Source organism: Haemaphysalis longicornis, unplaced genomic scaffold (genome assembly GCF_048455015.1).
Source record: "Haemaphysalis longicornis isolate Haplotype H1 unplaced genomic scaffold, Haemaphysalis longicornis Haplotype H1 scaffold_2, whole genome shotgun sequence".
NCBI lineage: Eukaryota > Metazoa > Arthropoda > Arachnida > Ixodida > Ixodidae > Haemaphysalis > Haemaphysalis longicornis.
The window spans coordinates 169,353,859-169,425,543 of NW_027526295.1; the positions used below are offsets into that span (position 1 = coordinate 169,353,859).

A 71,685-nucleotide genomic window follows, 5' to 3' on the forward strand; every position below is an offset into this window, starting at 1 on the left:
AATTGATGAGTCTAAACTCAGTATGGTATTGTGTGTACTGGTCGGCCTAGTCGAACCGTCTGCGAATTCGTGCGTATGTTCCTTTATTAATAGGTACCTAAAGTGTACCAGTAGCGTATCAGTTGTTTACCACTTTAGGTAGCTACCTAAAGTGTACCAATTGCTTTTGGTACAATTTTAATATCCTACTCCACTGCTGACACGTATTTTAAATAGGCGATAAAAAAATACAACGTTGTTTACTTTTGAGGAACTACTCATTGGTAACCAACTCAACTCGATTCCATCTCCCAAAGCCGTTTTTACTGTTAAAGCGACCCTCAACACTATTTTTATATTTTACAAATCTTGAATGCTTGCACAACGTAAAGAAGAAGCACATGCTGTACGCATATATGGGTGTTACAAAGTACCTAAGACACAAATTAATGTTCTACTCCCATCAGAAAACTTAAGAAATTGATAATAATTTCTCGGTGTTGGCGTTCTTCGCCCGCAGAAATTACGTCATTCCGGTGGTGTAGCTGCTGTTGACCGGCTTTACTGCTATTGAAGCAATAAACGCATTCGACAGTCACTACAGAAGAAAGCCACAAAAGCAAAGCACAAATGCTTCTCCGAGCAAATAACGCCATGCCCCTCCGCGCTAGCGATACTTATAGCTTTCGCAGTGCTTCCAGACGTGACATTTGTCGGAAGTGTAACAGACCTCCTTTAAAGGGTAAAAGATGTTAAATTATTTCCAGATTTCATAGTACCCGATCCCAGCCACTGATGCAATAGAAGGAACCCTAAAAAATAACCGCGTATCTGCTTCTTTCGATGCAAATGTCGATGAAAGACAATAGTCGACTGGCGCCCCTGCCATGTAAACGCCTCCCTTCTCTTTTCTGCTCACCTCTTATGCTGCTCCTCTCCCGTCTGGTTCCTCCCAGAATAATACAACAGATGTTTGCTGAAGTCAATTTAAATATACCGCGTTCTAGTGCTCCAGGCAGGGGGCTTCAATTCCAGGGAGCGCCGCCGTACGGCGGAGACGCGCGTATTCGAGGCACCCTAATATAATGTTTATACAACCAGGTTGCCCTGTTCCACGCGCATTCCAGGCGGAACGTGGAATCCATGTAGTAAAACCTTTCATTACTGTTGCCCTTTGATTTCTGAAGATTGCCCCAGGTGCTATAGTGGTGCAGGCAACAGGAGGCGTCGATTTTCTGCAGTTGATCTAGTATTTCCTTTTATATTGCGAAAACCAAGAATCCATTAATTTGTTTAAATAAAGGAACTACTTATATATCCCTTATGTATTGATTTTCAGTATCATATTTGCTTAATGCTTGTTCTTGTTCAACAATTTTACAAGTATGAAGATTGACAATGGACTTAGACGTTTAGGTTTGGGTGTGGGCATATAAGAATATTGCACAGCTACAGTTTGACATTAGCCGGGTGGCTGAATCAAGTCATAGAAAGACAGACAGACAGACAGACAGACAGACAGACCAAAATGCCTGCATTTAAGTAGCCCAAGAAAAACAATCGTCTTTAAAACAGTAGTCAATGTACGAGCTGCATGTTAGCACTGTAGTGATACCACCATTCGTATACGCCCCAATACGATCTCGCATTCATTCCTCTTGGGAGGGAGGGGCTTCCGTCGGCGCTGTTAGTTGCGAGAACAAAATCTTCGTACGTCTTAAAACCCGGTGAGGTATTGCTGGGGAGGCGCCATTGCTCCACCAGTTTTATTCAATATCCACATATTTGTTTGAAGTTTCCGAGGAAATTGGTATTATTTTTGGGACGAACCAGTCGATAATAAACTAATGTTCTGTTGTCGTGTTCTTTTTTCTTGAGAGAGAGAGAGAAGAAGAGAGGACCTAAATATGTTAGCGGAGCTGGCCTCGATACCACCCCCCTCGAAGAAGTGAACACCGGTCCCCTCCACCACCACCATAAACGACCCTATTTCTGCGGCAATGGTTTAAACCTGCTATATTCAAATAACCTACCAAAGGATTTTTCATTACGAGCCCATTTGTGCGTGATGGTGTGCATCATTGAATGAACAAAATATTACAGGCAGAGCACGTCGCGCTAAACACCGCATGATAAACAAAGCGAAACAAAAAATTGGCGCAGCTTGCGCAAGTCGTGCAAGGCTGGAGAAAGAGCGGAGCAGTCGGCCGTACTAAGGTTATTATTGGATCGGCTAAGTTTATGTGCGGTTATGCTCGGAGCCTTAACCAAGCTTTCTGCGTGGTTATGCTTCGAAACTCGTTCGCGTATTCTGCGGAGTGCCGTCGTTAGCCCCGAAAGTGCAATGAACACTCCATCAATAAACTACGTGCAATGTACGCGACCTCACAACTGCGGATATTCAGCAGCTCACTGTAGTTTCCCCACCGCTTCAATGGCGCGATCTGCAGCACTCGACCGAGGTCGCCGCATGTGTTCTCGAGTAGCAGAGCAGCGGCTTTCGCGCAGCATTCCTCTTCATCGGGATTGACGCCCTGCTGTCACCCCATCTCTGCAATCGTCAGAGATTCATCTGTCGCACCTCACACTAATTTCCGAACTTCCCGCTGGAAGTTCTCCATGACTGACGGACCGGGTCGTTTTGTCCGCAGGCAATCCCATCTCTCCGAATGTGGACTGCGTTATCACCTGCTAGAGCCGGCGGCAACCAGATTCGCGAACTGGCCGACTGTAGCACTAGCTTTCCCGTGCTTCCAACTTCAAGCGCGAACCCACGTGCACGCGCCGGTAGAAAAGCACGTGAGAGATTACGCCACGAACGCTAGGCAGAGTGCTCTCGAAGGTCGAACGGTGGCGGCGCGCGCGATGACGTCATAGCTAGGGGAGGCTTGGCTGCGCCCACGCAGCTGCACGAGGTTGTGCCGGGAGGCTCGCAGCGGAGGAGTTTTACCTGCGGAGTATCTTAGGACCCCTCAATGTCAGTCCGTGTCCAAGCGCATAGAATTTACAATCGCAAAAACAAATCACACAGGCACAGCCAGAATTCGATCCTATGTCTGGTAGCCCACACAGAGTTGGTGTCAGTCGTCTTACCCATTGGGTTACCACCGTGATTTTTGTTTTTAACAATAACTTTGTTTACACATAAATACACACTTTATGCAGAAGGTTACACATGGCTCAGGGATAGCTCTGACAGCGGTTGTGTCGGTTACATCATTTGAGTGGTTAGGTGACAACGAAAGTAATTCCAGGAGGGAAAAAAGGAAAAAGAAAAGAAACAAAGAGGACATTCAACACTGACAACACATGCGATACACAAACAAGGGCTGAAGGGATTCTGTGCGGCCTATTAGCTGGCGATAATCTCCTTTGAACCTAAAAAAAGAGGCTGGCCATTTTACATATACAGGCCCATTCAGCTGCCCAAAAACCTTTTTTTATGGCTTAGACGTTTCCCTGTCTGCTTCTTTCCTCGTTTGTTTTATAGCGGTTCAGCGCATAACTGCCTCGGGCGAATTTCCTTCGCAGTTCCAGGTCAGAGTCAGATGCTCCAAACGCGCTAACCGTCCATTGGACTTCCCGCAGAAAGTATCCCCATGCGAGTTGTGGGTGGAGGGTGCACTCCACTGCGTCTACCCTCCCTTTCCAGAGGGAGTGAAGTCCGGTGGCTAGGACACAGTCATGGAGAACGGGGTGCTCTATGTCCACGCACAGGAACTTGAGTCCCGGCCAGATGACCTTCCACGATGTTCCGAAGCACGATTGTATTTCTAGCCAGAAGTATATCGCCGGGTTGCAGTCAAGGAAAACGTGTTCTGCAGTTTCCGGTTTGCCACACAGGAGGCATCCTGCGCCCCAGGGAAACCCCCCCCCCCCCCCCACTGCTGACGCGCCATGACAGGCAACACTCCCGCATGGAAACAGAAAAAAATCTTTTGTGCCGACTGGGATGGGCGATTGCCTTACTCGCTTGAGCACATCACCTCCAAACTGAGGAACCGGAGGCTGATGTTACAGAGATTGTGGCAATGTCTGCGCTATTAATTCCCAGTATAACTTTCTCGCGGATTCACAGCGAGCAGGTATTCCCAAGAGAAACACGTCTGCAGTGAAGCCATCGCACTCGCATTCTCCCTGTAGAAACCGGTGATGCGGGAGCCATGATCGACAGAAATTGATGTGGCAAGCCACGGCCGCAAGTGAAATTAGCCTAGGCATTGGATGGCCGCTTGAAGGAACGGGTCAGCCTGGTCGCGGAAAAAAATGAAGCGCTGGATGACGATCTTGAGTTCTGCGTTAATCAGTCCAATGCCCGCCCCCTCCACGCACCAGAAAAAATTGGTCCGGCTCAATGCTTCGTATTGTGAAGGCCAAATAAACACCGCCAACGACCGGTGTAGCCTCTGTATTGAGCCGGCATCGATGGTGGTAATGCGCGCTGCTTACAGAATCACGCGGTAAGCCACCATGTTGCACAAACAGGACCTTGCGTGAGTTACCCCCGGGCTACCACCGTGAGTTAGTACCCGAGAGTCAAATGGTTTACTCCCTCGCCTGTAATGGTGCGGAGTACCTTAGGACCTCCCAATGTCCGTACGCGTCCATCCGTGCGCACACCACCATCAAGCGAAAATCACGCGAAATTAAATTTGTGCCATGAGTTGCAGTTTCATTTAGGTAATAATCAATGTGCAACTCACGGCTCAAATCTATTGGCGGTCGGGGAGCGAATCGGATGTCACTCGGGGAGCAACTTAAATGTCATTTCGTGTCGTCGTACTCCGCAGCCTCGCCATCATCCACGGAGTGGAGATGCTGCCATTTTTTTTTTCATTACAGTATTTTTTTACTAACGCCAACTGGCCGAGCTCAAGCTTAGACAGCTGTGCTGTTAAAACTACACTGCACCTATTATACACCTGTGGCTGGTTCCCATGCAATCCTCATTGGTTTGTCATCTTCGAGTGCACCTACCGGTATCGCCCGCTGCGATTTACGGTGTGGCAGAGCAAGGTGGGCATTGTAAAGAGGCAGCTCAACGTACGTGCTGTTATAAATGCACCCGGTTGCTGTTACCAAGATTTTGAGTAGAGACGTAGAGATTAAATCATTTTTTTGCCGTTACCAGCTGGTGCTATAAACGTTCCTTGAGAGCGAGATCTTCTTTGCACAAACAAAATTTACTGCGTGTTCATATCCTGTAGCTCCCTACTTCGCCTCCTTGCGCCTGTATGGCATAATATACTAACCCGCACGCTGAAGTGCAGGAATTCAGGATGATGACTTTTGAATGTGTTATAAGGCTGGAGAGACTGATGTTCTCATCTTGTTATCCTACGCGTGATCCAAGGCGAGTACTTCACGCTTGTATATGCTCTTTTACGACCGCTACGTGAGGAATGGTGTCGTTTACGTCTGACCATTTTCTCACATGCGTACTCCCTAAAGGCGATACACCTCTATATTAAACATCCCGTGCCACTGTGCTCAATGTTTTTGGAGTTCAGGGAAACGTTGGCCTTCCAAAACAACAGCAGGTTTTGTTTCATCAGGGAGCGGATCGTACATAGCGGAAAATCAGGTGCTCCTAATTCTTTCTCGTCCACACGTCCTCTTTGGGTATTGTAGGCAACCCGAAGGCTATTTATGTGTCGCCTGTTCTCTTATAAAGAACATATTTTATATAAGTTCTTTTACTTTCACGTGAGCATCTCCAGAGAGAGGTTGCGGCTTCAGCGATAAATGCGTGTTCAACTTTGGGCCTGTGATACAAGCTTTTTTCTTCTGATCCCGCATTTACGCGAGTATTTCTCGAGGAATAAAATGAATGAGAAAAAATGAAAGTCAAGGCTCTGTATGCTTTTATTTCGCACCCGTACGTTGAATCGTGACGCAGTGAATTATCTTCTTGAGAATACCTTAGCCGATGGTTCCAGCAACTGCTCCAGCAACCTTGTTCACCACCACCACTTTTGCGACATTCTCTACGACTTTTCGGATCTTCTTCCAGAAGTATTCTGACGTATTGTCGTCGAGCGTGTTTTCGAAGTTCTCCAAGAGCTTCAGGGCGTCCACGAGATCCACCAAACCTTCGTTGGTATTAGTCAAAGCGTATTTTTCTTGGAGAACAAGGCCAAGTGTTTCCAGCTGTCTTCCGGCTTTCTTCAATGTCTCTTCATCTGTGTTCGAACGAACGAAAGAAATGTCGAAATTATCGGCACTGGTTTGGCACCTGACACAATAAACTGCTCACACTGCTAGTCAAGAAAACTTGTATATTGCCTTTCCGGGCCATACTATAAAACTATATGGTTCAGTTATAACAAATGCTTGTTTTCATTCGTGAGTATAATCCACAGCAGTAAAATGCAGGTATTGTGTCATGAGGTTGTGTCCGATGCAAAGTGTTCCAGCACAATAACGTTAATACCAGTTCTAACACCGGAATACCACATTGCCTTCTGAATATAAGTCACCATAAATAGGCGCCAATCTCACCAACTAATTCATTTGAGTAGTACCTTTAACTAATTAAAAGCTGTTCTGAAAAAAAAGTAATTGCTGTGTGGTTTATGCACGAGACAAAGAGGTAAACCAGTGACGCAAAAACCTTCTTAGGAGTGGCGCAAATATAATCACTTTAAGAAGGGTGAACGAAGGAACCCATCAGCGCAGGTTACGCCGGCTATGTAATAAAACCGTTGAGGGAGCACTACCTAACTCGCTGGATTCATTTTAGCATTCTGTTAAAAAAGGTAGGCAGTTGAATTATTAAAGAGACTTTGACTAAATATGGCAGTGTTTAAATATTTTTTACTTGAACTGAATTACCTCCCCGTCATCATACCAGAAAACTGTTAGACCCCCGTCGAATCTAGCGCTGGAAAGTCATATGAAAACTTTTTTTTATCCAGGCATGCATAAAAGGTTTACTGTAGCTTACCATGTTCAGATACGGCGGTCTGGGCACCCGTGTTTTCTGGTTTTCTGGAGTAAAAGAAACAATTTCCACATCAATATCTACGCCACTTACCAGAAAAACAACATACTTATACATGTAATACTTACACACTGGCTGCAACTGCAGGATGGTGTTGTTACCCGGAAAGAAACAAAAGACAGAGAAATGAGTTATTGGTGGAAGGTATCGGATGTTAGAGGATATTGAGTTTATTTACCTAAGGAATACACTTCGCTTCGGCCCGAAGTACTATTAAATTCATTAATGTGTTTTTCACTTCGCGGTACAATAGAAATATTCAGCACGAGACTAATTTTAAAAAAAGACATGCTGTAGAGATCTAGCAGCGCAGAGACCTCAGAAATTCATTTCATTTCTCACGTCACTTTTTGTGCTCTTGACATCAATTATTCGCCGCTTGTGCGAATCATGTGCGGTTTCGGCACATACTTTTATTCTTTTTTATGTATTGTCACACCAACCTATCCTACGCTAAGCACTGTTTCGAGGACGCGGGTTCGATTCGCGGCCGCGGCGGCCGCTTTTCTGGTGGAGGCGAAAAGGAAAAACGCCGTGTGTACGAGATTTTGGTGCACGTTAAAGATCCCCAGACGGTCACCATTAATCCGGAAGCCCACAATACAGCGTGCCTCATCTCCTGTGTTGCATCGGTGCGTTAGGATAGAATAGAATAGAATAGAACATTATTTGTGTTGTCACAGACTGGAACACCGCTAGAATAGAGTCAATACAGACAGGGGTCCCATAGTAATAAACTGTACTGGGACTCCTTGTTATTGATAGCATACACAGAAATAGCTTAAGTGCAGTTGCTAGCAGGAATGATACCTTATATTCATTGCCTATCTTATACAATGAAATAACGAGACTACGCGTAGAGTAAATTCTTAAGATTGCATATTTTAGCAATACATAAGGAATATATTGAACAAATAAAACACACAGCATTGAAACAACTAACATGGGAATATTTAAACAAAAAAGCATCCTATAAATGAAACAAAGACTACACTTGGCGAAATGTGGATGTGCACTTCAAAAGTTTATGTGATGGTTCGTTACAAATGATAGAAGGGAATGTTTGAACGTTGGTGGACGTGCTTGGTTTTAACCGAGTGAGGTACCTCGTTCCATATTTTGATTGAAGTAAAAGCGAATGTCTGTTTACCGTAGTTCATGCGTACCTTTGGAAGTAAAATGTTATTTTGTGGAAGTAAAATGTTATTTTGCAAGGAAAAACGAGTGTGGTTAGTGTTTTCTAGTTTAGTTCTGCCAATAATGTAAAGAAGGTCGGGTTCATTCAAAGGGTGAAAGGCAGCTCTGGCAACGTTAAATATTGTGGTGTCAGTAACCGGAAGAACTTTAAGATCAAGAAAAAGGGGGGCAGCGGGAGCATGAAAACGATAAAGGTGATTATACGCAGTACCCGGTTTTGAATATGCTGTAATAGTGCTATATGGAAGTTGTAAGTCAGACTCCATGATCCCATACAATAGTTTAGGCGACTTTGGAAAAAAAGTTTAGTACAAGTTGATTGGGATTCGTTCCTGGAATTAATGACGAACTTTTATTAGTACCCGAATGCATTATAAAACTTTCTTTCTGATTAGGTTAATGTGTCAATAAAATTTTAGAAATATAGTTAAACCCTACAATCCATCAATCAAAGCACTGTTTCCCTCTATACTTACATGCAACAGAAGCCAGGGCGAGCACAGGCAGGACAATTGACGCCTTCATTGTGGCTTCAGCTGCAGTTAAGAAATTCCGCCCATCAGCAACAGTTAGTAAGCCCAGTTCTTGCGAAAGCTTTTCCGCACAGTTTTGGCGCTGTTAGTAACAGGAAAAAATGTTTCGCAAAAACATACAGCTTGTTTAACGTTCTACCCTAAAAACTGAGAAAAAAATAAATAAAGTAACCTTTGATATGGCTGCTTTTGTGTTTGAAAAAGGCCCCGACATATTAGTACCAATAATAAACATTGCCTACATAGTCGCTTTACGATTCACAAGTTTGTTGTAACCAAGACGACAACACCAAGTTTTATTCCCCCATTCTGATGAATTCCAACAGATATTTCTCCCAAACGAGATATGGCAGTGCGTCGTGAGGGACAGCAACATTAAAGTATTCAGAATATTTAAGTCAACGTAAACACAATTCCCCCTAACACTAAATATTTCATGTAGCCTCCTAGAGTTTTGACAAAATCCGAAACAGAAAAAATTTTTTCTCCGATCTTACCTCAACGTTCACTGCGCAGAAGGGTGAATGGTGCCTTTGACAGTTGAGAAGGGAAACTTATATAGCACAGGACGATGGTGCACACGTGCACTCTGATGGGAAAACACAGATAGAATCCTTTGCAAAATTGGAACAATGCAAGACACTTCCCGACGACGATAAGAGATATCAGTCAGAATTCGGGTTCTCCTGTTGCTAACAACTAGTATTTCCATAGCTTTGTATCTCACATGGATGTACTGTTCTCCGTATCGAGTGCGCACATGACGGGGTTGCAAAAATTATTGGAGGAAAAACCTCAATCTCCTACTCAATATAGGCATTCTGGCAGTGCGTACTCCTTCCGATGAAGTGAGCGCGCGCTGTCACGCAACTAAAGATTGGTTTTTAAACAGAACATGAGTCAACTTCAGGGAAAAAATAATGTTCGGAATTCTCCCTTTTCACGTTAACGTATTTTAAGGCGTGCATAATTTTTTCGATCAGAATTTTTAAAATATTACTGTTCAGTATGGCATGTACCCATGTAAATAATGTAAATGGTGGCGACTGGGTATTTACCGCACTTTAAAGAAAGCTTTTTTGTTAAAATTCAATAAAAGCAGTAAACTACCTCTAAGAAAGGGCGAACTCCTCTAAAATAACATTGGTTGATTATTCCCAAAATGTCCAGTAGGTCTGCAGGTAATGTGCGCATAAGTTGTATTGGTAGAGTAAAGTTCATACGAGCAACTGATGAGTCTAAACTCAGTCTGGTATTATATGTACTGGTCAGCGTAGTCGAAACATCTGCCAGTTCTTGCGTATGTTCCTTTAATACCTAAAGTGTACGAGTAGGATACCAGTTGTGTACCACTTTAGGTAGCAACCTAAAGTTACCAATAGATTTTGGTACAGTTTGAATATCTGCACTTCACACGTATTTTAAATAGGCGATAAAGAAAGACAACGTTGTTTACTTTTGAGGAATACTCATTGGTAACCCACGCAACTGAATTCGATCTCCCAAAGCCATTTTTTACCGTTAAAGCAACCTTCAACACTGTTTTTATATTTTTAAAATCTTGACTGCTTTAATGATGTAGTTAAAGAGCACATCCTGTACGCATATATGTCACAAAGTACCAAAGTCACAAATTACTGCTCTACGCCTATCAGAAAACTTACAAAATTGCAAAAAAAAAATTCTCATTGTTGGCATTCTTCGCCCGCAGGAAATCCGTCAGTCCGGTGGTGTAGCTGATATTCACCGGCGTTACTGCCATTGAAGCAATAAACGCATTCGATGGTCACTTAATAAGAAAGCCACAAAAGCAAATCGCAAATGCTTCGACGAGCAAATCACGAAATGCCGCTCCGGGCTGGCGATACTTATTGCTTTCGCAGTGCTTACAGACGTGACGGAAATAGTGAAAGCGTTGGTCGGAAGTGTTGCACACTTCCTTTAAAAGGTAAAAGACGTTAAAATATGTTCAGATTTTATAGTACCCGAACCTAGCACTGATGCAATAGAAGGAGCCCTATACAATTACCCCGTATCTGCTTCTTTCGATACAAATGTCGATGAAAGTCGTTAGTCGACGGGCGCCCCTGCCATGTTAACTCCTCCTTTCTCTTTCCTGCTCAGCTCCCATGCTACTCTTCTCACGCCTGGTTCCTCCCAGGATAATACGATAGATGTTTGCTCAATTCAACTTAAATATACCGTGATCTACCGCTCCAGGCCGGGGGCCTCAATGCCACAGCCAGCGCCGCCGTACGGCGGAGACGCGCGTGATTCGAGGCACCCTAATACAATGTGTTTAGAACCACGTTGCCCTGCTCCACGTGGATTCCAGGCGGAACGGGGAATCTATGTAGTGAAACGTTTCGTTACTGTTGCCTTTTGATTTCTGAAGATTGCGGCAGGAGCTATAGTGGTGCAGGGAGCAGCAGGCGACGATTCTCTGCAGTTGATGTAGTATTTCCTTTTATATCGCGAAAACCAAGAATCCATTAATTTGTTTAAATAACGCAATAGTGTAAATATCCTTTATGTATTGATTTTCAGTCTCACATTTGCGTAATGTTTGTTCTTCTTCAACGATTTGACAAGCATGAAGATTGAAAATGGACTTAAACCATTAGATTTGGCTGTGGGCATGTAAGACTATTGCACAGCTACAGTTTGAGTTTACCCTGGTGGCTGAATCGAATCTCGGACGGACGGACGGACATACGGACAGACAGACAGACAGACAGACAGACAGACAGACAGACAGACAGACAGACAGACAGACAGACAGACAGACAGACAGACAGACAGACAGGCGAAAATTTCTGTTTTTAAGTGCCCAAGAAAAACCATCGTCCCTAAAACAGTAGTCAATGTGCTAGCTGCACGTTAGCACTCAAGTGATACAAACAACCGTATACGCCCCAATACGAGCTCGTAGTCATACCTCTTGGGAGGGAGGAACTTCGGTCGGCGCCGCCAGTTGCGTGAACAAAACGTTGTTACGTCTTAAAACCCGGTGAGGTATTGGCTGTTGAGGCGTCATTGCTCCACCAGTTTTATTTAGTATCCATAATATTTGTTTGTAGTTTGCGAGGAAATTGGTAACATTGTTTTTTGGACGAACCCGTTGAAAATAACCTGATGTTCTGTCTTCGTGTTCTTTTTTTATTGAGAGAGAGAAAAGAGAGGACCTAATCATCTTCACAGAGCTGGCCTCGATACAACACCCCTCGAAGATGAAGTGAACTCTGGTCCCCTACCCCACCACCATAAACCGCCCTATTTCTGGGACAATTGTTTAAACCTGTTATATGCAAGAAAACCAACCAAAGCATTTTTAATTACGAGCCCATTGGTGCCTGATGGTGTGCATCATTGAATGAACAAAATATTACAGGCAGAGCACGTCGCGCTAAACACCGCATGATAAACAAAGAGAAACAAAAAAATTGGCGCAGCTTGCCAAGGGGTGCAAAGCTGGAGAAAGAGCAGAGCAGTCGGCCGCACTAAGGTTATTCTTGGATCGGCTAAGTTTATGTGCGGTTAGGCTCGGAGCCTTAACCAAGCTTTCTGCGTGGTTATGCTTTGAAACTCGTTCGCGTATTCTGCGGAGTGCCGTCGTTAGCCCCGAAAGTGCAATGAACACTCCATCAATAAACTACGTGCAATGTACTTGACCTCACAACTGCGGATATTCAGCAGCTCACTAGTTTCCCCACCGCTTCAATGGCGCGAACTGCAGCATTGGACCGAGGTCGCCGCATGTGTTCTCGAGTAGCAGAGCGGCGGCTTTCGCGCCGCATTCCTCTTAATCGGGATTGACGCCCTGGTGTCACCCTATCTCTGCAACCGTCGGAGATTCAGCTGTCGCCCCTCACACAAATTTCCGAACTTGACGCTGGAAGTTCTCCATGACTGACGGTCCGGGTCGTTTTGTCCGCAGGCAATCCCATCTCTCCCAAAGTGGACAGGGTTATCACGTGCTACAGCCGCCGGCAACCAGATTCGCGAATTAGCCGTCAGTAGCACTAGCTTTCTCGTGCTACCAACTTCACGGGCGAACGCACGTGCACGCTCTGGTAGAAAAGCAGGCGAGATATCACGCCACGAACGCTGGGCAGAGTGCTCCCGAAGGTCGAACGGTGGCGGCGCGCGCGATGACGTCATAGCTAGGCGAGGTTTGGCTGAGCCTACGTAGCTGCGCCAAGTCGTGCCTGGAGGCTCGCAGCGGAGGAGTTTTACGTGCGGAGTACCTTAGGACCGCAGAATGTCCGTCCGCGTCAGTGCGCATAGCTTTTACAATTGCAAAAAAAGATCACACAGGCAGCGGAACAATTCGGGCCTGTCTGGTAGACCAGACAGAGTTAGTGTCAGTCGTCTTACCCAATGGACCACCACTTTGAGTTAGAACCCGAGAGTCAAACGTCTTACTCCCTCGCCTGTAATGGTGAGGAGTATCTTAGGGCCTCCCAATGTCCGTCTGCGTCCATCCGTATACACACCCCCATTAAGCAAAAATCAAGCGAAATTCGATTTGTGCCGTGAGTTGCAGTTTCATTTAGGTAATAATCTAGGTGCAACTCACGGCTCAAGTCTAATTAGGGTCTTTTCGCAAGTCGGATGTCACTCCGGGAGCAACTTAAATGTCATTTCGTGTCGTCATACTCCACACCCGCGCCATCATCCACAGAGTGTAGATGCTGCCCTTTTTTCTTTTCGGTATTTTTTTACTAACGCCAACTGACCAAGCTCAAACTTAGACAGCTGCGCTGTTAAAACAACGCTGCATCTATGCAGCTGTGGCTGGTTCGGATGCAAACCTCCGTGGTTTGTCATCTTCGAGTGCACCTACCGGTATCACCCGCTGCGATTTACTGTGTGGCAGAGCAAGGTAGGCATTGGAAAGAGGCAGCTCAACGTACGTGCTGTTCTAAATGCACCCGGTTGTTGTTACCGACATTTTGAGTAGGGACGTAAAGATTACATCGTTCTTTGCCGTTACCAGCTAGTGCTGTAAACATACCTTGAAAGCGAGATATTCTAGGCAGAAACAGAATTTACTGCGCGTTCATATCCTGTAGCTCTCTACTTCGACTCCTTGGGCCTGTATAGTATAATATACTAACCGCACAGTGAAGCGCAGGAATGCAGGATGGAGGGCTTTTTAATGTGTTATAAGGCTGGGGTGACTGATGTTCTCATCTTATGTTATCCTACGTGTGATCCAAGGCGAGTACTTCAGGCTTGTAGATGCTCTTTTACCACCGCTACGTGAGGAATGGTGTCGTTTACGTCTGACCACTTTCTTTTTGCGTACTCTTAAAAGGCGATACACCTCTATATCAACCATCCCATGCCACTGTGCTCGAAGTTTTTTAGAGTTCAGTGAAAAGTTGGTCTTCCAACACAAGAGCAGGTTTTGTCTCAGCAGGGAGCAGGGCGTACATGGCGGAAAGTCAGGTGCTCCTAATCCTTTCTCGTTCACACGTCCTCTTTGGGTATTGTAAGCAAACCGAAGGCTATTTATGGGTCGCCTGTTCTCTTATAAGGGCTATGTTTTACGAAAGTTCAGCGTTGGCCTCTTCCTGACAGCCTCTTTTTTGTTACATACTTTGGTGCTTGCTAATAAATTTAATTTTCTAGGAAAATATATTCTCTCTCGCGACTGCGACGCAAGGAAAGATATGATCACCGTATACGTGCTGTTTAGTGTGTAGAATCTATTTTTTGTTTGATACTTTGCCCCAGCTCCAATAATCAGTAATAAATCTTAAAGAGTTGTAGGCCCATAAGTATTGCGTAAGTAATGAATGATTGATTGATTGTGGGGTTTAACACGCCGACGCAACGCAGGCGATGAGGCGCGCCGTAGTGGAGGGCTCCGGATTAATTTTGACCACCTGGGGATCTTTATCGTGCGCTGAAATCTCGTACACACGGACGTTTTTGCTTTTTGCCTCCATCAGAAAAGCGGCCGCCGCGGCCGGGAATCGAACCCGCGACCTCGTGCTCAGCGCGCAACGCCTTAAGTAATGAATGAGGCATGCGGGAAAAATTTTATGTCGTAAATCTGAAGACACCGGGCGAAAGGAAAGAAGAAGGCTCAGAGCAGCAGCAAGGAGGGGGCAAGAAACTGTGCCCCGAGCCGGGGGCTGCGCTAGTCATGGTGGTGCGGCTTTGTCTCCTGGCGCTGTTTTGCGCTGCGCTGTGTTGCGTTGCGCGGCCTCTGCCTCTGCCCGAAGCGCGCATTGTCCGGCTTCTCAACCTGTCCAGTCACGCTTGTACGCGTTATAAGATTGAGAGTATTTGAGTGCAGGGCCCAGTCGGAGACAAAAGTGGCTAGAATCGATATGACAGTGGTGAGATACCGATTCTGCAGGGCAACAACAATCCCCACAGGTAGACAATACCGACGCTAAAGGAAGCCAACGCTGCAACTGTCAATGTGAGAGCGAAGACATGGTTGACACTATGTGCAGGTTAGAGGGTAGGGGCAGGCTGCAAAAAAAAACAAAAAAAAACACCATGTTGCGGGCTTAAAAAGCCTGAGCAAAATGTAGGCATCGAACCGAGCCCCAAGTTCCGGACAGAGATAGCGGACAATTGTTCACGCGTTTATAAAAATGCCCCAATAGATCTTCAATATTTGCATTGGCTCTTCCAGTATCAATCAGTAATGGATGCATACATATATTAACAAGAATTGTATAGCATTATTAAATTTTTTGACTATTCTCCATATCCCAGTATTTTAAAGTTATTTTTATACGCACGAAGCCCAAGAATGATTCCTTGCACACACTTTCGGAATGCGGAAAAGTAAACTTTCGAGCAGTCCTGGCGAGGACGGTGTTCTCTTCTGGCAGCAGAGCCCGCTGCTGTCGGCGCAAGCTAAAGGCAGCCGGACACCATGCCTCCACCGGAAACGTGCCAGAAACCATCAGGCGTGGGTACCAGCACTTTACGTCATTACCGCTTCATTCTAAGCTTACACTGGAGGCACTAGTCGGTGAGCTCATTTTTATAGTACAGCTCCTAACAAACACAATGAAATTGGGCACCTCACGAACCTGCATGCAGTCTTGGTTTTCGGCATCAATAATAACCGGTCAGCCAGTCCCTGAAGCGTCCTTGCCTCAAAAAGAACACAATCCTACTCTCAAGCCTGGTATGAAGACTATCGAGACTTGCTAAACAACCCTAATTACGGTGTCTAACAAGAGTAAATATAAACACAACTTACAGATAATCTCCCGCAGTAACTACCTGACGCTAGCGCCGCCAGTTATGTGGGAATCACGTCAACACCCGCTGCTTTTGCGGGTCGCCAACCTGCCACTGATCCCGACAGGATTTGCTAGCCACGTGCCTCCAGACTTGCACCCACCATTGCAACCACTTTAGTAAACATAAACGCATTAAATAAGGGAGGACGCTGGTCTTAGAATAATTTCAAATCGTTAAAAAAGTATTTCGAGGCAAACGAGACAAACCTGCTCTACATTTTTTCAGCCCTCAAACAAAACACATATGCACAGGTCTTATCATTTCACAGATTAAATAATCAAGAAGTTCAGTTTAACGCCGATGAATATTTCCAATTATTACCCGCTGGTCGACCAGTAGTGACATATCGGTAGCCGATATATTGTGATTGAGCTGGTTGCTCGCAGAAACTCCCGGCTAATGGTACCCTATGGCGGCAAAATCAGAGAAAACTGTCCCATTAACAAAAGCGTGGATATATTCGCCATAGCAGGGACAAATGTGCTATACGGCGGAGTTGATCAAGGACGGTGGAGGCAATGTTGAGTTTGCGCCGATTCCCGGCAGTTGTGCCGTTATGGACCGCACTGAAAATAGCTCTGGTCAGAGAGCTGTCACGTCTGAGGGGACCCTGGAATGTCCATCCACACTTTGCCTGTATACCTCTAGTTTAATTTGTGGTGGTAAAAATGCTCCCCGGGCTATTCTTAGAGCCCACTGGAAGCTCAAAAACCCATTATTGTGTGTGCAAGCGATTTGGCAGCAACTCGTGCAAGCGCTTTAGCACAAACGTGGAAGCCTTGCGAACCCATCTAGGACAAAATCGGGGACTAAGCTCCTACTTGGACTCCGTCCACCTGGGTTCAAATAATTGTTTGTTCTGTCGCTGGCATGCTCAGATTGAGGGGGGGGTACTAAGGTGCCATGGAAAAGAAAACGGATGGGGCCGATAACTGTACTTGTAGTGGGGGCTGACAATTACGAATGGCTGTCGGTATTTATTAGTGGCTACTGATAATTATTTATTTTATCGCCATCTACAGAACGTCCATATGGGGCTTAGATGTATGCTGCCAGCCTCCCACCACGACGATCAGCCATTTTATATTTGATTGGGCGAAACAATCGCAAGGTTGCATAGGCCCTGACACCACCCCGAAGTTCTCTTTTAATTTAATATCTCCTGCTGTGGCTTTGAGTTGATGCGTTTTCTTTGTGTGTGTTTTGTAAATGTTTTCCCCCTTTAAAGTTCCAGCTCCTTTTCGCTTTTTCGGGACACGCCTCCCCCTCTCCCATCCCTCCCCCGAAATTAAATTCCGCGTACGCTGCTATTTTATATCATATAATGGTGCATCTTGTTTACCAAATAACCGCGAGCTCCAACATACACTTTTTGTTAGCCTAAAATATTTCTGTCGTGTTTTTCTGTGTACGCTGATAGAAACTAAAGGCGTCATTCTCAGTAAATATTTATTCCGCTTTAGTAGCTTTAACCTTTTTTTCGTCTGGGACGAGAGTAAAACACTTCCGGCAAATCCACATCGTTCTACTTATTTTCTCAGTGAAGATAGTGTTTGCACATCAACCCAACGCAGAAGTGGCAGCCGCAACCACCTTGTTGACAGCAACAGCCTTGGCGACATCCCCAGCGATGTGCTCCGCTTTCTTCTTCAACTTCTTGAGTTTCTTGCCGAGGCCGTACGCAACGACGTCGTCACCCGGATTCTGGCTGAATTCTTCATCCTCGGCTACAGCTATAGCGATGTCTTCCTGAACAGCTGTATCGATAAGTTGCACCAAACGCTTAAGCGCCTCGTTATAGTCTTCCTTGGCGTTAGCGTCCAGCCAATCTTCGACTGCATTGGAAAGCAGCCGCACGGCATCCTGTAGGTTTTTATCTGCACGGAAAAATTTCAGAAAGCAAGAAAGAGATGTCAAAATCTCGGAGAGGTGAGCACGAATGATTACTAGAAATAGAAAGGGGAATAATTAAGTGAATCAAAAAGTGATTAAATAACATTTTGCCTTCAGCGACCAGAGATGTCGCAGACTACTATTAGCCTCTAATCAGTGAAGGCTTTTTTATACGCAAGAAACATAAACCTTGATATTTTGTGCCCTGAACCCTTCAGTTAATGTAACATAAAAGAGCCAAAGAAGTGCGAAAATTTTGCCTTGCACACATTGGAGGCACGCTCGCTGTTTTGTCTCACACATCCATGCGGTATGCAACTTCACACGCTCTGCTGTGCACACTAAAAGTGAAGCCTTCACGTACACACGTCACTATGGTAGCAACAGTGCGCGTTTGCTTCACAACACACAGAAATACTGCAGCAGGATTTGGCAGGAAAATAGTCGGCCATGTATCGGCTCGCTTCGCTGAAAATGTCAAATCGCCATAGTTTTCTGCAGCCTCTGCCACTGAAACTGCCCCTCCCCTCTCTCCACCACCCACCTAGTATACTTTGCTCTCCGTCTTAGTCTATCCTTCTATGATAAAGACAATAGAGGTTTGCAGAATACAATTCAATATTTCCGCTTTCGCACTAATTGTTCCCCATGTGTTGGGGCTTTTCGCTGATGTTTGACTTGCCACCCAAGCCACAAACTAGAGGCCTCCTCGAGAGCCGTCTTTTATTTTGTGGTTAAAATATTGCTTTTAACGGGCTTCTCGTGCTTTGCTAAAAAGAACCGTACCCAAATTTTAACTTGAAATAACAGTGCTAGTAACAATTCACTATTTAGGTTTTGCCTCTAGTATGCCTAATGCTATTTTTTTTCTGAACAATGTTGACAAGTATGCAGTATGCTACCACATTTACTAGCTTGGACATGTTTTGCCTAACCAAGCGTCTCGTTCAAGAACTCTTTCATCTTTAGGACAGCGGCTGAATCAAATGAATCACAGACAGACAGACAGACAGACAGACAGACAGACAGACAGACAGACAGACAGACAGACAGACAGACAGACAGACAGACAGACAGACAGACAGACAGACAGACAGACAGACAAAGGTAAAGGGCTATAGAATAAAATAAAAGCCCAACCCGGACAGACAGACAGACAGACAGACAGACAGACAGACAGACAAATTTTCAGGTTTAAATAGCCGAAGAAAGGTGATCGTCCTTTAAAAAAGTTTTGAGGTTAGGCGTTGACGCGCGAAACATTCTAAGCCGCTCGGCTGGACATCGCGCGAAGGCAGAGGATGAAAGTTAGGGCGACTGCGCTCTAACAGGACCGATACGAAACTCAGCAAAAAAGGTACGGCGGCCCTATAATATCAAAAACATTTGGAGAAATCCTTTCTCAGTTATATGTAAAGGAGGACAAAAGAGGCTGAACAAAAAAATTGAAGGCTTTGCCGGGAAACGAATATATATCGCTGAATAAATTCACTTGGGAAAAATACGGCAACTTGAAATCTTGGATTTCGTCAGGGGAGTAATACCTTGATCAGATCTCTGATGTTCTGCAGCATTCAGGGGTGTGTGACTGAGAGATGCGCAAAAAAAAGAACACGGCGTTTAGTAAATGTGGTTTACATCGAGGGCTGCAACAAAAGTCTCTTTAAATAGACACTTTCCGCTTGTGGGAGGGATTAGCGAAATGTTTGGTACTCACAGCATGGCAGCACCTGAAAAACAAAAAAAAAAATTATTATTGCAGCTTCCAAGCCTGGTGAACAAATACACGTGGAAAATAACCTCGCGGCTGGCAGGACAGCCCGAGAGTGAAATGTCGCAATATTATCTCTGGACCCCTTACGTTTTGTAATTGAATCCGACCCCCTACTGTTGTTTGCAGTCTGAACAACTGCTAGCCCTCATGGAGCCAAAGCTGCATCATACTACTTTACTGTAAGCGCTTTTCCAGCAGTCAAGTTACGTGCACAGCAGCTTGGCATCATTTGGCTTAGTAAACTGTCCTTCTATATATTCCACACCTCGCTCCAAAAACACAACGAGGGGTAGAGAGAAAATTTGACGAGACACAAGGCGAAGAAAGTGACGAACATGGCGCTGACTACGAGGGATGCATTTTTCGACATGTGGGCACATAAGTACATTTAAACTTGAAAAATAACAGTAAAGAAAGACTTATATAATTTACCTTTCATCACTAACTATCATCATTGATTGTCATCACTTCGCACCGCAAGCACGGGCTGCACTACCTCTGGTCCAGAAATGTTTCCGTTTTTTGAGAGAGATTCGCAAACGGGATGTTTTTACCGTTTATCTTTATTCGTGCGATTTCCGCGGTGGTTTTGCTTTTTTCTTTCATGTTGTGCCTTGTCAAAGTTGAGGCTTTTTTTTCTATTTGCGAACATCAGCCGAGTAACCCAAGCCTCAACCTTGACGCTCCGAGATGCAGCGATGAAAACACTCCGCTAATCTCATTGTTGCAAGTGGCAATATCTCGGTACCTATATTGTTCACGAAAAAAAAAACGTACATCACCTCTATAGAATGGCGCCCTTTGAGCCACGATTTAAAAAGAAATCTCCGCCTAATACTCCCAGAATCCGTAATAAAGGATCTGTAGTGTTGGCCCGGCATACAAGGCCTAAATATAATTTCAACATTTTCTAGATTGTAGCATGCGCATATATACGCCACAAAAAAAGTCAGAAAATTACTCCGCTGTCCTTACACGCGGCTGAAACAAGTCCAGTAACCCAAAATGCTTGACGTGAGTTCATACTGAGGAGTCTGAAAGGCAAACCAGAAACGAGAAAAGGGAATGACTGTTAGAAGGGGTTCTAGTTTCACTGTTGTATCTTTTTTTTAATCAGTTTGCATTGTAATGCTACGAGAATTCTTATTTTTCTTCTTGTTGTCACCATTTCCCTCGTCTCGAGTCTACGAGTTACTTATTTTAGGGAATCTATGGTTTCAATAAGAAATAAATTAGCTGCTAAGCCAGAACGACCCCATGATGACGGCGTGCTACACTGACAGAAAAATACAGGCAGGAAGTGTGGCTGACCTCTAAAACGCTCATTCTCAAAAAGCAATTTGAAAATGCCGCACTTTCTTGCTTCGGGATAAGTTGCTTCGGGATGTGCCCCCTATTGACGCGTCACTATAAAGAATTCAGCTTTCAGCGCTACACGAAAGTATTTCCACAACTGGGTTTAGATATCTCTATCATTAATCTTCGCTAAATCTGAACCTAATCCGCCAAATTATTCTGACACAATCTCTCACTTTCCTTGGGCGCCATTGCCTTAAGATTGGTTTGATGAGCTATTCCACGCACCCCGTGCACCCCATAAATATCATAGAATAATTACAACTACGCCAGCCTCAACGAGAATATCTTTCCCTCTCCCACCAAACCATGTTTCATCTCCTTGCAAAAGACGTTCCCCATAGGGCATTCCGCACATCTCTGGGGTATTGACGCTGGTGCAATATCACGTGACGTTCACGCTGTCACTGACGCTCTCTAGAAAATTACCTGAGCTGGCTTCTACTGGGATCAGCGTTGACTTTCGACTCCGCACTCGACGTAAGCTGACGCGCACTTTTACGCTCAAAGATTCCTGTCACGGGCGCACCTGTGCAAGCCTCGTGCCAAGGGCGGAGCCAAAATTCCTGTCAAGTTCACTCAGGAGTGATAAACATGACGCTGTACTGGACAATGGGACAACGCCATTCGATAACGTCATAGCTTTGCTGCGCAAGCTGTGGAATCCCGACATCCATACATTGCGATAAGGATACAAAATACACCCATGTTTAGGTGACTTCAGGTGGGGTTACCTTGATCGTGTTTCCGATTGTCGAGCTAGCGCCATGACCTTTAGGCAGTGGGTTTTTTTCTGCGGTAATAACATTACGGTTCGTTTGGCGGTGGGAAGTGCTGTGTGAATGCCAACCCGTCATTTTCGCTGCGCTGATAGTATGCCAACCACTTTGAACGCCGGCGAGGAGGAGCGGGGAGCGCGCAGTACCAACTTCAAAATGTGGTATTCAAAATGTGGTATTAAAATTCAAAGTCTGCAAATACTAAACTGTAACCACCTGCTTGCAAAAAATGACTTTTAGAATGACTTGATTTTCCTGATTTTGAAGAAGATTGTTAAAGACATCTTTTTTGAGGTGCTACTCTGATTGCATTTCTAGTTTTCTAGTTAAAATTTTTAATTTGTCTTTGTGTACTTCCGCTGTCCCTGATGATTGGTTATTGGCAAGAGTTGCGCCCATTTTCAAAGCTGGTGACCGCCTTACTGTTTGTAATTACCGCCCAATTTCTATCACATGCACTGCGTGCAAAGTTATAGAACATATAATTTCAAAATATATATTTCAATATATAGAAAACAATAATCTGCTTTATAATAAGCAACACGGTTTTAGAAAAGGCCTTTCAACCGTCACTCAGCTCTTTGAAACCGTTCATGCTTTCGCTACTGCGATAAACGCAAAAGAACAAGTCGATGTGATAGCAATTGATTTCTCTAAGGCCTTTGATAGAGTATGTCACCAGAAACTTATTCAAAAAATGTTGAAATTTGGTATTGATCCCGCAATTGTAGGGTGGGTTGAGGCTTACTTGCGGAATAGGTTGCAGTTTGTTGAATAAGCGGCACACGTTCATCTCTTTTAAGCGTATCCTCAGGCGTGCCACAAGGCTCCGTGTTAGGACCTTTACTCTTTTTAATTTATGTGAATGACATTGCAACCGTTGTTCCTCCTTTTGTTGATGTAAGGTTATATGCAGATGATTGCCTCTTGTTTTGTCATGTGAAAAGTGTTTCTGATCAAATGCTCCTCAATGATGCTCTTCGATGTATTGATAACTGGTGTGAAAAATGGGACATGAAAATTAATTTCGATAAAACTGTTTGCATGACAATTTCAAATAAAAAATCCCCCCTAAACGTTAAATACACAATAAGCAATAGAGAAATTAAGAGTTCTACTGAGTTTAAATACTTAGGCGTTACTCTATCCAGCAATTTAAAGTGGGACAAGCATATTGACCGCATTACAGGACTGGCGAAGCGAAAGCTGGGATTTCTGAGAAGGAAACTGAGAAATGCAACACCCTCTGTTAAATTGTTGGCCTATAAGATGATTGTTAGACCAACGCTGGAGTACGCAGCTATCATCTGGGATCCGCATACTAAGACTGAAATTAACAAACTTGAACGAGTCCAAAGATTGGCAGCGAGGTTTATTTATTCAAATTACAGGAGAACACAGTCTGTATCTCTTTGATGACGCTATCGCCGGCGTCCTAAAACCTGGATGTTTTCTTTATGTGAATAGTTGGAGGGACGGTAGCGCTTCCCACATCAGTGCGGATGCCGCGGTTGCTAGAAAGAACTGCATGTTGAAGGAGGAACGTCTAATGTGGCGTCTCTGTAAAACCGTGGCTTCCAGATAATCTGTACGCATCGCGCGTGGCTGTGAACGCCACGCTGACTAAAGGGTGCAGTGCAGGTTACTTATTGGGCCTGTACTTTGTTTGGGCGGAATTGCATTTTATTAGAATTTATTGTGAAATGAGCCCGCTATCCACTCTGACGAAATTGAGCAACCCCTCTTCTGGGAATTTAGGGCGTTTAGTACAGTAATTCCTCGTTACAACGAACTCGCTTTACTCGGAATATCGCTTTATTCGAAATTTCTTCGGGTGCCAACCCAAAAACATGCATTTAAGGCCGTATTCCTCGATGAGCACGAAGAGCTTGACCCACTTAGAGCGAAGTGGCGAGCGGAGGCGTCGCCGAACGGTGGCGACTCAGCGTGAGTCAGGCTGTCAACATGGTGCGTCAACGCAAGCTGGTGTTTCCCCAGTGATTTTCTCAAGCCGGTCGTGCTCGATCCGACTTTAGACAAACGGTCCAAATGCGTGGTAGGGCCATTGAATTTTGTTCCTGGACATTTGTCAATGGCGTAGACGAGATGGTGCGCGAACACCGACACCCGTTCCATAGGATCAGCAATGTCGGCAAGATGCCAAAAAACTCTTGTGTTGCAAAGTTAACCGCTGAACAGCTCGGGAAAAAAATGCCCAGTCATCACGCAAAGCCCCTTGTGTTAAGCCGGTCGGTTTTCATGATTGCGGTGTGTGCCCACAATGAGCGGCTAATTGTTTTTTGGCTAAACAAATACAACCTCAAACCCCAGACACTGCGTTTGCGGCGCTGTCTACAGGGAACTCTCCTAGCGTTTTGTGACGCCCGCATACTCCCTATAAAAGCGGCCTTTGCCACTGCCACTTTTATGTTCGGTGACCGCAGAGTCATGCAATGCTTGGCCAAATTAGAGCAGGGGTTGCTCGCGCCCAGCAAAAGATTGAAACAGCCATAGCTGACTGCTTTTTTAAACATGAAAAGAGTTTTGCTTCACGGAATACATTGTTTTGATTCCTCACAGCAGTGGCGCCATTAATGCTCGAGTAGCTTTTCTCGGGTTGTCGGTTATATAGAAACACTGCTTATAACGAAATTATTGGCCATCCCGCTGACTTCGTAAACACGATGGATTACGGTACGTTCATACCCGACGCAGAAGACTGGAAAGGAAAATTCGGAATGCCCGTTTCCGAACATCACAAGCGGCCAAACAGGATGGGAAAACAACGGCTGCACGCCGCAAAACATCACTTCTATGTTATGGAGTCGTATACGCCCTGTCATCGCTATGTGATGTCATCGGGCCACACGCTTCCTAGGACCTTGCAAGTTCCATTGCGCACAGCATGGTGGGGCATGAGCACGTAATTTGCTTTGACGTAATTACACTGAACAGTACTAGTGGCGGAGAAGCTGGAATATTCCAATATTTGAATTCAAATGTAATATCACGATTCGTCGGTCGTAACCTTCGCGTATCCTGCCCAATGCTTAAGCGGCTTATTAGCCCCAAATTATGCCACTCAGCTAGTGGTTGGTTCAGTCCGGTCGCGATCATTGCGCCGACAATATCTGGGTCACGTACGCTTTCTGCTTTCCATTCGCACCAACAATTAACGACTCAAACTTACTATATACACTCCCCTTTGTTTTCACCATTCAGCTGATGGACTCCTCGTTTTCCTGCATTTGTTTCGCACTTATCTTTGCCACGACGGTGATAACATGGGCATGCACTTCTAAGTAGCACAAAGCCCAAACGCTGACATTGCTACATAAGGCATATCTTTCGGCAGCGTCACTCGTCAACCTCCCGCTAATACTCCTCTCTTGAAAAGATGCTGTGCAAGCATGCAAAGTCACTACTGGACGCGTCGACTGTGTTTTCCCGGCGTACCGGGTATTTCCTAGACTCAGCACTCCTATCACAATCGGAAAAGAGGCCATAAAAGCCTGATTGTGTCCCGGGTTTCCAACAACTGCAACTACGGCAGCTCCAGACGCCCCATAGCAAGAAGGTGAGCCCTTAATAGTATTCCTAGTTTTTCTCTAGTGTTCAAGGAAAACATGTCACTCCAGCTTCGTGGTACGTGGTGTGAATTGAAAACTTGCGCTATTGCTAAAATCAGCAAATTTTCGATTACCGAGCTTCTGCGCTACGTACTGTTTCCACCTCTCTCTTCCACCTGAACAATCTTGCACAATTTACCCAAATAAGATTTCAAAAATTATTCACGAAGAAACGTGCCGCATTAGGTACAAGTAATCCCATTAAAACTGCTTAAAAACATCAATTCTTACAACGTACAAGTGCTGAGGATTTCACTGATAAATTTGGAACCGAGCTTGTACAATAACCTTTGTTCCTCTTCTGGAAAACAGATACTGTTGCCTAGAATAAATATTTTTCGCACGCCCTTAACCCCCCAAAAAACAGATTTGTTGCGATGACAAGAAAAGATTTTAGTAAAAGTTCCAAATGTAATCGTCATAATAGCGTAAACGGAGATAATTGGTTGAACGAATTTTCGGAAAACTAGAAAATAAGAAAAATATAAAGAAAACCGTATAACCAGATACCGCAAAACCCCGTGCATTTCCATAATAATTCATATTTTGCGGCAGTTCAACCTGTAATCGTTATATTAGCTTGGACGGAGAAAAGTCGTCAAACGAAATTTTGACTTAAACAAAACGTGAAATGGCGAATCGTGTAACGCCCTGCATTTCCAGAATTTCTGCACTGCATTTCCACATTTCCACATGGCCACTTTCCACATTCCAGAAGGTTGCAATGTAATTGTGGAAATGGCGTAAATACAGATAATGGATCGTACTAAATTTCGAAAAACTTAGCAAATAGAAAAATATAAAAAATTACAGAAAATGGCAAACTGCATACCACTCTCGATTTACTCTATAATGCGGACATCGCGAAAGTTCCAGCTGTAATCGTTATAACAGCGTAAAAGGATAAAATTGGTGGAAGGCAATTTAAAAAAGCAGAAAATAAAAAAAATATAATAGAGGTACGGAAAATGATGAACCGTCTAACGGGCTGCCATTCCACAATAAGCATATTTCGCAAGACCCACCTATAATTGTTATTATAGCGTAAATGAAGATAATTGGTCGGACAGGATTTAGAAAAACCACAAAATTTGTCTGTAAATATCTCACACTCAGGAGAAGTGGTATAAGCGTGCTACGCATTAGTAGACAATTCTCTGAATTTCTTCAGAATTTTTTCACCCTTCATGAGTGTTTAGTAATAGTGTTCCTTATCTGACTTTTGCTACTGCATTAGGTGTTTATTAATGTCGGTTACTTTACCGTCCCTTAGCAGTATTGACAACTGCGTGAACTAGTTTAATAGAAAAAGGTACAAAGCAGACTGCTTTCAATTGAAACATAAAAAGAAAACACCCTCTAGACCATTTAAATACCATTGTAAAAATGGAGTTACAAGGACTGCCCTGGACAATATAATTGACGCCGTAGCCCCATCAGTGTCTCGATGGTGTCCCTAGATTCATCGGTTCGACTTCTGCCTATTGTCTCGCATTGCTTCTCGCATTTTAGGCTACGATTATGTTCAACCATTCAGGGAGAGGCGAATTCAAGCATTCAGGCAACATAAAGATTGTTTTTCTTTTGATCCCTGCACCAAAGTACAGTTTTGAAGACAATGGAAAATTCCCATCTGAGGCATTTTATGAAAACTAGAAACAAGAATAAAATAATCTCAATTGACCTTCGGAATCGATTAGACCCCATATTTTGCCAAGCGATAAACATATTATTAACGAATTGTGCTGCACCACCAACAAGGGCGTCTCTGTGACTCTGACAAACGCCGCTTCTCCTGCTTAAAAATGAGCATAATTGTTGAATACGACTGCATAACATTTGAGTGCGACTGTGTTAAGACTTGCGCTGCTGTGACTGCTTAAATCGTAGTAACTATTGGTTACGATTTTTTTTTTCAGACGTACGAGGCAGACTTCAGCCATGAATTCATCCGCTGCACTTGTTTTCTTGGCGGTTATTGTTCTCGCTTGTAAGTTTGGATATTTTTGGCTGTGAACAGTGTATTCTCACACCAGCCGGAATAAGACGTTGGCCGATATTTTACCGCTGTTGAAAAACGTATGAACTGTTGTTGAAATTTATCCTTCTACCTACATTGCGAACGCTTTGATGAAACGCAGAAATTTGTGGCCAGTAATTCATATTCTAATCCTAACAGTTTATATCTGTCAGAAAAGGCGAAGCTTGCCGAAGCGTTTAGTAAGGCTCATTAAAAAGATTTTTGTTCGATTCTCCTGATTGTTTTCAGGACGATTTAACAGTCAAAATATTATGTTAGGTCTTACGCTACAGCTTATGATGTTGGGATGCGTGAGCATCGCGTCTTGTTAAGTTTCGAAATCTCGTGCGTGTGTGTGTGGGGGAGGGGGGGGGGATATTGACTAATCAGCCAATTTAAACCGATGAATCTGTCAGAAACCGCTGATAGCTTTTGCCTCTGGCCAACTCCACAGTGTCGGTATCAGAGAATTGGGGACTGTTTTGTTGGCGTCACCGCCAAAACGGGAATATGCTAGCTGCCTGTGAGCTCCTGAAGGCAGCTGTAGTGGTCCTTAGCCAATCCCCCTTAGTGGCATGAGTGAATTGTGAGTTGGCGTGCTGACGGGGCATCCAAGTAAAACTCGGCGAGTCGGCCATGAGTTTCCACCCAATGCTGTCATCGTCACGGGGTGCGTACGGGTACGTTGTTAGACATATATTCAGCCCTAACTTTAGGTGCCGCTAACGCCAAGCCTAACGTCGTGGCAAGGATAACAAACTTATACGTCAAGCCGCTGGTTCCAATTGACGACGCCAGACTTCAAAACGCAACATTATGGTTAATAATTACTCGTGAGGTTCTTTCGGCTCTGTCATAGTGACTGGTCAATTTCCCTGAGGGGGTATATTGATAGGCCATCGCATTAAACAGGAATTTTGATTCTATATACACCCAAAGAAAATTTTAATAACAGGCTGTGGCCAGACTTTAGGGTAATCGCCGCCTTTTAAGGGCGAATGAACTGCCGGCTTCACCTGTCGTCGTCGTCTTCTGTCGCCACGGTAAGCCAAGTTGTGAAAGGACGGTCAAAAAACAAGTGTATAATAAATAAAACTGGTTTCAAATAAACTGACAGGATTTAAACTAATTTATAATACAGGAATAATGAGGATTTGATTGCACAAATAACAGAAATTTGTTCCATTCTGTCTCAAACTTGCTTACAAACACCAGGTTTTCTCCTGTAAAGCATACTTCTTAGCATGCCACGCCGCGCTACACGAATACAATTTACGGCCAGTCTTTCTATCATTTAATTGCTTAAATCCGCTTCAACACCAAGAGGATCGCTACCGCCTCAGCAAGAGCGCGATTGCACCTCCCACCCACGCTTCTACGGCACCCAGTCAGCGCGCGCCGGGTGGGAAGACAGAGACTTGCAATCTTTGAATACACTTATGCACTGCATGCTTCGCCCCTCTCCAGGATTTCTTTAGAGATCAATCGTGTAGTGCGTGATGCGTGAGCGATGCTGACGCATTAGCAAATGAAGGCGCTAAACCCTCCAGCTAATTCTTTCTTTTTTCCCGCATGTTCACAATTTTCCACGCCACTTGCAGATGGCGCCAAAATGTAAGTCCCCTTTATCTTCTCAATCACGGAATAGTGTCATTTTCATTTTCTCGCATTCTATAGCCCTGCACACTTTGTGTTCCACTTGTTTCTTTGGTTAAACCTTTCAATTCTGGCGTTTTTCTAACACGTGTTTCGTAGTACGGTCTTTAAAAATAATATTAAATAAAGAGCGCATTACACAACTAAAAAAATGATTAGTAGTTTTTAAGCAAGTCATCCCTTGCCGAACATCGCTACTCCGGTATGTTTGTCATTTATGTGTAACGAATCCTAAATTCTTCATCAAAATTCATTCGGTCACAGCAGCTTGAATTGAATATTTGTTTTCCATACCAAAAGTGTTAGTTTGACGTATTTCAGGTAGCGTAGTGGCTTTTTTATGCTTCCATCTTTCTCTCACACCTGCTATTTCAAGTGCTTGCAGTTGATGAGGTCATGTAGAAAATAGAGGGGTATTAAAAGCCATTACACCTTTTCAGTGAAAATTAAAAACGCCATCTTAAGACTGTTATTATTTCGTGTGTTTTGTGCACACGTGACACATCCTCCGTCTTTCCTCGCTTCGTTTGTCGTCCGCCACGTTAGCTGATATAAACAATAACTATCGACTGGAGTTGGCCTTGACATGGTTCCTCCATTGGCCGCCCTTCCGCCACCGTGGCTACGAGGATGAAGATATCCACCCCCGACGGCCGACAAAAACCACGCGACTTCACCCGCACTCTTCGCAGCGCCGTATTTGGCTAGAGGCCTCCACTGAGCTTTTCTTTCCTCTATAGAGGAGGTTAAACTGTACAGTTTCCTCGGTGGACAAACCTTCTTGTCATGATAGCTTACTCAATACGAACGAACAATTCTGACCGTCTGTAAGGTTTCAACCCGAGTCCCTTGGTTTCCAGTGCGAGGGGGCTACCGAATAAGCCATGGTAGCAACGTTGTCGGCTGAAGTAAAAGCCCGTATTTAAGATTATGCATGAGCCACTGAATAACGTCTAGTTACGTCATTGTCATGCAGTGCAGCGAAGTTAGCACGAGAGCGTCATCTTTGAGTGGGTTGCATCACGAAATCTTGGTAGGTGGTACCGGCAACGCAACACCCTTCTGGTAGATACTCTCGCAGAAGAAGGATCACCAAGATAAAATGGGCCACTTGTTCGGGGAATATCGTGAGCAATAAGGACCTGAACGAGTATACAATGCCCGCAACGTCCGGAAGCAATAGCAACACAATGTCTAGAACAGAAAGCACAAGCAGCCATTTATGTACAGTGACTCAATCAGGTAATCGGGAGTACAGAGCCATGAATCCTCCTGAACTATGGCTGTTTCTTACTTAGTGGTACCTCCTGCATTGCCCCTAAGTACATATAGGTTCAACATTGAAGCGAGTTACCAAACAGAATTTTAGATGTTTTTTATACCTGGCATGCAAGGTGGCTTAGGCGTTCGTTCATTTCATCGCATGATGCTTTTTAATTTACCTTATTTAAAAATGTATTTTTAACCATTTTCAGAGATCCTCAAGACCACAGTAGCAAGCCTGCTGAAATGACTCATGGTGAGGCAAAAATCTCTTTGATTGTGTTTTAGTAATGACACCAAATAATGTACTATGTTATAATGTACATCTGCGCAATTAAAAACTCTGGACTAAAGAAAGTCCGAGAAATGACTAAATGGCGCATGAGAGCACTTTTGTGTTGTGCATACGCAAAAACGAATGAAAGCCTGAGTCACGCCCTTCTACCAATATATCCACCTTATTACCTTTAATCGAATTTTATGCAGATGATGAAGCTTTGCGGAACGCCGGACGGACACTTGAGACCCTTGGACACTTTCTACAGGGGAAGATCACCGGCGCAAATGAATCCCAGCGCAAGGAATTGATCGAAGCCCTTACCATCTTGGTGAAACCATATCCCGAATCTGAAGACGGCAGCAATGCTTATTTCTTCAAGACCATCAAGAAAATTGTGCGGGCGGTAACCCCTGACAAAGTCGCCAGCGTTACAGCTGGATAAATGGCACAACTTGTGTATTCTACATCGTCAGATGTGAAATAAACTTAACAGCTCGAATTCGAGTGCAGAAATGAACCTTCTTTTCTAACATAAGTATGATCATTTACTAAGTGTGAAACCAGCCTTTTTGCACACAGGATAATGAATATACCCGTGACACTTCAAATGCAAAAGAAATCGTGGTGGTGAAGGTTTGCGAACAACGAATTTAGCATTGGGGGAAAAGTAGGAGGACAGCGAATGGACAGGCTGGGAAATTAATCAGATGCACAACCAGGTTTGCTGGCCCGCAGTGGGGGACCGTTATTTAGGGGATTAAAGTCACAGCAGGTGAGAAGGAGGTATGACACAGGAACGGAAACGGGCGGGCACCCCGTATTTTCTGTGCAGTATAGGCGTCCTTGTAAACCAGTATATTTAAGAACACATAGAAGGGTTTCGTTTGCCTTCTGTTTGAACATTTAAATGAAAGGATCGTAATTCAATAGAACCGGACTACCAGTCATGAAATATGCATTGCGAAATACAATTTGTCGCTTTCACCTCATTAGGTGTATAATGAAGAGCATTTTGTGAATCTATTTAGACAGATTTCTTTTGGTAAGCCTCACAGCTGAATCCAAGTTAAATACCTCACAGATCCCAAGTTATATTTACAAACGAACATAAACAAAACGCTTGTCTCCGGATACCCCTCAAACTTGTGAGGGCTTTTTTTTGACAAATTCTCAATTCACTTTCCAGGTTACCCAAAAAAAAGCAAATCTAACATCACCACACACTTAAGAATTATTACAAACGCAATTCCCCTTTCCCACCCTTAATTGCGTTGTTTAAAAGTATAGTGGAATGGCGCCATTGGGCTCCCAGACTTTTATATTTTTGGGCCCATAACACAAATTAAGGGCTAAAATCCACACAAAATACTAGAAATTGCCTTCAGGTCATCTTTTTAAAAAACTTGATCGTTGAAATTTATGAGGTGTTTGCATGGGTAACCAACACAAAAAAAATCTACCTCACAGAGTCTTACAGAACCGGTGAAGAAGCCATTCCAGTGTGTGAAAGTGAAGGACCGCGAAGCGTAGTAATCCACGACATAGAGGGAACAAAGAATTGAGAGAAAAGGTGTAAGCAAATTTTAGTTCTCTCGAACGTTGACGGCTGTGATACATAAGAAAGAAACATAAATACAAACAGAAAAATTTTATTTTTGCTCTAATGATCTTGAAAATGGTGCCCATTAATTGCTAATCCACACAAAATGTATATCGAAGCGGTAGGGCTTATGAGTCCGGGTCCAATCGTGTGATCAACGGCGTGCGACTTTGGTGGTGGCCGCGTGCAATTAGCCCATGCACCGGAACGTCGGCTTTTTAACGCCTCGCGCTATGGAACGCCTGGCGCTTCAAATACACGTGAAGCCTCGTGGAGTTTTTTACACGGAAGTTCAAAAAATCCAGTGCCCTTCCACTCAGTGAAGAAAGAATACCAGCGAAGCTTTGGTGCGTAATCTTAGAGTGGTCTTAGCGGTTACTTGTCATATAATTTGTTTCCGGATAGTTCCGATAAAACAACGGTTACACCCGTTTTCTGTAACCGCTCGCTAACGATAGTGTTGAAAAACCAAGCGATTTGCTTAACAGGACAGAATATCAAACTCTTTCCGAAGTTTTAGCCTATTATAGGTCCTAAGCCCAGACGTTTAGGTAGGTTGATCCTAGCCTCCAAACCAATTCAAACATTTAAAATATTACAGCCATGTGCACAACTTTCGCCACGTTGCCAAATGAGCTTTAACATGCGTATTATGAGAACTCGACAAAAACGTGTCTTCTTTGCCTCCGAGGTATGCACACAGAACACAATTATCATCTGAGTTAACGCAATCGCCATGGAGCTTCTTATAACGGCATGTTTAGTGCGTAAAGCATGGGCATGTTTGGGGCGAACTTAACTGGCTGCTTTAAGTGGCCAACTTAACAGTCTCCCCTGCGCTCATTCCAGGTAAGATACAGAATCACGTGCATTACATTCCTGGCCAAACATTGAACGATCCTCCTTCAGGCCTTGAACATATTAATGCGCAAGCAGTCACGTGTATTGTAATTTGGATCAGAAAGCGGAAGAAGTGGCGTCTCCGGAGAAGCGTAGGCCCAACCTGTCATCAAAATTCTTACTGGCTACGTAACATGCCATCAGAATTCACATTTGCTGGCTTTAGGTCAAAACCTGTAATCGAAAGCAACGTCGGCTGCAAGCGGCGTTTTGTTTCCAAGTCAGTGCAGCGCAAGCCCTTTCGGTGCGATGAAGAACTAAGTACATGTGGTGGTAGGCTCCTCCTCGCCCCTCAGCGGGCAGAAAAATTTCTAAACCACCCACACTTACGAAAAGAATTCGCGGAATCGGTTTAAGGAAGCAACTTTGCAATAAAATATCTGCAGTTATCAGAACAGAAACTGGGGCTCGAAACCAGCATTTAAGTGTCAACAGACACGACGCTACCCGTAAAACTAGTGATGGAACAGAAAGTGTGTTTTAGCAGATGAACAAAACTATTGTGGCAATGTTTAAAAGTGACCAGCGGACGGCGCAAGGTGTAACAGGAATTTCCTGCCCTTAACTTGACCTGGAAGCCGAACGTCTGCAGCTTCTACGGTCTAACAGCACACCCACACAGGTGGATTGACCAGTGACGATGATATAGTAACCGCGGGTAGCTCACGGCAGACTCAACAATTGCCTTGTGGCTGCCAAAATGTGTATTGGGCGGCCTGACATCCCAATAAGGTTTTCGACGGCCTCACGTTAGTGAGAGCGTTGCATTTCCGGTGCAACGCCGTCATCGGGTGGCCAAAAATTGATGTACGACATTGTCGTGGTTTGGCGTGTAGTTAGACTCAATGCTACCACTACCGAACGTTGCGGCTAACAATGGCGACAGTATATACCCGCAGAGGTGTACAGTTCAATGGGCATACGCTCGGGATTTTTCCTTCAGTGTAAGTCCCAATAGTCCCACGGTGTTCCATATTCAAAGGTAGCGCATACACGCAAAGGCGCACTGGCCAGCACCTTCCCCTGTGTCTCCGCTGAGGACGAGTCGCAACACGCAGGAATTACACCAGAGCTGACATACTCCCGCGCTGTGTTGGCCAACACTATACCCGAGATTTTTCGTTTCGTGCGAATCGCGACATTTAAAAAATGAAGGAAGCTCACACTAACGAGTAAAACTTGAAGGTGGCGGAGCTGCAGGCAAATGTAACCACCATCACGAAGGTTTAAATCCAGGATTGTAGCCCATTGCTTCTTCGCTGCCGCAACGACCTTCACTCCATAATTGTTTCTATAAGTGTTAGCTTCTTCCTTTCCTTTGAAGTGATAATTATTGGACATCATCTTGTAGGGGCGTACGCTAGGACGTGCCTTTCTCGTTAAGAGCAAGTGTTGTCCCTTTTACGGCGGACGCTATAACGTGTCTTTCTCATTCCGAGCAGCTGTTGCCATGATTACGGCAAAAGCTAAAGTTTTTTTTTTTTTGTCAATCTTGGCCAATCGCCCTACATGGGTATGCTTTGCTTGACCAACGTGTGCCGGGGGCGTTGGGCACTCGCCACAAGTAACGCACACACGAGCGCTCAGGATTTTCTTGCTTTATTTTAAGCCGGGTTGTCTCCGCACTCTCGGCCAATCTCTTTAGGTGTGTATGCTTAGTTTCATAAACGTTCGCAGGGGGCGCTGGGCGGTCACCGCGAGGCCCGCGCTCACTTGCGGGCATTTTCAGCTGCGGACACAAAAAATTACGATTGGGTAAACAGCTTTTTTGTTAAAACAACATACCATTCAGAAGAGTTTTTTTTTTTTTGATACAACGCATAAAAGACGCTACAGCGGTCCATTCAAAGCGTAGATTTCCCCACTTTGTTTATTGATTTCTGTCAGTACCATCCATTATCAATCACCTAATGGCTCTCGTCCGTATATTGTCCGGATATTGCTGTAAAAGTATTGTCTGTATTATCTGGTGAATAAAATGAATTGAACTGAATTGAATTGAATTCAAATCACATCCGGCACCACAAATTTCCAAAAATCATAGACGCTGATCTCCATCCCGGCCGCCGAAAAGCATGAAGCCAAGCGCACAAGAAAATCTATGGAAAACGGGCGCCGTCTCCTATACGAATGCTAGTACCTACGTTAACGGCCGACATAAAATTTGCCGTAGTCACCGCAAAGGCCGCCCTCGTTACTTGTACCTCATGAAGATGTATTGCCGAAGAGTTCGCCATTGCCTTAGCCCTCATTCATGCGATGAACCCCTACCACCATTATGAATTTATAAGCTGCGGGAAGAATCTTCTTCGCTGGGAGGCTGGTTCGTGTAAATTTGAAGCTACTTTGGCAACATTACAGCATCACCGCAGCTGAAAAATCGACGTCACGTGGGCTCCTGGGCATTCTTCACTGACGGGCAAGAACGCTGCTCATCAGCAAGCTCATGCCCTTTGTAGGATACGGAGGAGACCGCGTCCTCCACCCCCTTGTTACTTCATAAAATATTATTCAATATTACCGGTCCGAACAACAACACTTGCCTCCACCACACTTTACATTCACAAAAGAAGAAGGGTCACTACTGAGCCGAATAAATAACAATACTTTCTCTCCCCCATTCCGCCCCATCGTGTGTTTCTAATCCCCCAGTTCTGCGTACAAGTTTATGTTTGCAAGTTCTGTTTCCTCATATCACAACGGAGGGCAAACACAACCCCAACCTCCCCCCTCATCTATCAGCCCTCTTCACCACTGAGCTGGGGGAGAACCTCGTGACCAGTAGCGATCTCGACGTCCAGGTATACTTTTGGCCTTCAGAGAGATGACTGGCTCCCTCATCACATGGACTCGTGCAACAGGGTCCACGCGATCACTTCCTAAGACGTGGCAGCTATGCGCCTTGACCGAAAAGACTGCAGTTTGCGCTGCGGACAAATTTCACATTAGGAAGTACAGTAATCGTCAGCCATTTCCTTTTTACTACTACTACCATTACCGCGTAAGCAGCGATGGCGTAGAGGTAGAACACCCGCCTCGCGTGCAGAAGGACCGTGGTTCGAATCCCGGTGCCGGACAATTCCCACCGGATTAAAAAAAAAATATCCGCGTATTGATGGAATTGCACAAAGGGGATTGGGGTGCGGCCTGACCCCGGCCACCGTTGCCGGTAATGCACTCCCTCACCAGAGCAGGATTGGCCACCCTGGTGTAGTAACGGCCACAACCTCCCATGAACACGCCAATTAACCTTCGGCCCTCAGTCCCCAGCGGCTGCGAAGCAACTGACCACGGCGGCGGTCAGACCTGTGACGCAGCAGAGGGTGCTAAGAATCCCTGGATCCGGACAGGCCGCCAATGGAATCTGAACCTGGCAACGTTTAACGTGCGAACCTTATCTAGCGAAGCAAGTCTCGAGGTGTTGTTCGAGGAACTAGAGGGCATTAAATGGGATGTAATAGGGCTTAGCGAGGTTAGGAGGGCAGGCGAAGCCTTTACGGTGCTGAAAAATGGACACGTCCTATGTTACCGTGGTCTAGAGGACAGAAGAGAGCTGGGAGTGGGATTTCTAGTCAATAAAAGCATAGCTGGCAACATAGACGAATACTATAGCATTAACGAAAGGGCAGCAGGTCTTGTAATTAGGCTCAATAAGAGGTACAAGCTGAAGGTGGTGCAAGGCTACGCGCCCACATCCAGCCACGACGACCAAGTAGTGGAACGCTTCTATGAAGATGTGGAATCGGCAATGGCTAAAGTAAAAACGCAGTATACCGTAGTTATGGGGGACTTCAATGCTAAAGTAGGCAAGAATGAGGGTGGAGACAAGGCAGTTGGGAACTATGGTCTGGGCTGTAGAAATAGCAGGGGGGACCTACTAGTTGAATTTGCAGAACGGAATAACCTACGCATAATGAATACCTTCTTCTGTAAACGGGAGAGTCGGAAGTGGACCTGGAGGAGCCCGAATGGGGAGCACAAAAATGAAATAGACTTCATATTATGCGATAACCCTGGCGTCGTGCAGGATGTGGAAGTGCTCGGAAGGGTAAGGTGTAGTGACCACCGTATGGTAAGATCTCGAATTAGGCTAGATTTGAGGAGGGACCGCAACAAGCTAGTACGTAAGAAGCCGATAAATGAGCTAACGGTAAGACGTAAAGTAGAAGAATTCAGGATCGCGCTGCAGAACCGGTATTCCGCCCTTAACGAGGAAGCCGAGCTTACGACACAGGAAGCCAGCGACAACCTTACACGCATTCTTACGGAGTGTGCAGTAGAAGTCGGGGCACTATGGCTAGACAGGATACTGGGAAACTTTCTCAGGAGACGAAAGATCTAATCAGGAAAAGGCAAACCATGAGAATCTCTACCGCAGCTGACAGAATAGAACTAGCCGAGCTCTCGAAGTTAATCAATAAGCGTAAGACAGCTGACATACGGAAGTATAATATGGAGAGGATCGAATACGCTGTAAAGAACGGAGGTAGCCTGAAAGCAGTGAAGAGACGTCTTGGCGTGGGGAAAAATCAGATGTATGCACTTAAGGATAAGCAAGGCAATGTCATCACAAATAGGGATAAACTAGTCACAGTGGCCAAGGAGTTCTATAGGGATCTGTACAGTAGCCGGGACATACAGGATAATGCCGAACGAGACAGTAGTTTAGAGGAGATAGCCCTCCCACCAGTAACGAGCGAAGAAGTAAGGAAGGCTTTGAAAGAAATGAAAGGAGGCAAAGCACCTGGTGAGGATCAGATAACGGCAGACCTCTTGAAGGATGGCGGAGAAATTGTACCTGAAAAACTGGCAAACCTGTATACGCAATGCCTAATGACCGCAATGGTACCGGACTCTTGGAAGAACGCTAACATCATCCTAATCCATAAGAAAGGCGACATGAAGGACTTGAAAAATTACAGGCCGATCAGCTTACTCTCAGTCGTCTACAAGGTATTTACCAAGTTAATCGCTAACCGAATCTCTGCAACCTTAGATTTCAGTCAACCTAAAGAACAAGCAGGGTTCCGTAAAGGTTATTCAACAATGGACCATATTCACACGATCAATCAGGTGATAGAGAAGTGCGCTGAGTATACTGAACCCCTATATATAGCCCTCATAGATTACGAGAAAGCATTTGACTCGGTCGAAACCCTAGCAGTCATTCAGGCATTACGGAACCAGGGGGTAGATGAGCATTATGTAAGAATACTAGAGGATATCTATAATGGGTCTACAGCTACCATCATCCTCCATAGGGAGAGCAGCAAAATACCTATAAGGACAGTCCTCGCGCGGCTGCGTCCGCCGTCTCGTTGCGGTTGGGGAGACCGTCGCCCACGTTGCCTCTGATGTTGGTGTGCGCCGGGAACCACCGAAGGTGGGTGGCCGGCACCGCTCCACTGATCACCGCGCGGCGGCGGTCTCTTCCCCACTGCCGAGCTCCGCGACAGAGGGAGGCCAACGCGAAGACCACGACGAAGACGACAACGACGACGTGGAGTGGGACCCGGAGCCCCTCCTCACGTACGGGGAGGTGCTGGAGTGGTACCGGCTCGGCCGGCGCACCGCTCCGGCGCCCCACCCGGAACTAACACGACAGCAGGCAGTGCTACTACGCCAACTACAAACACAGTCAGTGATCACGCCGGCGCTCGCGCGTCACGTGTGCCCGGACGTGTACGCCAGTGACGTGTGTAGTGTGTGCGGGCAACATCGCGCAACTCTGGCCCACATTCTGTGGGACTGTGCAGTGCACCCCGTGGAAGCTGCCGACCTCTACGGCCGGCTGCCGGACACCATAACGAGTGCCGTATATTCGACGGACCTGGCCGCACAAACTCTAGCCGTCCAGCAGCTCGAGGCTGCTCTCGCCAGGCAGAAGCGGAGCGAGTCGCAGACGGGGGGGAAAGGGACGAACTCCCGAGTACCTTTCGCGCACCGCTCACGCCGACGCCGGCGGGGCCTAGTCCCGAAGACGTAGTGAACGTGGGTGGGATGTGGAGGCTCTGCGCATCCCGACCTCCCACTCCCTGCTGGCCATAAATAAAGTCTTTCTCTCTCTCTCTCTCAATACCTATAAGGAAGGGTGTCAGACAAGGAGACACAATCTCTCCAATGTTATTCACAGCATGCTTACAAGAAGTATTCAGAACGTTGGATTGGGAACAGGTGGGAGTAAGGGTTAATGGAGAATACCTCAGTAACCTCAGATTTGCTGATGACGTTGCCTTGCTAAGTAACTCGGGGGACGAATTGCAAAGCATGCTTTCCGCACTGGGCGAACAGAGTAGAACCGTGGGTCTGAAAATTAATATGCAGAAAACTAAAGTAATAATCAATAACCTCGGGACAGTACAGCAGTTTGAGATAGATGGCGAGGCAGTGGAAGTGGTAAGCAAATATATATACTTAGGCCAAGTTGTGACCCCAGATCCCAACCATGAGGCAGAGATAATTAGAAGGATCAGAATGGGGTGGGGTCATATGGCAGACATTCTCAGATAATGAATAGCAGCCTACCATTGTCGCTGAAGAAGAAAGTGTATGACAGCTGCATCTTACCGGTACTCACCTACGGGGCAGAAACTTGGAGGCTCACTAAGAGGGTTCAACTTAAATTGAGAACGACTCAGCGGGCAATGGAGCGGAAAATGATAGGTGTAACATTAAGGGACAAGAAGAGAGCGGAGTGGGTCAGGGAGCAAACTGGTGTTAAAGACATATTAGTAGAAATTAAGAAGAAGAAATGGACGTGGCAGGGCATGTAATGCGAAGGCAAGATAACCGCTGGTCATTAAGGGTAACAGAGTGGATCCCTAGAGAAGGCAAGCGCTGCAGGGGGCGGCAGAAAGTTAGGTGGGCAGATGAGATCAAGAAGTTTGCGGGGATAAATTGGTCACAGTTGGCACAGGACCGAGGTAATTGGAGAATAATGGGAGAGGCCTTTGCCCTGCAGTGGGCGTAGATAGGCTGGTGATGATGATGATGATGATGATGACCATTACCGCTACTACCACCACCTCAATGATCCTGCTGCCTCTACTACTGCTGTTGATGATGGTAATTATGACGATGACGATGACAGTGTATGTTTGTATTTTCATAATGATGATGCAGAGAAGAGTGAGGTGGAGGAGGAACACCCGCATAATCAACTGAGAAACCAACTGCAGTGGACCCCACCTCAATAAATGGTCGTAATAAAGATGGTGAACGTGAACCACTTTTCCGCACATTCATCATTCAAATTTCGCTTATTTAGAGCGGCTTTGGTACATGACAAAGCGACAGCCAGTTTTGTTCCTTGTGCACAACTTTATACTAGAAACACCTTGCCCTTGCATACAATTTTGCACTGTGAGTATTCTGAGTCTCCCAAAAATATTTCGGTTTTAACTTCTGTATCGCATGAGTAAATCCTTGCTGGGACGTTCTTTTGGACTATTTCTCGTTTGGGTACGTACCATACTGAAAACGTTCATCGTAATCGAAGCATCGGCAACCCCAAAATTACAATGCCACGGCGTCAATCACGGCATCCGGCCTCGAAGACGGCTAGTTCGACATCTATGACGTATCAAGGTCGTCCTCGGCCAAGGCCCTCACCGGACCAGCGGGTACTGGCTTCAAGGATCCCTGGCAGCGCAGCTGGAGTCAGCTTCGCTAGTATGACCATCACGCGTCCCGCCCCACCGTCGTCGGTGTCCGGAAGTCGACGCCGTGCGGCTACCGCCCTGTTGGTTTCCACACCGCGGTCAACATCACTCGCTTCTCCCACCAGGGGCGTACCCGGAACGGGCACCATTCTCAGTGCGAACCACTCGTCACTTCAAAGGGTCGCCAGCCGGACCAAGAGGCGCAAGGCACCATCCCTATGCTTTGCCCCAACATGGAAACTGCCTTCCAGGAAGTCCCATCACATGGCCCCGACTTGCTTCCCGCCAAATTGGTTCAACAACACTTTCAACGTCTCAAAAGAAAACATCAACCTGTATCCTTTTTGCGGTGAAGTTCCCCGTGCTGCGGTGTCGACTTGGAATCAAAATACGCAGAATGGACTATTGTCGCCTTTCGCTGCTTTTGCGAAAAGAAGTCATCGTGCTCCCACGCAGCCAGAAGCAGTTGACTACCCATCCCAAGGGATTGAAGCGACTTTCGGACCCAGAAAGTGTCAATCCAAGCGGTCGCTCCTTGAGCCGTGGGAGAAGCCCAAGATCGGCTCCACGATGTCCACCGATGCGAAAGCTGTATTCGTGGAACCTTTCCCCATAAAATTCCCGAAGATTCCATCAATGAGAGAGACGCTACATTTTAAGCCATTCAAGCCGTTTGAATTTAAACCGCTGGAAATCAGTGCTAGTGAGTCCGTCGCTTCAATGGACAGACAGCTGACACATGGGCCGCTGCCCACAACGCACTCGGCTTTGCTTCCTTCCCACCGTAAGCATCTTTCAAATCGTTGTTTCGAGGTTTCCGGCACACGAACTAACCCAAAAAAATTTGGCGAGTTTCCTCAACTACTGCGTTCACAAGTGAGCCCCTCGCTTGAACGTATCACTCTTCTATCTCGGATGCCTAAATGTCCGAGTGAAGAGTTTGGTAGAAATCAAATCGAACCATGTGGACCAACAAGCAAGCACCCGATGTCTTCTCAGGCGTTAATACCGTATCGCATGCCACTTCCGACACAGATAACGGCAAATTCCGGTGTAATCAACAGCCCAAAAACTCCCGGACCTCCAAGCCTCATTGAATTTTCAAGAGCAACTAAAGGAAGTGCACACTCTATAGAGCTAAAGAATGGCGAAGTGATCAGACTGGTTTCGAATTTGCCAGAATGCGAAGGTAATCGCAGCACCGTGATGAAACTTTTGTCGTCGCACAATCGAGAAACGCGTTACGTGAAAAGTGAGTTCGCAGATATAGCGCTACTGGGTCCAAAGGAAATCGATTCGCCGCCCGATGCTCCAGCCTTTCAGTTATACGCGGGTGAAGACAGTGCGACAAGTCACACAGTATTGCAGTTGTGTGGAAAGGGTGAACGTCTACAAAGTTTTCCAGTGTCTCAACCGTTGCAACTGCTGCCGAAGCTTGGTAAGCCCGTTGATTTTCACTTTACGACACTAACCAGCGAACTATACCGGCACTCTGAATATACAGCGACTCTTTCTCTGAGATCAGGTGAACAAGAAAATAATCCAAGGTTATTGGCACTCAGCGCGACACCGTTCGTGGACGCAAGCAACGGGGAGTTTGAACACCCATGTGAAATCCGCGACAAAGCATCACCGATGGAAACAGAATGCTCAACAGTGGGACCTCCTGATTTAGAATCGCTGGGAAATGAGTCACTTGGATCGTTCCAGTCTAGCCGGAGATCACAGGCTTTCAAACTGAACCAAAGCTACGCTTATCGATTTCGCGCAACTGAACGCGGACAAAGCGTTTTCAGCGACCATTTGATATCAGGAAGTAAGGAGCTAAAACTTGACATCCAAAACGTGGCAACACTTTCGCCAGTGCCAAAGGAAGAGAAGCTTTCACGCTCACCTGCAACGTCAACATCTTACCCCCCAAATAATTTGATGTAAAAAGTGACACTCTAGTAGCTTTTGCATCCTTCAAGATCAAGCGTGAAGCCCTTGAAATGTATACCGCTACTGCGAGAAAACAGCCTTCCAGCCCGGACAACTCGGCAGCTTCGTTATCTTCAGTGTGTGGCTCCATCAATTGACAGAAAACTATTCCACTCCTCACACATCATCACAAACGAAAGTTCCAAGCCGCTGAAACTCACCCCAGGTTTGCGTCAATGCCATATCAGCTGATACCATGGTGAAGAGAGACATTGCAACGCGTATGAAAAACTACCGCGAAAATGAGCTCACTGGTTGCAGAATCGTTGAAATTCCGACACGTTACGCATTTTATTTGGACCTAGGTACCTTCATTTGTAACCAGAAAGGAAGCGAGAATGTACTGGTTCAGTGACAGGCGTTAGTTTCCGAATGCTACCAAAAAATGCTATCAAATGCTACGACAGTAAAAATTCTCACCTGGCTACATGATTTGGGATTCCCTTCTTTTTTGGAGCCTTCCTAAGCACACAGTGAGAAACCTTATACCATTTCTAATCATTTAGAAGGGAGAAAAGCGAGATAATAAACATGTTTAAATGCGGGGTCATAGGTACATGATAGCTAGAGAACCGACGCTGCGGGGGCATCCTGTAGTCCTGGGTGGCCTGGTTCTTGCTGACTGCGAGGGTGGTGGGAAACGTTCACGCTCGTGATTGTAGTGGGAAAGGGTGTCCGCGTAATCCTTGAGTGTGAGCGGGACTTCTGCTAGTCTTAACACTGGTGAAATGGCCCGGAGGGTATGTACTAGGGCAGCGGCTTGTGCCGCCTAAATTCCGTCGAGGAACTCGTGTTCTTGATGATATTGAGGGCGAAAGGTGATATGCGACCGAGCTGGTAGCAGCGGCATGCGACGTGCGAGTCCGTGATAATTGTGACTTATGCGGTATTTCTTGCTGCTGCTTCGGCAATTACGATTTCCTCAGCTGCGTTTGTAGAGGTGAGGCATATTCTGCCGGCTGTCAATTAGCTGTTTTGACTCACCATGACTGCATGGGCGGGTAAGCGGGCGTAGAGTGCATTGTCCGAGTATTGCTTAGTGGTGTCGGTAGCGTACTTGTCAATGCGCCGGCCCGTTCTTTGTGCCAGGGCTTTGTTGCAATGGGGTGCATTTCTCACGGGACGACAGCTACACGAATGCGTTGATTCATCTGAAGGGGTACACGTTGTGGCTGGTTTTCTTTGGGTGGTACTGTATAATCGAGACATTTAGTGGTGTCTCGCTAGGCGCGTCTGAGCTTGAAGCGGGTGTTGGGGGGAGGATGACGAACGTCATCCAATTCTTCTAAGGTATTGTGCACTTCCAGATGAAGCAACTCGCACGTAGATGTTGAGAGGTTGACCTTCAAGGCGAGTTTGTAGGCTTGCCGGTGAAAGCTATTGTGTATTTTTTTTTCTTTTCTGTCATATTTGAAAGCCAGGTATGGCGGGCCGTAGCTTAGGCGACTGGTCAGTATTGCTTCAGTTATTCTGACGATGTCCTCCCCCGGAAGACCATGAGAAATTAACGTGAAATCATTTAAAGTTTTTTTTACGGCGCACTCTTACGACCACCGCAACTACCAGAAGAATCGGGTAGAGTCATTCGGTAGATATTCTAAAAACATTGAATGTGACGGGAAGCGATCATCTATATATACACGCGTGAGTGCACACAATCCTTCTCAAGAGCTGCTGATTGTCTTCTTGAGTAAAGAAAACATAAAAAGGTACCATCTTTCTTTGGGCGACATTTCGTTTCTCATCATGAGGAAACGACCAATTCTCCAATAAGAAAAATAACATAGGGCTATAATACACTATCGATGATACGCTACACACTATCATAAGGGGCTGGATCAAGCTGCCGCTAATTACTCTGCTCCCACGACCAAGATTACCCTCAAGCATATTTTATCAACTGGAACCTGGTCGCCCTCATCGAGTCGTTCTTATGCTAGGAAGGAACGCTTGCAGGATTAAATCGCCCAACGTTGCGTTTGGACGCACGTAGAGACATATTGTTGCTTGGAGCAAGTCTTCCATTTTAGACGTCCACGAAACGAGGCTTTCTTCAACAAATTTTCTCACATTTTGTCAGAAGCCTCTGCAAAGACGAAAAGAGTGCTGAAAGTGAGACGTCCAAGTCCTCACGTGGTTGATGCGTGTTGACTAGCCCTTTCTCATGTCCGTTGACACCTTTTGACTGCCACGCCAGAATCCGAACAAAATATAGGCACATACCACAACTAAAGTGTCTGTTACACTGGAGCGGCCTGCTCCCGGGCTGCATGAGCGGCATCTATGGTTAAGGGCCTGTTCCATGTGGCAGCATGAGAGTATGTGCGCAGCCACGCTGACTCGGTGACCTCGGCTGCGTTCGGTGTTTCTAGCTGTTGGTGCTAACATGCCCGCTAGCGCAGTTACGAGGGCCGCTCGCGGTGCTGAATAGAAAAATCTTTATTTGAGCTCTATTTTACAGGGTTGGGCGGTACTCAGCCGGTGACTTTTGTTGTGATGCTTCATCTGCCTACAGGATTAGGAACCAAAGCGGTACCCCTGGTTCCAGTCTCCAATGGAGCCTTCTGTCTTTCGTGTTTTATACCTGGATAAACCAATTATTTACTAACGCCATATCCGTCACGGAAATGACGCTAGTACAACGAACACAGGAGAAACAGCAGAAAAAGTTTCATTGACGCGGATGGTGCTGCCATTTAGGAGAGGTGAAACGAAGTAGTCCATCATGCCACTAACGACCACCGACAGTTGGGGCCTCAATAGGGCAGCGTAAGCTGCATCGTTTCTCAGAGCGATGGCCCTGTGCAAGAAAACTGTTGCATTACGTGCCGCAAAAAGGCAACTACGGCGACGGGCGAGTACCGCGAACTTGACTGATTCGGTGCGAAGAGAAACGCCAGCGGGAAACGTTACGCGTTCGTGTGTTCACACGGTCCACGTTACGAACTCTGCCTCTCGAGGTCCGCAAGCTGAGCTTGTCGCGAAGCGACCGTCTGCCGTACACGCCCCGGAGCAGGACCGAAGTGGTCGCACTTTTGCCGAAGCGACCCGCCAGCAGGACGTCGCTCACCAAGCATACCCCCAGGCCGCCACCGACAAGCAAATCATAATCCTTTCGCTGCAGATTTCGGTGTACATTGCACTTTCGTGTTTTGCTGATTCCTATGACAGAGAAATCAACCAGTTTTTTGTGTGTGGAACTCGCAGTATTATGGCATCACCCGTGTAGTGTGATAGAGTGCGTTTTTTTTAACTGCACCATAGTTACATGTCAAGTCACGAATTCAGTGCGTAGTCTGAAATTTCGGAACCTGCCAGCCTGGAGCTGTCCGCAGTCAGTGGCGTTTGACCCGGTTAGGAATTTCCTGAACAGAGGATATCTCTTCTCGTCCCTTCTGGGGTACGCGGCTGCGGCTGAGTATTCCGTGTGGCTGCCGTAGGCTCTTAAAGGATAATACGCCAGGTGCTTGTCACAACCGTATTCCGCGCAATTCATAGAAAGTTAGCATCAGCACCTTGCCCCATATAATAGTTGAAAGATTTAGCAACAGCCAAGCCAGTACGGCGTTGAAACGTGAGGCGTCGTGATAACGTCATCAGAACACAATAAGCATCAAGATCGACAACTTGTTTTAAAGACGATAGTCTTTCTTGGGGTTCTTAAATGCAAAAAGTTTGGTCTGTCTGTCTGTCTGTCTGTCTGTCTGTCTGTCTGTCTGTCTGTCTGTCTGTCTGTGACTCGATTCAGCCACCCGTCCAAAGTGAAACAGAAGTTGCACAATAGTCTTCTATACCCACCACCAAATCTGTACGTCTAAGTCCGTTGTCAATGTTCATACTTGTTAATATTGTTGAACAAGAACAAGACATTACGCACATATACGGCAGAAAATCAATACATAAGGAATATTTACCCCGTTACTTTATAAATAAAATTATGAATGCTTGGTTTTTGCGATAGCAACTTGAATACTACATCAACTGCAGAGAAACGTCGCCTGCTGTTCCCCGCATTTCTATAGCTCCTGGCGGCCTTTAATAAATCAAACGGCAACAGTAACAAAGTGTTTCACTAGATAGGTTCCGCGTTCCACTTGGAACGCTCGTGGACTAGGGCGACGTGGTTCTATAAACTTGGGAGTAGGGATCATTCCGGAGCAATCCAGGCAACCGCACGATCGAGCAGCTGTTAAGTGCCTGTTCCTTTTCATGCAGTACTTCGTCGGCGGAGTGCTGCTGGTCTGAGGCTTCGGACGACGACTTGCCGTCGCATCATCGTGCTACATCGAGGCACGCGTCAGCGCTGGGCTTTCGTTCGTCTGACGGACACTGCGCCTGCGCTGCCCTGGCCAAAAGGAGGCGGACACCTCAACTATATAAGCATCGGATCGGCGCCGGGGCGTCATCATTCCGGAGCAATCCAGGCAACCGCACGATCGAGCAGCTGTTAAGTGCCTGTTCCTTTTCATGCAGTACTTCGTCGGCGGAGTGCTGCTGGTCTGAGGCTTCGGACGACGACTTGCCGTCGCATCATCGTGCTACATCGAGGCACGCGTCAGCGCTGGGCTTTCGTTCGTCTGACGGACACTGCGCCTGCGCTGCCCTGGCCAAAAGGAGGCGGACACCTCAACTATATAAGCATCGGATCGGCGCCGGGGCGTCATCATTCCGGAGCAATCCAGGCAACCGCACGATCGAGCAGCTGTTAAGTGCCTGTTCCTTTTCATGCAGTACTTCGTCGGCGGAGTGCTGCTGGTCTGAGGCTTCGGACGACGACTTGTCGTCGCATCATCGTGCTACATCGAGGCACGCGTCAGCGCTGGGCTTTCGTTCGTCTGACGGACACTGCGCCTGCGCTGCCCTGGCCAAAAGGAGGCGGACACCTCGACTATATAAGCATCGGATCGGCGCCGCGGCGTCATCATTCCGGAGCAATCCAGGTAACCGCACGATCGAGCAGCTTTTAAGTGCCTGTTCCTTTTTATGCAGGTATGTACTGAATGCTACGCGCTGCTTTTTGTAGTAGCTTGACAGTGTTTCCTGGATTGCTCCGTGAATGGTTGTCAGTATGTCAACGATAAAGGAACTGGGAAAGGCGTTGGCTGACCTGTCTGCTCGACTAGATGTGAAACACGAAGAACTAAAAAAAGAGTTGTCAGATGTGTTCGTAATTGAGCTCAAGGCGGTCAAGCAATCAATGGACTTCATAAACGAAAAATTTGAGAAGTTCAAGACTAACATGGCGGAAGTTAACAAAGAGCTTACCACGCTCAAAACTGATAATCATGAACTGAAAAGTGCAAACGACCGTCTCTTCAGCGAGCTGAAAGCGGTCAGACAAGAAGTGGTTGATTTACAGCAGTACAGCCGCCGAAGCAATGTTGAGATAAAAGGGGTTGCGATGGTCGAAGGGGAAGACCTTATCGCCACCGTAAAAACCATTTCTGTCTGTGTGAACGCTGAAATCGAAGAAACCGATATTGAAATAGTTCATCGAGTGCCAACTAAAAATGCGGAGCAGCAGAGCATCATTGCCATGTTTGCGTCACGAGCATCCCGAGATAAACTTCTTACTGCTGCAAAAAAACAAAGACTAAATGTTTCTGCACTTGGCTTCGAAGGTAATGACCCGATATACATCAATGATCACCTGTGCCCGGCAAACAAGATCCTTCTGGGTAAAGCCTTGAAAGCGAAAAAAGAAAAAAAAACTGGAAGTTCACATGGGTGCGAGACGGCAAAATACTGATGCGAAAGGCTGAAAAATCTCGAGTGCTTCACATCAAAAGTGCAGAAGACCTAGCTCAGGTCGTCTAAGCTAATGTCTTTTAGCTTTACGGAAACTGAAGAATCATGGCTTGAACGAGATAACCTGTCCGTACTGAATTGTAATATACGTAGCATCCGTAAAAATGTTGACCAGCTTGTTGTATTTCTGTCCCAACACTCGTTTGTTTACGACATTATTGCAGTAACCGAGACTTGGCTCAAAGATGGCGAAACGGTTGAAATACCAGGCTACGAGTGTTTGTCTTTGCCCAGAAACAGTGCGTCTCGTGGAGGCGGCGTTGCTCTTTTCATAAAGTGTGGAATAGAATACCAGTGCTTGAGTGAAAGCTGTTGCAGTAGGAAAACTTTTGAATCCCTTTTCATTTACCTTAAACTTGGTGTAACAGTTGGTGTTGTTTATCGGCCACCCAACTCATGTTATAATGAGTTTATTTCTGGTATAGAATCAATCTTGGATCCTCTTATGTCTCGGACTACTCCTCTAGTTATATGCGGAGATTTTAATATTGACTTACTAACTGCTTCTGATCGGGAGTATGTGTTCTTGTTGCAATCGTTTAGCTTAAAAAATGTAATTAGTGCCCCCACCCGTGTAACATCAAAATCTGCAACGTTAATTGACCATGTACTGTGCAACATTGAAATAACTGTGCGGGCTGGTGTTTATGAGGTTCCCATTGCTGACCACTATCCTACTTTCATATTCTTGCCTCGGACGTATCTATATCCCCTTTGCGAAAAACTAGCAGAACGGGAAACCCGAGTTGATTACGGAAATGTTAGCAGCCTCCTTAAATTGATTAATTTTGAAACCCTGTATGATAATGACGTTGACATAGAATGTGAGAATTTCATCCGCTGTATTCAGAACGTGGTAAATAAATCCACGCGGGAATGCTCGCGTCGTCAATACAATCATGCCATATGCCCCTGGGTAACTAAGGAAATATTATCAATACTGAAGAAAAAAGAGACCTGTTTTCGTAGATGGAAGCGTGATAAATCAAACACCTATTATCACAGTCAATTCAAATATTACAGAAATATTTCGGTTGCGATGATGAAGAAAGCAAAAAAGCAGTATTACACGAACCTAATCAATGAGCGAAAGGGCAATTCTAAACTGCTGTGGAAAACTATAAAAGACGTAACTGGTATAGGTCAAGTGAAACGTATTTTTCCCGATGACGTCACTGTAGAAGTCGCTAATAATTTCAACAGTTACTTCACCAATATTGGTAATAACCTTATTAGCATGTTTCCATCCACGCTCACAAATTCATGTTTGCCAAGAAAGGTCCATAACGACTTTCATTGTCGTGCCATTAGAGAAGATGAAATTCTGTCAGTTGTAAGTACATTACCGATTAACAAAGCAATCGGCCATGATGGCATACATACGAAGGTTTTGAAATATAACATCGAGATACTTTGCACTCCATTGTGTCACATTTTTAACCATGCATTTGAATCTCACTCTTATCCTCACATACTGAAACAAGCGAAGGTCGTACCGGTGTTTAAATCAGGGGATCCAAATGATCCCTGTAGCTACCGGCCGATATCTATACTAAGCATAATTAACACCCTTTTTGAAAAACTAATTGTAGTACAACTAAATCTGTTTCTTCATGCCAACCACATAATTTGTCCTCAACAGCATGGTTTTGTTCCACATAGGTCTACATCTACAGCAGTTCTAAACCTATCTCAAATTATTAATTCCGCCCTTCATGAAAACAAAATCGCAATAGGAATCTTTTTAGATATTAAGAAAGCATTTGATACGGTTTCTCATACTGTGTTGTTGAAGAAGTTGGAAACTTATGGAATCGTTAATGACTCAAAACAGTTTTTTCAAAGCTATTTATCCTCTCGTCAACAAAAAGTAGTAATTGGTAATTGTCATTCCACTTATAACACCATTACTTGCGGAGTACCTCAAGGCTCTGTGCTGGAGCCTATTTTATTCTCAATTTGCATAAATGATCTTCCCCAGTCCGTTTCTTTTTCTGAAGTTTTAATGTACGCAGACGACACCGTACGCAGACGACATGCTCTTCCATCTCTTCGAAGTGGTATAATGGCTGATTTGCAAAACCTTTCAGAGTGGTTTCTACATAACAAATTGACTATAAATACTGATAAATCGAAACATATAATTTTTCACTCAAGGTCAAAACACCTTAATAATGACACTTTTAATTTATCCATTGAGAATCGTTTAATTCAAAGTGTGTCTTCCATCAAATACTTAGGAATTATTTTTGACCAACACTTACACTGGATGGAACAAATTGATAGCGTGTGTAAGAAGCTTGCGTTTGGTTGTTACACACTAATAAAGGCCCGTCAACACTTTCCACTTAATATTCTCCGCTGTCTGTACTTCTCGTTACTACACTGCCATTTATGCTACTGTAGTGAATCGTGGGGTGTTACCTATGCGACCTATTTAACTCCACTGCAGCGATTACAAAAGCGAGCGTTAAGAATAACGTATTCTCCATTCGATCACCCGAGCAACACATTATTCAATGAACTTAGAGCGCTCTCTTTCACATCTCTCCGTGATTACAAAATTGCCCTTGTAGTCAACACTATAATAAATTGTAACTATCCCCTGCCCTTAACTTTGTTTTCTTTGCCCGTTAGTAACACTAGACAAGCTACAAATGGTAATTTCAACCTCCCGATTTGTAAAAATGTCTATGGTGAAAGGTTAATTGAGTTCTTTGGTGCGAAAATATGGAATGTGCTAACAATCGAAACTAAACTTGCAAGAAATTTTCAGTTTACCTGTAAAATGGTTTTCTTGTCTAATCAACCTGTATAGTTTTATCTGATTACGTATGCCTTGTTTTTCTGGTCTAAAATGTTTTTCTTGTCTAAAGAACCTGTAAAGTTTTCTCTGATTACGTATGCCCTGTAATTTTCTTTTCTGCGTTGTGCCTTGTTTTGCTATTCAATAATGCATTTATGCTTTGGACCAGACACTAGCCTTCGGCTATCGGTCCAAATATTTTTGTATTGTTTAAGAGATGTGTTTAATAAAGTTGACTTATCCAAAAAAAAACCCCGATTCAGGCGTGCCTCCGCCGTACGGCAGCGCTGGCACGGGGACACCCGACCTGAAACAGTGGAACGTGGTAAAGTTAAATTGACTTGAGCAAACTTCTAGCGTGTAATCTTGGGAGGAACGAGACGGGAGAGAAACAGCATGACAGGTGAGCGGGAACGAGAGGGGAGGTATTTACTCGTAAGGGGCGCCCATCTACTATCATCTTTCGTCGGCATTTGCAACGAAAAGAGCTTATACGCTGCCATTTTTGCTATTGAACTACTCTGACGTGGGCAAGGTGCGGGCGCACATGTGTTCATATCCATGGTCACAGGCATCTGCGCGGGAGCGCATGCATTTCGGGCGTCGTGCGCGCTTTCTTTCAAGAGCTCGGCTCCATTCTTCGGTTGTGAGGAGTTCTCAAGGACGAGCAGAGTCACCGCGCAATGTCACTGTGATTATTCACATCTATTGACGCCACAGCCAATATTAGGGTGGTAACGGCGCAGACGGCAGACGCCGGGGCCTGTCCTTTTTTTTCTGTGAGTTGCGGACGCACGCGAACACACGGTGGGTGAGCTGGAACGGAGTTAGTTGAGCCGTTCCTGTCTTGCGGGGGGCGTCATCAGTCCAGGAGGCCCTGGGCGCATGCGGCAAGTTGCGCACGGGATATCGGCTCTTGCTGACACCCAGATCGCCGCTACCCAGCTGGCTGGCCCTCCCACTACTCAGGGGTTGGGTTGAAAATGGGGAGTAGAGTTGGGGTTAGGTGGCACTCCCACACCATGTTGTATAGGGTGCATGGGGTGGGCAGTGTTTGCATTTTGGAGAGTACTGTTCAGAATAAATAGCATGAAGGCGTGTGCCATAGGGAAAGGTGTTGGTTTGCAGCCGTCGTAAGATGCACTCGTCGCTCTTCGAAAGGTTCGGATGGGGTGGAGACAAGTACTGGCATTCTTGGCGTAAATAGGCAAGGATATCAGCGTAGCGCCCACATACCCCGGGCACCCTTGGAAGCTGATGACCAAGGTGCTTCTCGTGGAGTAAGGAAACATGGTTGTATAAACGTTGTAGTAGGGTGCCTAGATTTAGACGCATCTCCGCCATACGACAGCGGTGGCATCGACGTACCCGACCTTGAGTAGTGTAACGCGGTAAATTTAAACTGACTTGAGCAAACCTCTAGCGTGTTATCTTGGGAGGAGCGAGACGGGAGAGAAACATAATGAAATTTCAGCTGGAAAGAGAACGGAGGCATTTACTTGGGAGGGGCGCCTGTCGCCTATCGTCTTTCGTCGACATTTGCAACGGAAGGAGCAAATACGCGGGCATTTTTTCAAGATGCCAACACCACAAATTTCTGATAGCAGACCCATAAAGCGGCCAATTATGTTGCGAAGAAAACAAAACACCTCCCTTAAAGGGAAAAGGGGCACATGGGAAGCTTTCCCAACCAAGTGAAACCTTAAGCTAACCCTTTCTTAAATCCCTATCAAATAAAATGCTCAGTCCTTGACCAAGCCCAACTCAACCCAATTCTTTTTCTGCAGATGGCGGGGCGCGGACGTGTGCGTTGTCATGCGTGTCCCTATGCGCTCGTTCGTGTGCCGTCATTTGAGGTCTTAGTCATGAGGTACGCATTCGGTTAACTGATGGCGGGTGTTTCAAATTTCCAAGGGGTTTTTGTTAATTACGACTTATATTTATGGCATTATAATATAATATGGCATTATATTTTATTTTCTATGCGAACTGCTCCGTCGCAGTTCATGAGGGGCGATATGAGATGGCTTTTGCTAGTTTAGTCTATTAATAGTTTGCCATATTTATTTAATCGGTTTTGCTGTGAAAAATGGTGCGCGCAGAGGGGGTTAACCTCCCGTTTCGCTTCTTTGGAGTTGGGGAGCACCTGTGATTGATTGGCAGCATGGCTTGTTCCGGCCACCAGCTGCGATCGGTGGGGGAGGGGGTTCTTGCCGGCAGCTGCGGGTGAGGTTCGAGGAAGGTGGTTGAGCGGGGAGTTTTAGCGCACGACGCCAACGGCACCCCCGATGGCGACACGAGTCAGAAATGCAAGCTTCGCTTGAAAAAAATCCAAACTTCGTCTTCTGTGTTAAAACGGCGCAATCCGATCGACGACGGCTTCATAGCGTGAGGGAACCTGGTTCTATCCCGAGCACGGGAGTTTTTTTTTTTTTTTTTTTTTTTTTTTTTTGTTCGGGCGCTTGGTGTGGCTTCGCTTATCATCGTGAAGTCAATTGTTTTGCGAAGTCAATTCTGTAAAGTCGTCTTTTCTGCAGTGCCTCCTGAAGCGAAGTCGAACGCCATCAGTGTAGCACATAGACAGCTTCGTTTTAAGATATTAAACCCAGCTCCACCCAAGGTGACATCTACTGAAACGGCGGAGCTGTCGGGATTCCGCTTAGCTCCACCTTCTTTTTTCGGCGTTAATGTTAGAAACGTCTTAGCGGCTAAATGTCATATAATTTGTTTTCGCATAGTTCCGGTAAACAAACAGTTACAGCCGTTTCATGTAACCATTCTCCCACAGTAGATGACTGTGTATTGATAGCATGCAATAATCCTGCAACATTTACATCTTTACTGAGAGCTAAGAAAGACAACAGAATGAAACTTGGATAATGTTGGGGTCGTCTTAGCGGGTAATTGTCACAGAGTTTGGTTCAGGATACTTTCGATAACGGAATAGTTAGAGCCGATTTCTATATCTACTCCCTCTGTAGGCAGTGTGGGAAAGCACGCAGTGTGGGAAAGCCACCTTACAAAAACTGATACCCCGGCTACACTAGGGTCCGAATGTCATTTGAAACAAATGTGATTTGACTCAAATGGGGTGCTTCGAATGCCATTCAGAATGTGCCGTGCTACACTACGATTTCGATGGTATTTGAAAGCTTTCACAATTGCTCGCCGTGCTGTAGTGGCGCTGTTGTCGCCTCGTTCCGTTTTCGTGCAATAATACAACAATCAAATTTAGGAGCAGTCTAAGGCAGTAAAATGATATCAAATTAGAAGAGACACCAGTTGTGACTCTAATGTGGTGGCTGTTTGCGTAGTTTTATTTAATTTTTTTGCGCCTGACGCACTGGTTTTGAGAGAATGAAAATTAAATATGTTGAATTCATATTTTAAGTAAATGAACAGTGAACGAAGTTGCACAAACAAGAATATTTTGTTTGTTTTACGTAAGGAAGTATCACATTTTTTATTGCCGATCGAAGACGCTGCGTGCGAGAGTGCTAGAAACGGCATTTGAAATCCCAAATGTCTCTCTGGGTGCTCATTTGGCTCGAATGTCATTTGAGCCGAATGGCATTTCAAAACCTAGTGTAGCAGCACAACTTGGCATTTGAGTCAAATGACATTTGGTTCAAATGACATTCGGAGGCTAGTGTAGCAGGGGTATTACACTGCTCTTTTTTAGAGTCGGCTTCACCTCTGTCGGGTCGTGCATTGCTGAGAAGACAGATATATCAAAATATATGAAGTTCCTAAGACCGAGGTTATAACTTTATGATCTTTTTCTACACCGGGAACCGGTTTGCGCGCAGCGGAGGAACGTGCTTCGGAGGTATCGTGACACGATACCAGGACGCAATGTAGTCAAGCCAAGCTCAGATCCGCCATTTCAGCGGGTGGGGGCGGCAGACCAGCCAAGCTTAGAAGGTGCGGCCACGGTATCATTCTGGTATACTTACGTGCTTCTTAACTGTGTTACGCAATTATTTGTTACTTGCCGAGCAAGGAAGACACGGTCATGTTTGGCTGTGGTTTATTTGATGGTTTATTTGTTTGCCACCCGTGCATCCTCGCAAAACTACCACCGATCGACCGGCTCCAGGGTATGCCTGACGTTGACTCTTGCACTAGCGCCACCACGGTGGCGACGGGCGGACTCCCGGGCCGTTCTTCGTACGCGGCGACGTTTCCTCTCCACTTCCCCCCTCACAATTCTCTCGTTCGCACTCCCCGCTGGCTATGCTACGCCACACCTACGATGCAAAAGAACAAGGCCCTTCCTTTCTTCTTGTTCCCTCACACTTGCACCGTATGCACCTCACGCTGACACTCGAGAGTATTTATGTCACCAGTGTCACTACGAGGGGAAAGACCCGAACACCCCCCTCTCCTCTTGCCCGTAACTCGTCTCAAAATCCGTTTTTTTTCTCGCACATGCGCACTGGCTTCAGCGTTTGGGCCCTCCAGGGCACGGACTTACGTTTCGCATAGGCACATACATCTTCGTTGAAAAAAAGTACGGTATGTACCGATTGCGGTTAGTTTCCATGTAAGGCTGGTCCTACGAACTGACGTTTTTTAGACCACCGATCGTGATGCGGTCTGCCAGATGCAGCATGATAGCCAATTGAGAAATTAACGCATGGCGGTAGATAGAAGAGTATTGGATGTGCACCAGCTTCTGTCCAGGGCACCATTAGTGAACAATTAAATTGCAGATGTAGAATGCTGACGTTGGGAACCGGTACTCATAGTTGAACGTAGAATGATTAGGGTGTGACTTGAAAGATCGTAAAGTTTAATTTGAAGGTCATCCGACGTAAGATCCAAATATTGCACATTAAGCCTGACCCCACGCAGTGAGTTCCAACTTCGTCAACCGATACCTACAAAAAACTGCTCGTTGTACGTCAGTCTACGGGTGCCAGCTGCGCTGCAAGACCTGAAAGCGAATCGCCAGGCCTAACTGAGCGCATACCCTCCAGTTGCCCTCCAGTTGCTCAATATACACCCATACGAAACTCCCTATAGACCCAATGTACCAAAAACCAGGCCATGGTTGGCACCCCTGCGCTGGGGACAAACAAGGACAAACATAGGCAATTGACTAACCTGTCATCTGTCGGCAGAAAGTTGAAGTAGTATGCGGCTGCTGCCGTAAGTCGCAAAAGATGGACCGTGCAAGCAAAAAAAAACATTCGCTAATTGAAGGTTTTTGATGTGAAGAGCAAACGTTACTTTATTAAGTTTTGTTATTCAAAAAACCTTAGCAAAGTTCAGTTTCTGCCCCTTAGGTGCCGCGCCTATGCACTTGCCCCTCAGTTTCAACGAAACCGGGTGCTTTCACGGGCCGGATTCTGAAGCGGTGTTTCGCAACTGGCGTATCGCGGAGAACTGCAGTTGCTCCCGTTAGTCTAGCAAAGTGACACGCACCCGTAGTCGGGTATCGGCACAGGCTTTTTAAGCAGGAACGCATTTTGCTTTCGCACACTTTGTGGTTGGCGCAGCCAATCGCCTGTCAATGTTTGTTTTGTTTTTTCTTAGTACTGGAATCCATAGTATTATAGATTATTTGCAGCAGTACATCTTCAGCAATGTGTTCGTGTACAACCTTTTTTAGTATATATACACACTTAGGTTCATTCGCGCAGGCAGCCGTTTCTGGCACCTCATAGTACCCTAACCCGACGGCAGTCAGCTATACTTCGACAAATGCAGACCCGTACGCTTCCCACCCCTTACATGATACACAAATTCCGAAAAATGGCGGATACCCCACATTGTCCCCACTGCGGAGAATACCCGGACATGTATCACACACTGTGCGCATGCCCTCAGAATGCCGCTCTCCCGCCCATACCTCATGTCACCTTCGCCAAGTGGGAGTAGTGGCTGGCCGACTCAACCGCTCAAGGCCAGCGACAGCTGACAGAACGGGCAGAGCTGGCCCTCAGCTCTACACCGGGAGCCCCGGAATAGGGGCACCTACTATTAATACCTTTATCTCTGTCAGCTCCCCTGCGTAGTTGGCTCGTCACTGCAACTGCAGATACCCCTTCTAGCTTTTCCGCTGCTGTAGTAGCGATTTTAAAGACCACAGTCTTTCTTGGGCTACTTTAACACAGAAAGTTTGGTCTGTGTGTCTGTCTGTCTGTGACTAAATTCAGCCACCCCGCCAAAGTGAAACAGAAGGAGCGCAATAGTCTTATATACCCACAGCCAAATCTAAACCTGTAAGTCCGGTGTCAATGTTCATACTTGTCAACATTGTTGAAAAAGAAGAAGACATCACGCAAATATACGGCACAAAATCAATACATAAGTGATATTTGCAGTTTTTCTTTATTAATTCGTTTATGGCCGCTTGGTTTTTACGATAGCAAATGAAATACTACATCTACGGAAAAAAAATTGGGCCCATCTCACCGCGAGGGGGACTCGAGTAAATGCGTCGCATAGGGGGTGGGTGTATTCCGTTAACGTGTAGTGTTTGGGGAGTTGGTGGTAGTGAATGCGTTGTATCAGCAGCTTCTTGACGTAGTTTGAATGAGTCAAGGATATAAGGCGCGTTCGCAGCCTCCCATTCTGTGCCGGTTTTGTGGCGCAGTGGGTAGAACACCATGTACATTGCGTTCCGCCCGCAGGGTCGAGGGATCGAAACCAGGCGCCAGATAGTATTTTTTTTTATATAGTGTAGGGGGAAGGGTGCGGACTACGACTACGGACGTCAACGCGGGTGACATCGGGAGTTACTGAAATGCTCTGCATTTAAAAAAAAACATCGCATGCTGTTGCCCGCGCTACTATAGCTCCTGGAGGCATTGAAGAGAGCAAACGGCAACAGCAACGAAAAGTTCCACAATATAGGTTCCACGTTCTGCTTGGAACGCACGTGGAGAAGGGCAACGTTGTTCTATAAACGTTGAAGTAGGGTGCCTCGATTCACGCGCGTCTCCACCGTACGACAGCGCTGGCGTCGAGGCACTCGACCTCGAGCAGTGGAACGCGGTCAATTGAAATTGACTTGAGGAAACCTTCGGCGTGTTATCTTTCGAGGAACGAAAGGGTAAAGAAACTGCATGAGAGTTGTGCTGGAAAGAGAAGGGAGGCATTTACTTGTCAGCGGTGCCAGTCGACTTTCGTATATCGTCGACATTTGCAACGAAAGGAGCAGGTACGCGGCCATTACTTATTAATGTATTAAGGTGCTTCTAGAATTAATATATGGCTGGAACTAAGGGAAACTGGCATATAGCAGTGACATTGCTTGAATTACGCAGCTCAATTCCGAAAACAATTCCTAGACAAAAAAGTATGAAAAATTTTGTGAGCGGGTTTCTAAGTTATCTGATGATCGTGAAGCGTGGCTTGGATACTTCGCGGCCACCTAATCTAAGTACTTGATGCGCGTGTTGACCCTTCGAAAAGCATTTCAGCGTTTTTAAAATAAGAACAATAATGGGAGGGGTACTTAACAAATAATTATTTGCGAACATTTCCAGTTCGACTTCTTGACTATAAAGTGCCCTACATTGGTAGGGCAGTTACTTCCTGCAAAGACTCACCCCTACCACTCAGCAATTCTTCGTTTACGCTGCATGCGTATTTCGAGAGAGAAAAACAGAGAGAAGAAGAGAGAAGACTTTATTGGACGCCCTATGTGGGTTCAGCAAGGTACAGGTCGTAGAAGACCTCCCTCCCTCAGCCGCCATCCAGAGTTATTGGATCCTAGAGGAGGCTTCGGCCATCCGGACTGCTGTGACTTTTTGGTCCACAATGGAGCTTAGCATTATAGTCTCCCGATGTTGTATTGTCTTAATATCGTATTTTATGATAGTATTTATATCTTTGTTGCTATCATTGAAGGTCACACCGTTTTGCAGCTCATGACAAGGCCATACCGTGTGAAGCAGGTCTGATATGCTATTGCACATACTGCCTACTATTGTTTAATGAACGCTAGAACATCTTAACATGAAAGACTGTGACGTAACGGAGTTGATTAATCGAATACTCCTCATACTTCGTCATAGCGCGGTGACTTGAAAACGCGATTCTTGGGTGCAGCTTCTAATTTAGTGTAACGGCGAATTGTTCTGGCGTATGCTCGAATGCGCAATACACAATTCATTTCAAAAACGCACAAGCCAAGCTCCCTGGCCACACTAAAAAACAGGACAAGAGCACGCAACTTTCGGAGTAAACGGTCGTCAGAAGTAAATTCATTGTCCTTCGACTCTGTGAGGAAAGATGATCAGCGAAGACTGGCGTAGTTCAATGAGTGGACGAAAAAAAAAACGTTCCGTTGTCATTTGGGATTGAGGATGCTTTGGGTTTACCTAAATGAATAAAACTTGGAAGTACTAGAGCTTCATTCCAGCGGAAAAACAAGGGGAGGTCCGTTTCTTTCCCGTAGTAGCCCACCTATTGACAACCGACGGCAACTCTGCAACATTTACAATTTCACTGGGAACTGCGTGATTGAGAAGAGTAGATGAAATTCGGCGTAATATTAGAATCATTTTCGTGACCAATTCTCATATAATCTGCTTCGGGATAGTTTCGATAAAACAAGAGTTATAGCTGCTTTTCTGAAATCATACTCCCTTCGTAGACGTCCACGTACGAAGAATTTTCGTTCTACGCTACTCTGTGGACCAATGCCTTAGGCCAAAGGGTAGCGCTACACAGCACCGATGTAAAAACGTGGTCAAAAGCGCGTGCGGGTATGCATATCTCGCCGTCTGTCACAACGCTTTGCCCGCCAAGCTTTGCGGGAGGCTCATCTAAATATTTTGTGTGAAATGGTTTTAGGGCATCCCCCCGGAGAATATGGAGCCCCAAAGTTGGCGAAGATACAGTTGGCTTTTCAGGCAGCGACTGCAAGTAAAGCCCGTTTGGATTGTTAATGAAGGAAATGCCAGGGCACAAGCGAAGTTATTATTTATGAATATTTCCAATACCCCACGAGGGAGTTGTTCCCAATGAAATCAAAAGCTGAAAATGTGCGCCTCGAAGAGGCACAAAAGCGTAAAAGTAGTTTGAGCTGTACTGACAGATTATGCGGCGAACACAAATATGCCCGTCACCGCAGCAGCAGTTGCTTATTAACAATAAATACCAGAATCGTAAAAACAGGCATTGACGTCCCATACAGTCTCTGGCACTAGAATTTCTTGCATCAGGAATTGTGCACGCAGGGTGAAACGAAATTGGTGGAGCTTTTTGAGGCCTTCTTGTGAAACAAACACAGTTGCAGAGGCGTGTAAACGCCGAAGAAATCTAAGTGGAAACTTTTACCGATTGCGTGGTTGTTAAAATGTACAAAGCGCAGCTGGTGAACACATTGTTTTGTTGAAATTGAAAACATTAAATTGAAATGTTTCGCCTTACCTACTGTAAACGCCTGTCATCGTAAGTAGCGCTTGAAACGGGACACAGAAGAGGAGACACACACGACGGCGCTAACTTGCAACTGACTTTATTAGGCGTAAACACAAATATATACTCAGAAAGAACCCGTGCCCTGGTCAACCCCGAAAGTGCAGTTTGACAAACACAACGGTCTTAGGATTACGATTAAAAAACACAAGATTACATTGTACATAGTCAACAACCAACCCGCAAAACACCTAAGTTAATGCATTGGACAAGAAGTGAAATTCCTTTTCATGTAGTGCCCCCGACGCGTGGCTGACACTTATCATCGTGCTTTCGTATTGTTGTGCCAGAGCGCCTGGCCCAAAGGCGTTGCACGAGGCGACGCGCCGACAGCGAGGCTGAGTCACGCCTCTCCCTTTCATCGCTGCGGCGCGGCCGAATCCCGCATCTCAGAACGCTGCGGCGCGGCCGACTCCTGCATCTCGAAACGCTGCGGCGCGGCCGAATCCCTCAGCGGAGAAAGACCCAAACAAGGGCATGTCGCTACGCCCGGAGGCGAGGTCACGGAGACGGCGGCGGCATCGCTCTCCCTTTCCCCATTGGCGGCGCAGCTGACTCACCGCTTCGCTACCATTCGTCGGAATTCAAACTTCAGGCAGCGAGAGCTCTGATTGGAGCTATTCGAACTTCTCGGGGCCCCAACGAACTTCCCGGGCTATAAAAGAAGCCCGGATGCTCTCATCGTCGGCATTCCTCGGCGGCTTCTCTCCGGCACCAGTCTCTTCGGAAGCACCGAGTGAAAGGGGTGCTGTCGCCTTTGTGCGAGTTATGTAACGTTTGCTTACCCTGTACATACTGTATATAAATGTTACTTCAAGTTTTCGTCGGCTCGAGAACTTCTTCGCTCGGCTCTGCGCCGCGTCGATAGCGGACGGAGCAAGGCAACATCGCTACACCAGTGACTGCGCTCGGGTGGCCAGTCGCAACAGCGCAAACAGCGTCGGGATGGCTGATTCCCAACCTCGGTGACGAGCAGGAAGGCGAGTCACAACCTTGGCGACCGCCCTGGGATAGTCATTCCCAACAGTGGTGCCAGCGGTGGGATGGTCATTCCCAACATTGGATGGCAGCTGCGGGATCGACCGGCAACGGCTACTACCTGGTGTGGTAAGCGCTCGACGTTTTCTCTCAGTTCACCAGACTTCTCTAGCACAGGTTATATATAGTAGTTTAGAGAAGGGCTGGGTGAAGCACTGTGTATAGCTTTGAGTGTTTCAAGCCTAGAGAAAGTGTTTTGAAACCAAAGCTAGTGCCGAGAGGTAAACGAAGGAGCGTAGAGAATTACTTGCGCGTGCCGTACTAGTAGCTCGATAGTATAGGAACGGCAAGGGAATTCTAAAGCGGGTAAGCAGCAAGAGGCCAGTGCAAACGATGGAGGACCGTAAAGTGAAGGAACTCATCGAAATTTGCGAGGAGCTGGGCCTTGACTTAGGCCGTGCGAAACGGAAGCATGCGATCCTTGAGATCATGCGGAAGGAGAACGTAACGGCTGAGGAAGTCAATGAGGCCAGGGATGATATCAGAGCACCGTGAGCGCGAGGAGGCCGAAGAGAAAGAGCGCCGTGAGCGCGAGGAGGCTAGAGAGCGCCGGGAGCGCGAGGAAGCCAAACAGCGCCGGCAGCGCGAGGAAGCCGAAGAGAAAGAGCTAGAGATGCGTCGCTCAGGAGTGATCCGGTTCTTTTGAGCCGCTCTTTTTGAAGAACGAGTGAGCCGTGGCTCAGTAAAAGTGAGCGGCGGTTCTTTTGGAGAGAGGGAGACCCTTCTCGCCCCCTCAGTGATCAGTGTCGAACGGGGCGAGCCACAGCACTGCAAACCATGGAGAAAGAGCCAACGGAGCCTAAAAGCCGGGTCAACGCTCTCTCGCCCCAGCTATTGCCGGCGCGAGAAAGCAACTCCACTGCCGGGCCAGCTGGGGCTAATTTTCCAAATTTCTCCAGCGCCCCCTGTCGTGGGAGTAGACAATTCGAGCCAGGAGAACCGGATGCAGTTTTGACCCGTTCATTGGCTCTTCCGGTGAGCGGATCCGCTCAGTTACTGAGCGAAAGAACCGAAGACCCGGGTCAAATGAGCCGTCGCTCTGCGCCATCTGTTATCGGCGCGGTAAAGCAACTGTACTGCCGGGCCGGCTGGGGCTAATTTTTCAAATTCCTCCAGCGCGCCCCTTGTCGTGGGAGCTGACAATTCGAGCCAGGAGAACCGGATGCAGTTTTGACCCGTTCATCGGCTCTTCCGGTGAGCGGATCCGCTCAGTTACTGAGCGAAAGAACCGAAGACCCGGGTCAAATGAGCCGTCGCTCTGCGCCATCTGTTATCGGCGCGGGAAAGCAACTGTACTGCCGGGCCGGCTGGGGCTAATTTTTCAAACTCCTCCAGCGCGCCTCCTGTCGTGGGAGCAGACAATTCGAGCCAGGAGAACCGGATGCAGTTTTGACCCGTTCATCGGCTCTTCCGGCTCTTTCCGCTCAGTTACTGAACCGAAGAACGGCTCCCGCTCTTTTCGAGAGCCGCTCTTCGCGAGGCGGATCTTCTGAGGCGCCATTTGGGAACCGCGATGGCGGCGGCGGTGAATGACAGATCGGGAGGCCGCAATGGCAGCAGTGAACGAACTGCGTCTGTATTTTCAAAGTAATAGGAAAATAAACTCCTGTGACCATATAATTCACTAGAATCACTACAGTTACATTTGTGCGTGTAGCTGTTGTCCGAGTCAGGAACGAGCCGCATCTTCTTAACCGCTCAGTTCCGCAGCGATTATCGGCTCCCGGCGGTTCTTTGGCAGAGCGGCTCTCCTAAGAACCGACGTTCAGCGGCTGCTCGCTCGATTAGAGAATCGTGCTGAGCATGGCTCTGTAGGAGTCGTGTCGGCACGTTCCGGTAGAGTTATTGGAGGCGTATCGGCCGACCCAGCTGGGTCTTGTGTGCAACTTTCGCGTCATCTATTATCGCTGCCAGAAAGCGGACCCGTCGCTTCGAATAAACTGAACAAAGTGTTGTTAACCACCACAATATTAAAATTAGTTTCTTGTATTATGTCCAGAATCATTTTTTCTGGAGTCACAGCTCACTAGTAGAGATCATATTTGTGAGGTTATAAAGTTGACAAAAAGTTGCATTTTCTTCTATATATATCGACCGAGAGTGATTCTGAAATACCACTGACACATAAAAACCTTTGTATGGTGAGGCCAATTCATTTCAGCACAAACACAGCGGATGTTGTTACAAAATAAATGACTAAATAACAATTGAGTAATAATTTAGATTATGCATGCTTAACACAGGTTACAAACCTAAATGAACCGCTGAACCGTTCAAATGAACCGGTTCACTTCAGTGAACTGAGCCGTTCTATGCCGCTCACTGAAGTGAGCCGTTTTGCCCATCTCTAGAAAGAGCGCCGCGAGCGCGAGGAGGCCGAAGAAAAAGAGCGCCGTGAGCGCGAAGAAGCCGAATGGCAGGAACGGGAAGCCAAAAGGCAGAAATGGGCAGTGTTGCGACCGGGCGGGGGCACCCGATCCAACTCCATGGCCTCCGACATACGAGTGGTAGCGTGTATGATGCGAGCGGCCAGCCGCTGTTGCAGCCGTGAAGAAGTCCAGAAGCCGTAGGCTAACGTAACTGTTTACTTCATAGCGAGAGGTGAGCCGAAGCCAAAGAACAATGCCCCGACGGGCGAGGTTACAATACAGGACTCGAGCAGAGCGACAACATCGATTCGCTGCTCTAACAGGAATGGCTTACAACGCTTGGGAGCTCTATTTATACCCGAAAGCGGTAACGGTCAAACGCAACACGTGGGAACACGCACTACACTCTTTTCAGAGTTCGTAAGCTGTTCATAGCCTCGGGCACGTTGAGTCCGAGAGAGGGGAGAGTGGAGGACTCCGTTGCGATCACCGGGGCTTGCCTCTGTGTCCTTGAAGAGCGTGGAGACGAGCCGTGCAGGCAGCCGCCGAAGTTCAGCCGCCGCAGGCAGCCGCCGAATGCGCAGAGAGCGAAGCGTCTGACGAGGCTTTGTCGCAACTTGTTGCCGACATGATTGCGCCTGTTTTCGAAGGAGCACGAGTGGCTTCGCCGCACAGCCGAGGAGTGATGCGGGGAAGTACTGCGGTGCTGGCCCATTCGTAACAGCTTCTCCGCCGGGGGTCCGAGATCCCGATGGATAAGGGTCTGCAACCGTTGTCCGGAGGGATGCTGTCGAAGTGAAGTGTTCGGCAGACGCTCGACTCCAGGCCTTGGCTGTACGACACCGTGCTGGAGCTTCACTGGGCGGGTCACTGGACGAGTAGTGGCTCCCCAAGAACGTCTCTGGCTTGCTCAGGCAAGCAACAGAACAACACAGGAAGACACAACCGCATCGCCGGCAAGCGCGAAGACAAATCAACACTGAAGATCTACCAGGCTTTTAGTTGCGATAAACTACGCTAATAACTAACTACTCTAGTTATATTTTTGCCCAGCAGTACTTTAGACAAGTGACAAACCTGAAAGGTGACATTTCGCTTGATTGGAAATGTCCCGCACAAAAAGAAACGTAATCGTAAAGGGCGAAACCTGCTTCGGAAAAACAATGAACTTGAGAAAGTCAGGCGTCTACAGGCCACTTCTCACGCTGAGAGCTGCGATTCGAGCTCTCATCATTGCTCCGAGTTTTTCCCTTCTTGTACCGCACTTTAGGTGCAGTCGTTCTCTCAACGCTGCTGCGACCGCGTGAAATGACGCCGGCCGTTGTTTTCGACAAAGGCCGAGCGCGCGGAGGAGCGAGCGGGATTTTCCACCGTTCATACGTTAGGCGCGCACTCCTTCTAGGAGGCGGCGTTCCCTTGGCGCGATGCGAGCTCATGGCCTTGCCCCTTGGCGTGCTCGCATTGAAACATGCGCCACAAGTACGCGCGGAAGTTTTCCCTCTATCCTTCTTGCTCGCCTTTTTGCGAACGCGTTCGGCAAGCGAACATCGGAACGTGTTTACGTTCTCTCCTCTAGGCTGATCGGTTCCCGACTTCGGCTCAGCCGCAGTCGACACCGCAACCTCAACTAGCTCCGCCGATGTTGGCCTATCATCGGGAGCATCAGCTTGGAGTGAAAAGGGCACGACGTGCTCATTAGGCACCTGGTAGCTTTGAGCAGTCACTACCTCGTTGTCCCTCGAGCTTTCGGCGACAGCCTCAGCAAGCGAACACCGAAGGGTGTTTTCGTTCTGTTTTGCGGCTGTCAAGGCTACGCTAGATCCAAGCTGCCCTGTCTCAAAAGACGGCTCAGCCGCCCGCGACACCTGAATCTCTACGAGCTCGCCTGGCTGTTGCTCGAGGTCAGCTACCTGAGCTGGTGGCAGGACGGAATCGGCTTGCTCAGTGGCGAGATCGTCATGACTCCCAGCTGAGCTGTGCAAACCGCTCGCTGCTTCGACTGCAGGCTTTGCCACCACATCACTCGTTTCTGCGCTACCGTCCGAAGGAACAACCTCCGTTTCAGTGGACTCGTGTTGTCTTTCGGTAGCCCCATGGTTTACGCACTCCAACGAAACCTCGCTATCTCGCGAAATGTTCATGTTCAGACCGGTAGCCATTTCCATGGCCTCCCGCGAATATGAACCGTCCGAAAACTCCGCCGAGATCTCCAAAACAAACGCCGACACATTATCGCACTCAGTGGACACGCACTGCCCTCTGCCGACAATCTGAGCTAATGCGCCGTCGTTATCTCTCTCAGCAACCCTGCCGCGCTGCGGGGCAGCAACGGTCGCTTCCGACTCGCGCTCCCGAGCGTCTGCTACTGGCAGCGCTGGCACGGTGCTTTCCTCCACAACGAGGTCTTTTTCGAGCAACAGTTCTAACTCAGGCTTCGCTTCTTCCTGCTCGAGTTGAATTTTGTGCTCTAGGTTCTTGTTCTCCCGTTGGAGTCTCTCTCCCTCGAACTCCTTTCTTCGCGAATCGTTCCTGCCTTTCGAGCTCCTCACGCTGACGCTCAGCCTCAGCCTCTGCCTCGGCGGCCTGACGTTTCGCGGTCTCCCTGCCATTGATCAGCTCAATGCATTCCGACAGCTCCTCATCGTCAGCCCCGACAGCGAGTATAGCCTGTATCAGCTCTGGCTTTCTCAGCGCGTCCGTAACATCCAAGCGCAACTCTTTTGCAAGCTACAACAACTGCGGTTTTTTCAACGCTTTCAAATTCATGGCCGGTCTAGAGTACTGCTTTCCCACTGCTCCAAAAATGTTTTCCGCGAATAACCCACGCGACAAAAACACGCCCTACCAGCTATCCTCAGCAGCCTGGTAAAACTCAGTGAAGAAAAGTCCCACACTCACCCTTGACCGCCGTGAATTCTGCGAAGTCCGAAGCCGCCTTGACGTCCGTGGTGTTGGGTCTCGCACCGCCGGCCTCAGGTGTTACGAAGTTGCCATCCGACCGCTGCCAACCAGTTGTTGCGACCGTGAAGGCCGACTGCAGCCGGGTAGAGGTCCAGAGCCGATAGCCAACGTAAACGTTTACTTCATAGCGAGAGGTGAGCCGAAGCCAAAGAACAATGCCCCGACGGGCGAGGTTACAATACAGGACTCGAGCAGAGCGACAACATCGATTCGCTGCTCTAACAGGAATGGCTTACAACGCTTGGGAGCTCTATTTATACCCGAAAGCGGTAACGGTCAAACGCAACACGTGGGAACACGCACTACACTCTTTCCAGAGTTCGTAAGCTGTTCATAGCCTCGGGCACGTTGAGTCCGAGAGAGGGGAGAGAGGAGGACTCCGTTGCGATCACCGGGGCCTGCCTCTGTGTCCTTGAAGAGCGTGGAGACGAGCCGTGCAGGCAGCCGCCGAAGTTCAGCCGCCGCAGGCAGCCGCCGAATGCGCAGAGAGCGAAGCGTCTGACGAGGCTTTGTCGCAACTTGTTGCCGACATGATTGCGCCTGTTTTCGAAGGAGCACGAGTGGCTTCGCCGCACAGCCGAGGAGTGATGCGGGGAAGTACTGCGGCGCTGGCCCATTCGTAACAGCAGCCAAAAGGCAGAAACGGGAAGCCGATAGGCAGCTCGAGTTGATGAGGCTAGAGTCGGAGCTCCGGCAGGGTTCGCCGGCGCCTAGCGTGACTTGTCTAACGGTTCAGGCGAGCGGTCCGAGAAGTCAGGACCAACGGCCGCCGTTCGTTGTTGAGAGGTCAGGCCCCGAAGACGGAGCGTCCAAGGCCAAACGCGAAGCGACCGCACTCGTATTCTTGGACAGAGAAGAGAGCCAAGAGAGCGAGAACGGCGCGGAGGCAGAGAAGCCGCTTCGAAATAAAGATTTCGAAACGCGCGCACAGTCCGCGAGCAGTGGCCAGTGCATGGCACTTACGAGTTCGCAAGCGGGGAAGCTCTCGGAGAATGTTGACTCTTCCCGAGCGAGCGAGACGCGAAAGGACGCCGAGCAACGTAGCTCGAACTGCGAGCCGACCAAAAACTCTCGCGGTAGGTTAGTCGAACCGCCAGCGGCTGAGGCGGGTTGCGTGAAACCCTTCGGTGGAGAAACGGAGCCGGGCGACACGGAGAGTACGTTGTCACCGTTTTCCGATCAGCCGTTACGCGAAGACGAGCTCAAGGTCGTAGCGCTGCCGAGAGAGAAATACAGTCGACTCGTAGCGAATGAAGTTGACAGAGACTGTACCGCCGTCTCGGAGAGCAATGACGTACCTAAAGTAGATAACGCACTTGCTGAGACGTCCGATAGAGGGCCATGCGAGTCCGATGATCGCGTTCATGTGTCGGTCTCGGGTTCAAAGATCTCGGCAGAACGCTCAGAATCAGAGGAGGCCTCAGAGACGGCTTCCAACAGGATCGCGCACAGTGCGCGAGATAGCGAGGTTTCGCGTGAAAGTTTGGACGGCGAGGCTGGCCAGACGAAGCCGCTAGAGCCCCCGGAAACAGAAGGTGTTCCTTCGGGTGTGAGCTCTAACGCGGGCGATGTTGTGGCTAAGCGTGCGAGCAGGACACGAGAGACGAGCGAGCAACGAAGGCCGAGCGGCGAGCGGACCAAAAGCTCTGGCAGTAGCTTAATCCTGTTCTGTGGCTTAATCGAGCCGCCGTCGGCCGAAGCGGGTTGCGCCATCCCCATCGGCGGGGAAACCCAGGTGGCCGCGCGTTGCGAGGCGAACTCTCCGTTGTCCCCAGTTCTCGATGGCTTGCTTGAAAGAAAGGTGGGGCACTTTCACCCGCATTTCAAGCCAGTGGAACGAAGGCGCTCAGGGCGAAAGCGAGAGTTCAGAGATTTCTGCTATGAGCGGAAACGCGATTGGGAGGCATGCGTGCCGGCCGCAGTGTTGGCCTTGAAGTCAGCTCCGCGGGAGATTACGGGCGTCAGCTTTGCGAGGCTTGTATATGACCGGGGAAAGAACGCGTTTCGAATGACGAAACTAGCCTGTGGGGAAGAGCTAGTTGTAACGCTGCGTTCTTTGTTTCCCCGTTCGGACAGTTCGTCCCGTCATGTTGAGTTTCGGTCTCAAACGCGCGCCGTGTGGCCTCTTGAGTCGAAACTAATGGATCGGTGTTTTGTGGCCTGTGGTAGTGCGCGCTCCATTACCTCGACGATGGCGCCAGCTTTTCTAAGCACATGGTAGGAGCAAGTAGAGCCCTTACGAGTCGTGCTGAGCAGGCTCAAAGCAGGCCTATCAGTCAAACAGTTAAAAGTGTCGCATACGCTGCGCCGAAGTGACGTATTAGCGTATGTGGCGGTGGTAGCGCGGCCGACGCAGACCGTCGGAAGTCGAAGTAGCCGCAGTCGAACTATCGCCGACCAACCACTAAGTCCTAGATAAGGGCTTTTCGACTTTGACTGGGTATGGCAAAACTTATGTGGAAGATTACTCCACACTGGCTAGTCCGTTACTGACGTTCTGAGAAAGACTGAGCCAGTTGGGGTGAAATGGGGCACAAAGTAGGAGGACGCGTTTTGAGCGCTGAAACGAGCCTTGATCGATGAGCCAGTTCTAACGGTCCCCGACTTTTCGAAAGGTTCGTTATTCAGTGCGATCGAGCAATTGTGGCATGGGAGCTGTACTATGCCAAGAAATTGCGAACGGCCGGGAACGACCATTTTGTACTTCAGCCGCAAGCTAACTTGCAAGGAACAGGCTTACAGTACTTCCGGAAAGGAATGTGGCTGCGTCGTGTCGGCAGTGCAGAAGTTTGCGCACTATGTAGCCGGAACCGCTAACTCAGACGCACTAAGCCGGGCGTTCTTAGTGCTACATTCGTCCTCCCCGTGTCTTTCGTTTCGTTTCTTCGTGAGCAGCTTTTATCTTAGCAGGTAGATGGGAGCAAAATTATTGCCCTCATTTGCTGCCTCAGTTGATTATTTCCGCACAGCGTGATTTCAAGTAATCAACCTTAGTTATCATTTAAGTTCGTGTGTTACGTTTGACACTTAGTGTGAGTTCTTCTTTTAAGAGTTTTACGTCCCGCATGGGTCTCTTGGTGTAGAGGGTCCAAATTTGGGGATAGACACTTAGCTAGGAGAGTTTGTCACGCTTTAGAGTCGTGTGTTCTGACAGAGGACAGAGGGTGCTTGCTTGCGCTGGGTGTTGCCTGTTGTCGGTCGGTTCTTTGCAAGCTCCAGAACGATGAGCAACCGGTGCTGAGGACAGACAGGAAGAGCCGGACGAAGCTGGTCGAGACACCTGGGCAGCACGGCGAGGTACCTGTAATCCCTACCTGGCAGGTGGTACCTGTTCAAGGAGAGGGACCTGGTGGAGTCGCCCTTTTCCTGGGGCACTGGAGGTGTACCTGGATGAGCCTGGCGAACGAGCGCGCCCAGCATCCGAGCCACGTGGAGGCAGCTCGTCTTCACGGCGCATTGTCTGGCGGCGGGGGTGCTGTTGTGCCAGAGCGCCTGGCCCAAAGGCGTTGCACGAGGCGACGCGCCGACAGCGAGGCTGAGTCACGCCTCTCCCTTTCATCGCTGCGGCGCGGCCGAATCCCGCATCTCAGAACGCTGCGGCGCGGCCGACTCCTGCATCTCGAAACGCTGCGGCGCGGCCGAATCCCTCAGCGGAGAAAGACCCAAACAAGGGCATGTCGCTACGCCCGGAGGCGAGGTCACGGAGACGGCGGCGGCATCGCTCTCCCTTTCCCCATTGGCGGCGCAGCTGACTCACCGCTTCGCTACCATTCGTCGGAATTCAAACTTCAGGCAGCGAGAGCTCTGATTGGAGCTATTCGAACTTCTCGGGGCCCCAACGAACTTCCCGGGCTATAAAAGAAGTCCGGAGGCTCTCATCGTCGGCATTCCTCGGCGGCTTCTCTCCGGCACCAGTCTCTTCGGAAGCACCGAGTGAAAGGGGTGCTGTCGCCTTTGTGCGAGTTATGTAACGTTTGCTTACCCTGTACATACTGTATATAAATGTTACTTCAAGTTTTCGTCGGCTCGAGAACTTCTTCGCTCGGCTCTGCGCCGCGTCGATAGCGGACGGAGCAAGGCAACATCGCTACACCGGTGACTGCGCTCGGGTGGCCAGTCGCAACAGCGGAGACAGCGTCGGGATGGCTGATTCCCAACCTCGGTGACGAGCAGGAAGGCGAGTCACAACCTTGGCGACCGCCCTGGGATAGTCATTCCCAACAGTGGTGCCAGCGGTGGGATGGTCATTCCCAACAGTATATAAAAAGCTTCAATTATCTCACGTGTCAATTGGTGATTGTATCGCCACAACACGCTACAACAGTATATATTTGTGATTACGCCTAATAAAGCCAGTTGCGAGTTAGCGCCGTCGTGTGTGTCTTCTTTTCTGTGTCCCGTTTCAAGCGCTACTTACGATGAATCAAAACCAATTAGCCCAACTGTCAATTTTACTGTGAAAGCCTGCAATAGTAAGAGCC

General features: G+C 47.1%; 1 protein-coding gene and 3 long non-coding RNA genes across 6 annotated transcripts; 2 read left to right on the forward strand and 2 right to left on the reverse strand.

The window, feature by feature from the left end:
* Nucleotides 1–5,826: 5,826 nt before the first annotated feature.
* LOC144169483 (uncharacterized) lies at nucleotides 5,827–9,320 on the reverse strand. Of its 3 annotated transcripts, XM_077698667.1 has the most exons (5): nucleotides 9,210–9,320; nucleotides 8,656–8,715; nucleotides 7,051–7,063; nucleotides 6,926–6,969; nucleotides 5,827–6,161 (listed from the first exon to the last, which is right to left on the reverse strand). In XM_077698667.1, the coding sequence occupies exons 2-5, from the start codon at nucleotides 8,702–8,704 to the stop codon at nucleotides 5,902–5,904; spliced, it is 366 nt and encodes a 121-aa protein (XP_077554793.1). In that variant the 5' UTR covers nucleotides 8,705–8,715; nucleotides 9,210–9,320; the 3' UTR covers nucleotides 5,827–5,901. The 3 variants fall into 3 exon arrangements, 2 of the variants coding, with proteins under 2 accessions (XP_077554793.1, XP_077554794.1); XR_013322454.1 differs by lacking the exon at nucleotides 7,051–7,063; XM_077698668.1 differs by lacking the exon at nucleotides 9,210–9,320 and having other exon boundaries at nucleotides 8,656–8,794.
* An 8,111-nt stretch (nucleotides 9,321–17,431) lies between these two features.
* Nucleotides 17,432–21,540, reverse strand: LOC144167517 (uncharacterized). Its single transcript, XR_013322019.1, has 4 exons — nucleotides 21,446–21,540; nucleotides 20,636–20,694; nucleotides 19,431–19,616; nucleotides 17,432–17,870 (listed from the first exon to the last, which is right to left on the reverse strand). It is a non-coding gene; the product is annotated as an uncharacterized LOC144167517 (long non-coding RNA).
* Nucleotides 21,541–25,231: 3,691 nt separating this feature from the next.
* On the forward strand, nucleotides 25,232–29,110 carry LOC144169485 (uncharacterized). The gene is made up of 3 exons (XR_013322456.1): nucleotides 25,232–25,372; nucleotides 27,344–27,414; nucleotides 29,046–29,110. It is a non-coding gene; the product is annotated as an uncharacterized LOC144169485 (long non-coding RNA).
* A 1,371-nt stretch (nucleotides 29,111–30,481) lies between these two features.
* LOC144169484 (uncharacterized) lies at nucleotides 30,482–31,142 on the forward strand. Its single transcript, XR_013322455.1, has 2 exons — nucleotides 30,482–30,619; nucleotides 30,850–31,142. It is a non-coding gene; the product is annotated as an uncharacterized LOC144169484 (long non-coding RNA).
* Nucleotides 31,143–71,685: the final 40,543 nt, after the last annotated feature.

What these genes read in the sequence shown, in the direction of transcription:
- LOC144169483 (XM_077698667.1), bottom strand. Translation starts at nt 8,704, where the DNA reads ATGAAGGCGTCAATTGTCCTGCCTGTGCTCGCCCTGGCTTCTGTTGCA. An exon ending in GACCGCCGTATCTGAACATG is followed by an intron (nt 6,162 to 6,925) that starts GTAAGCTACAGT and finishes GTTCGAACACAG; the next exon opens with ATGAAGAGACATTGAAGAAA.